Source organism: Carettochelys insculpta, chromosome 12 (genome assembly GCF_033958435.1).
Source record: "Carettochelys insculpta isolate YL-2023 chromosome 12, ASM3395843v1, whole genome shotgun sequence".
NCBI lineage: Eukaryota > Metazoa > Chordata > Testudines > Carettochelyidae > Carettochelys > Carettochelys insculpta.
The window spans coordinates 13,365,396-13,436,673 of record NC_134148.1 but is presented as its reverse complement, the minus strand read 5'-3'; the positions used below and the strand labels follow the sequence as shown (position 1 = coordinate 13,436,673).

At 44.6% G+C, this 71,278-nt stretch overlaps 2 protein-coding genes and 1 long non-coding RNA gene across 11 annotated transcripts; 1 reads left to right on the top strand and 2 right to left on the bottom strand.

The window, feature by feature from the left end:
- Positions 1–18,657: 18,657 nt before the first annotated feature.
- On the bottom strand, positions 18,658–29,162 carry GTF2A2 (general transcription factor IIA subunit 2). Of its 3 annotated transcripts, none has more exons than XM_075007143.1 (5): positions 29,018–29,147; positions 27,242–27,393; positions 26,136–26,240; positions 24,162–24,288; positions 18,658–18,973 (listed from the first exon to the last, which is right to left on the bottom strand). In XM_075007143.1, exons 2-5 carry the CDS (start codon positions 27,311–27,313, stop codon positions 18,948–18,950), a joined length of 330 nt encoding a protein of 109 aa, XP_074863244.1. In that variant the 5' UTR covers positions 27,314–27,393; positions 29,018–29,147; the 3' UTR covers positions 18,658–18,947. The 3 variants fall into 3 exon arrangements, with proteins under 3 accessions (XP_074863244.1, XP_074863245.1, XP_074863243.1); XM_075007144.1 differs by lacking the exon at positions 29,018–29,147 and adding an exon at positions 27,831–27,877; XM_075007142.1 differs by having other exon boundaries at positions 18,659–18,973; positions 29,072–29,162.
- Positions 29,163–29,340: 178 nt separating this feature from the next.
- Positions 29,341–35,834, top strand: LOC142019451 (uncharacterized). The gene is made up of 3 exons (XR_012647082.1): positions 29,341–29,798; positions 33,562–33,706; positions 35,471–35,834. It is a non-coding gene; the product is annotated as an uncharacterized LOC142019451 (long non-coding RNA).
- Positions 35,835–36,068: 234 nt separating this feature from the next.
- Positions 36,069–64,278, bottom strand: BNIP2 (BCL2 interacting protein 2). Of its 7 annotated transcripts, XM_075006381.1 has the most exons (12): positions 61,929–61,945; positions 57,594–57,650; positions 56,246–56,381; positions 54,836–54,894; positions 53,007–53,177; positions 50,262–50,438; positions 46,730–46,832; positions 46,334–46,465; positions 45,027–45,113; positions 44,794–44,892; positions 42,920–42,955; positions 36,079–38,462 (listed from the first exon to the last, which is right to left on the bottom strand). In XM_075006381.1, exons 3-12 carry the CDS (start codon positions 56,293–56,295, stop codon positions 38,414–38,416), a joined length of 963 nt encoding a protein of 320 aa, XP_074862482.1. In that variant the 5' UTR covers positions 56,296–56,381; positions 57,594–57,650; positions 61,929–61,945; the 3' UTR covers positions 36,079–38,413. The 7 variants fall into 7 exon arrangements, with proteins under 7 accessions (XP_074862485.1, XP_074862484.1, XP_074862486.1 ...); XM_075006379.1 differs by lacking the exons at positions 57,594–57,650; positions 61,929–61,945 and adding an exon at positions 64,212–64,278 and having other exon boundaries at positions 56,246–56,359; XM_075006382.1 differs by lacking the exons at positions 57,594–57,650; positions 61,929–61,945 and adding an exon at positions 64,212–64,278 and having other exon boundaries at positions 53,007–53,174; positions 56,246–56,359.
- Positions 64,279–71,278: the final 7,000 nt, after the last annotated feature.

Genomic DNA, 71,278 nt, shown 5'->3' with positions numbered 1-71,278 from the left:
ACAAAGAATCCTATATTAAAAGATATATCAATTGACTATTTTATAAGAAAATGTAAAGATGTCAACATAACTAGTACTGCTATAAACGTGTATGCAAAAAGCTCTAAACAAGCTTTAAAATCTTCTTGTGAAATCGCACAAATGATAGCAAAAGCAAAGAAACTGCATACCATTGCTGAGAAGCTTGTTACTGCAACTATGTTTAGTGAAAATGAAGTTGTGAAAGTTAAAAATATTACATGTTCAAATGATACAATAACAAGACGAATTGATGAGATGGCAGAAGACATAAAAATTATTCCAAAGAAACTGCTTGCTTTACAACTGGATGAATCAACGGATATTTCAAATTGTGCACAATTAATGGTGCCTGTCAGATACATTGAGAACGAACATGAAAAAGGAATAAGTGAACAAATATACTACTGTAAAGAATTTGACACTAAAACAATAGAGGAAGAAATTTTTAACTTGTTAAATGAACAGATTTTGAAACATGGATTTTCACTGGAGCGGTGTGCATCTGTGGGCACAGACAGAGCAGTAGCAATGGTAAATGGACAAAATGTTCTTATTGCTCGATTAAAAACTATAAACTCTTCAATAAAGTGGACACATATAATTCACAGAGAAGTATTTGGCTTCAAAACAGCTGAATGAAAATTTGAACTCTGTGCTAGAGAGTGCATGAAGACAGTTAATCTCATAAAGTTGTGGGCTCTTTTTTGATCACTATGCCATGATATGGGATCTGAACATATTAATGTATTATTTCATTCCAGTATTTGATGGTTGTCACATCAAAGATTGTTCACCTGTCTATATGAGCTAAAGGCTGAAGTTGCAGTTTCTCTCACAGAAATCAAATCTGAGTTAATATGATATTTTCAAGATGAATTATGGATTTGCAGATTACCATACCTTCCTAATATATTTGATAAAATCATAACTTGAACCTACAGTTACAAACTTTTAATACAAATATCTTAATCTCACACAATAATGTAAAAACATTCAAGAAAAAATTAGCATGCTGGAAAAATAACACTTTATCTGGAAATTTTGTGTCATTCCAATACCTTTCAGAATTCTGTGTTAAAAACTGAATTATTTTGGATGAATGTGTCAAAATGTCAATAAAGGAACATTTGACAAATTTGAAATTAAATTTTGAATGATATTTTCCAAGCTTTGATGAAGCTGAAAACAGAAAAAATCTTTGCATTTTGAATCCGTTTGGTGACAATTTTATTGACCAAGCAGAAATTTCAGAAGAAAGAAAGGAACAATTTTTTGAGCTGTCTCCTGACAGTGTACTGAAGATGCAAGGCATTGGACTTAGCAACATTCCCATGTTCAGGCAGAAAATGGAAGGTGAATATAAACAACTGAGTAACATGGCTCTCACAGAACTCCTCCCATTCACATCACTCTAGGTGAGGCAAGTTTTTCGACTATATCTGAATTAAAAAACTAAATTAAGAAATCATGTGTCTCCAGAAAATGATTTGATTGTGGCCCTCAGGAGTTTGAAACCTAGGTGTGAAAATTTCATTTAATCCAAACAAGCTCAATTTTCACATTAAATTAATTATAATCTTTCTTGTAATTTTATAGATTGATGTTCATTGATGTTTGTGTATGTATGAATAAAAGTGTTGGACTTATTTTATGTTCATCTAAGTCTTTTTATTTATTCTTTTTGCACAGTCATAACTACGATAACAAGTTTATTGCCTATAAGCAGTTTCTGCCAAACCAACCAGTTCCAATTATGTTGTTTAAACAAATGTGTTGCAATGGTAGAAAAAAAATTTGTGCCTGTGAAGATTGTAGGTACTTTTTTTTTAAGGGTACTTTATAAGAAAGTTGAGAAACACTGTTCTGGAGATGAACTAGTACAAGGATCTCTTAAGAGTCCCATTGGCTTTAACAAGTACAGACTATGCAATCATGAACTATATTGCAGATCTGAAAGGAGAGTTCATTTTCCTGGTTGCACATTGTAGCCAGACATGAACCCCCCATTTGGCCTTTTCTTCTTCTCCCCCACCCCACTGGGAGAGACAGAGAGAGAAAGAAGCAGGGGAGACAGGTAGTCTTTGATGTCCTGGGAACACAGGTGTGCTGTCTCGCCCAGCCTCTCTACTATACACAAAAACCAGACAGTGAATGGGCCAGCTAATGGCCGCCCTTCTGGCTGAACTCGGTGATTGACACGCCTGATCACTTCCCCAGGAAGAACGGGGAACCCCCACCCATCACCTCCAAAGGTGCCCAATTGTCCAAAATTCACAGGTGCGAATTGAGCCTTGCACCTTCCCTGGGAAACCTGGGGTTCAAAACATATTCCTCCCAATTGGCCACTTGAGACCAGGAAGAAGTGTACATGACAAAAGGGGTATAAAGGGGCTCGGCAGACCACCCCCCCCCTTTGAGTTTCAATCACCTGCACCTGCTGGTCAGGTCTGGAATTAACTCCCGAGACTGGGGATGCCTGGTTCGTATCTACTTCTTCCCGAGGGATTGAGAGAAAGATTCTGGGTCACACCGGATCTAGGAGGCAGGGGTAAGAATTCCACCTGTATTACACTTCTTTCCTATAGGAATTGAGGGAAAGACTCTGGTTCCACCAGGTCTAAGAGGCAGGGGTGAAAATCACACCTGCAACTTGCCTTTCTTGTGTACACATTACTTGTATTAGTTTAAGCTAGCTAGTTTGTCTAAAACTTTTCTTAAGTTAAATTGTGTTGTTTCCCCTTTTAAAATTGGGAGTACTAACTTGTACTTTAATCATTTGTCTTAGTTAAATTGTTTCTATCTTTGTATAGATAAAAAGTAACTGTTAAAGCCTCTCTAAGTGTAATTTTCCTCTTGCTGCTGTACCCGAACTAAACACAAACCAAAGAACCCAGCCTGCCCTGGCTGCTTAGCGTAGCTGCTGGTGTGGCATCACCCCCTGTGCCCCACCAGACCTTTAGCTGGCACCTGGGCATGGGCTCACACACATATGTAAGGTTGCCATTCTAAACAATTGCTCAGCCATTTGAATTGAATACCATGGCATAATTATAGCAGAAATACATAATGTATATCCTCTAGGTGACTGAGAAGTGTAGTAAAGTGTCTAAAAGTGTTGTAGGCTCACTATGCAAATAAGTCTAACTTAGTCAAGCTGCCATCAAACACTTTTTTGCAAGATCAAGTTACATACCGTTAAGTAGAGAAAAACGTAGTAGACTCTCCACCTGTAGACATTGCACATAGCCGTCAAAGTGATGGATTATGTAACAGTGAAGAAAAAAAATCCTAAAGAATCTTGCGATAAAAGTACATTGGTAGGAAAGCTTCACTGAAGAACCCAAGATAATAAATAGGCTTACAATGGATTTATTCTGAATGAGTTTTTTTTTTTTACCAGTGGTCCATGGACCACTGGGGGTCTGCCAAGTATGTCAGAGGGGGTAAACAAAGGGAAACTGTGAAAATAAAAGTTTCAGATTCCCAGAACAGACATTCTGTTCTTCTGATTAAAATTTATGCGACTACCCTGCACCTCCCAGTCAAAACCTGGAAGGGTTGTCACTAGGTTAGATGCCCACAGTGTAGCACCCTTTCTCATGATACATCAAATGCCAGCCAAAAACGAGCAATGTTTACAGTTGAAATCTGTTCAGTCAGTTTTCAGTCTGACTTCCATGGCAGGGGTTGCTGATTTCCAAATGGCTCCATGCTTTCATGTGAAATTTTTTTTTTGGGGGGGAGGGGAGCAAAAGAGAAAAAAGGTTGAAAGTCATGGTTTAAAATCATCCTCCAAAATTAGTCAAGGAGCAGTGGCATAAGAAAGGTTAGGTCTTTCCTTTAGCATTTTTTCCCTTTGAGATAAAACTCTTAGGCTACGTCTACACTAGAATGCAATGTCGAAATAGCTTATTTCGAAGTAGTGACATCAAAATAAGCTACTTTGATGCACAGTGTCCCCACATTCTCTGGGGCTTGCACTATCAACATTCAATGTTGACATAGCGATGCGCAACATTGACAGGGGCCCCTCAGGAGACCGTCTATACACAAAAGTGGCCCCTTTCAAAATAAGGGACCAGGAAAGCCTGATGATGGGATCACAGGGTGGACTAGCCCTTCTGGGCAACAGCAAACCACTCCTTTAAAGGGCCCCTCCCAGCCACACTCATCCTGTACAGCATGAGGCCTGCAGACCTGACATCAGCGTCGCAGACTGTGTGCACACACCTATGGCCCCCCCCAGCAGCAGCAGCAGCCAGAAGCCCTCAGAGCTGTAACCGAGGCAGGAGTCGCCCTGCTTGGCGCTGCACAGGACGCTGCCCAGCACTTCCTGGAAGGTAAGCCCTCTTTGGGGCGATGAAGGAGCTGTCCCAGACCATGGCGTCCTCCTGGTCCCCACCCCCACCAGGTGCTCCACCAGCTTTGGAGCAACCTCACTACCTCAGTGTGGTGGGAGTGCCTGGTCCTGGCAGAGTGGGACGACAACCACTAGTTCTGGAATTTCTGGATGTGCCAGCAGATGTTCCTTAAGCTCTGCCAGTGGCTCACCCCTGCCCTGAGGCACCACTACACCCGCATGCGGCGTGCCCTCACCATCAGGAAACAGGTCGGCATCACTGTGTGGAAGCTGGCCACTCCAGCCAGCTACCGATCCATAGGCCGCCAGTTTGGTGTGGGTAAGGAGGCTCGGGCAGGGCCCTATTGGGGGTGAGGGGGCTGGGGAAGGGCTCCAGGGAGGGGCCCCAGGGAGAGCCCAGGGAGGGGGCCAAGGGAGGGGAGCCTGGTCCAGGCATACCTTGCACACCCTCATGGGTGCCCATGTCCTCCCCGCCTGCATCTGGTCCGTGTGCTGAATGCCCTACTGCTCCACAGGCTTGTGCAGCTCAGGGATCCAGACACGGCCGTCATGGGGTTCACTGGCATGGGGCTCCCCAACTGCTTTGGGGCCCTGGATGAGACCCACATCCCCACTGTGCCCCGGACCACAGCAGAGGATGCTTTATAAACAGAAAAGGCTACCACTCAATGGTTCTCCAGGCCATGGTGGACAGCTGGGGCCACTTCCAGAACATATATGTTGGCTGGGGAAGGAGGGGTGCTGGGGAGGGAGGGGCTGGGCGGGGGGGGGACCTGGGGAGGTGCCTGGGAGGAGGGTCTGGGGGGAGGGGCCTGGGCCACCCTGCACACCCTCATGGGTGCTTGTGTTCCCTCCCCACGGGTGGTCCGTGCACTCAATGCCATGCTGCTCCAGAGGGTCATCTGAGTTGGGGACCTGGACGCAGCTGTTGCTGGATTTGCTGCCATGAGGTTCCTGAACTGCTTTGGGGCCCTGGATGGGACCCACATCCCCATCCGTGCCCCAGACCACAGTGGGGGAAGGTACATCAACTGGAGGGGCTACCACTCCATGGTCCTGCAGGCCATGGTGGACAGCCAGGGCTGCTTCCAGGATGTCTATGTGGGCTGGCCCAGCTGCACACACGATGCCCGCATCTTCTGGAATTTGGGCCTGTGCCGCCAGCTGGAGGCAGGGACCTACATCCCCCAGAGGGAGGCCCCTCTGCCTCATGGCAGATGCGGCCTACCCCCTCCAGCCCCGGCTCATGCGCCACCTCAATGCCAGCCAGGAGCGGTTAAACGCCTGCCTGAACCATGTCCGCCAGTTGGTGGGGAGGACCTTCAGCCACCTGAAGGGCCACTGGCAGTGCCTCCATGCCCACCCGGATGTTGGCCTCCAGAACATGCCCCAGGTTATGTATGTGTGCTGCATGCTCCACAACCTGGTGGAGAGCAAGGGGGAGGCCTTTGTGCATGGGTGGGCTCTGGAGACTGGCATGGCCTAACCCCAACCAGCTGCCACCCCGAGCTGCCAGGCTCACCACGAGGAGGTCCAGGTCCGGGAGGCTCTGCGGGCCTGTTTTGACCAGGGTGCTTGGTGAGTGCCACTATGGCCAAGCCTGGCCGGCATCTCTCACACTGCCTCCACTACCCCCACACTGCCCACCTAAACAGCACACAAAACAAGTTGAAAAATAAGCTTGTGAAATAATATATGAGAACCCAAATGTGTTAACCAATTATTTGCAGGAACGTATGTCCATGGGTGAACTGTGTACAGAGCAGGGGAATGCTACCTAGGGGATGAGACACACCTATTTACAACAAAGTGTGTGTGTGTGGGAACTATGTAAAGTGGAGGGGGCCCTGTGTGGCCTAGTCCTTGGCCCCTCACAGCCCCTCATCCAGCATGGAGGGGCGTGACCCCCACTGGGTCCAGGATCCCCGTCGAGGCCAGGTGGGGGCTGGGAGGACCGACAAATAGGGCTAGGCCGGCTCTGGAGCCCTGCAGTTCTCTTCAGCGGGCTCCAGTGCAGGGGGGCCCACTGAGAGGGACGGCAGCTGGTCTGCAATCCTCTCAAGAGTCCCGGCAAGGGGCTCGAAAATCTGCATGAAGGACCTCCAGCCGGCCGGCTGTCTGGCATCACGGACATCACAGGGCTGTCGTGGCCCTTGGATGGTGCTGCTGCGGAAAGAGAGGGGAAGAGAGAGGATGGCTGTTAGTACTGGGCCCTGGCCTGTGGTCCACACCCCCCCAGGCTCCCATGGGTGTGGTGTCCCTGTGGGCATTCCCCTTCAGGAGTTGTGCCCCACCCCCGCTTCCTCCCGAGGATGGGGTGTGGCACTGTCCGTGGAGTTAGGTGCTGATGGGCCCTGGGGGCCGTGCCGCTGTCACGGGGCCATGGACTGGCTGGACCATGGGGGGCCGGGGTCGGCTGGGTGTGTGTGGGGGCCCCCGTCATCTCCTGTGTCCCTGCTCCATAACCCAGGGGTGTGTGCCCTGTGGCATAAATAGCTGAATGTCCACTCCTGTGGTCAGGGGACACCCGTCAGGCAGACGCCCTGCTGGAGCTCTGGAAACGTAGGTCTGTAAGGAGCTACCATCACTGGCCCCGTCCTCCACTCTTCCAGGGGCTGGCTTCTCCAGGGGCCCCTGGGGTGCAGGGCTGGCCTCCAGGCTGGCCTCCTGCTCTGAGGCCTGCTGGGGCACCTTACTTGCAGTGTCAAGGATGGGTGGAGGGGAGGTGGTGTACCGGGGTTCTGGGATTTTCCTGAGCTCCCTGTAATAGGGGTAAGCAGTGGGGGTGGCCCCAGATTGGCTGGCTGTGTCCCGGACCCGGGTGTAACTCTGCCGCAGCTCCTTGACTTTGCTCCTGACGTGGTCAGGAGTACGAGCAAGGTGACCCTGGTGGCCAGGTCCTCTGCCAGCTGGGTGAATGCTTCTGCTTTCCACCGCTTGCTCCCCATTATCTGTAGCACTTCCTCCTCACCCCAGAGCCCCAGCAGGTCCCGGAGCTCCACGTCCATCCAGGAGGGGCCCCGCCACCTCTTCACCCCCCGCCCCCGGTGGCCTGGCTGGATGCCATGAGCGGTGGGTGTGCAGATCAGGGCCTCTGGAGGGCATGCAGGGTGAGCACATGTGGGTCTGTGGTGCTTTAAGGGCTGCTGCGTGGGGTGACTGTAGAACCCCGCAGGGGCTGGACAGCATGTCTCAACCCCTCAGCTGATTGCTACCATGAAGGACCCTGCTTTTTTGAAGTAGCGGGATGTGGATCATCTACACACGCCCTACTTCAATGTTGAATGTTGAAGTAGGGGGCTATTCCCATCTTCTGATGGGGACAGCGATTTCGACGTCTTGCTGCCTCATGTCGATTTCAACTTCAAAGTAGCGTATGGCCTGTGTAGATGCAATGTGCGCTATTTCGAAGTTGGGCTGGCTACTTCGATATAATTGGCTAGTGTAGACACAGCTTTACGCTTGCTTAGCAACTTCCATTTGACAATTCTGAAAAAATGCTCTATCATTTGATGAATGCAGCTTAAAAACAAAGATTAGATGAAGAAATACAGCTTTGTCTCCATTGGGAAAGTAAATATTGCCTGTGTGAGTGTTGTTCTTTTTCACTCAGGCTATGTCTACACTAGGCAAAGTAAGTTGACTGCAGATAGGCGATTTTAGCTATGGCAATTGCATAGCTAGAATCAATATAGCTGCAAACGACTTACCTGTCCGTCTTAACAATGTCAATGGGAAAGTTTCGCCCATCAATCTCCCTTACTCCTTGCATCTCACAAGAGCTGTGTCTACACGTGCACGCTATTTCGAAGTTAACTTCGACGTTAGGCGGCAAGACGTCGAAGTCGCTAGCCTCATGAGGGGATCGGAATAGCGCCCTACTTCGACGTTCAACGTCGAAGTAGGGACCGTGTAGACGATCCGCGTCCCGCAAGGTCGAAATTGCCGGGTCCTCCATGGCGGCCATCAGCTGGGGGGTTGAGAGACGCTCTCTCCAGCCCCTCAGCTCACTGGTGGCCGCGTGGAGCGGCCCCTTAAAGGTCCCCTCCCCCTCCCTTCCTCTGCAGGAAGCTGAGGGAACGTGCAGGCTGCACACGCGGCCAGCCCGCACCACCCTCAGCCCCACAGAGCTGCGATGGCTGGCCGGCAGCCTCCGGCCACCCTTGACACCTCGGCTGACGAGGCCCAGCAGGCCCTGCAGCCGGAGTCTGCCCCAGAGGCAAGCCCCGCACCCTGGGGGCTCCCCCCGGAGGCCATCCCCGGGACATCGCGGCAGAAGGAGGAGGAGGAGGGCTCCTCCTCCACAGAATCCAGCCTGCAGATCCTCCTCCTGCCATCCTGGAGCAGCAGCAGCAGGGCCTCCGACCCCCGGGGATCTCCGGACTGTGGGAGCGGACCGACAGGTAGGTACCCCCCTCTGGTGGACACCCCTGGGCTTGAGGGGCGGGGGTAAGAGATATGTGTCCAGGGCCCCCCACATGCTCACATGGCCATGGCCCCAAGGACACCAGGGCCATGGCCCTCACAGCACTGCATCCATCAGCCCCTGCCCGCCCCCACCCCACATGACAGTGCCATGCCCCATCCCCGGGCCAGGGGGGAGTGGAACCTCAAGGGGCCCCCGGGAGGAGGGGGTGGGACACCCCGCAGCAGCAGCATGTGATGGAGTGGGGGGAGTGCCAAAGGGAGACTCAGGCTACATATGAGCACCAAGAGCCGAATAGCTCCCAGGGGCAAAGGAGGATCCTGGGGCTACAGCTGGCAGGTGACACCTCTGCCCTGAACCAACAGGAGGGAGGAGCCGAGCTGGCTTGGACTTGGGGGGGCGAGGGCGGGGCCCACAGGTAGAGGCTAGGGGAAGGGAGAGCTGGAAGGCAGCCAGCCTGAGGAGGGGGAAAGCTGCATCCCCGAGGGGCACCCCTTGGGGTCTTCTCCCCACGACGGGTTGGAAGGACTGTCTCTTCCGACAGCTGGTGCTGTCACTCCTGGCAGAAACTGGGCATCTGTGGCCTAAGAAACCTCTCCTGCTCCTGCTCTCAGACCCTGCAGGGTGAAGTGAGAGTCGCTCCCACCAGGGGACGGGGTGCAGGGCAGGGGGACCTCTGAACCCCATCCATCACAGCAGCATCTCCCGGGGACAGGGATGGGGAACCTGCAGCACAGGGCTGGGGGGACAAAGGCCACGGCTCGGGGCCCACACTAACGCCTGTCTCCATTCTTCTTCCCCCCTCCTCTCCTGTGTCCTGCACCTTCACCATCAGAAGGACCGGAAGAGAGCGCCGGCGAGGCGTCAGTCATCCCGGAGAGCCCTCCGGGACCATCGCTCCAGGGCAGCCCCTCGGCCGAGGACCGACTGGCCCCACGGCGGGCTAGACGGCGGACCCTGCGCCACCAACCGCCGACGGCGACGGACCCCCAGCTGCTGGCCATCCACCGTCGGCAGCTGGAGGTCGCGGAGCAGCACCTCCAGCTGCAGGAGCGGGCGCTGGCCTGGCGCCAGGAGGCATGGGGGGCCTACATGGACACATTTAACCGCCTAGTGGACTACCTGGCCCCCCATGGCGCGACGGCCGCAACATCGCCCGCCCTGACTGCTCCTGCAGCCCCAACACCAGCTGCTCCGCCCGTCGCCGTCCCATCCGCCGTCGCCCCGCCACCCACCGGCGAGGGCCGGAGTGCCGAGGGACCCCTGGAGCCACCTGACACTCGCCGGCCACCGTACCTTCCAGTTCAACCCGCTCCCACCCAGCCACGGACCAGGCTGCGAGCGCGGTGGGGCTCCCGGCCGCCAACGCCCGGTGCCGGGCTATAGGGGCGAGGGGCCCGGGATGTGGCGCCCCCCCCCTTGTATATAGTTGGACCCTGTTTTTTTCGACCCCCAGTTTGCCCCGTCCCCCCCATGTAAATAGTTCTCCTCTTTATCCTCCCTCGTTTTCTTTTTATTATTGCGAACAGTTGTTTCTTTGTATTGTTTTATTTTTGTACATATTGCTTTTGTTCTACGTTTGTACATAGTTTTTGGTTTGTGGTTCACATATTTATTTACAGTCATAAAAAAAAAAGGGTTTGGAAAGAAAAAAAAAGTTTATGTTCAGCCACAAGTGCGTGCTGTCATTTGTCCAGGACAAGTGGGAGGGGGGGGCAGTGGGGTGCTCCATGGTGTAGGCGTTGGGGCAGGAGTGTTGGGGAGGAAGGGACGGGCAGTACAGGGCCTGGGCAGAGTTCACCCCGCGGCCTGTTCATCAAAGTGGGCCCGCAGGGCCTCCCCGACCCGGGTCCCCTCGGGGTCCACCTGCCGCCTGGGGGCAGCAGGTGGCTGGACGTGTGCCCTGCCAGCCTCCGCAGCCGAGCCCTGGAAAAAGGTCTCCCCCTTGCTCTCCACCAAATTGTGCAGGGTGCAGCAGGCACCCACAATCTGGGGGATGTTGTTGGGGCCTGCATCCAGGCGGGTCAGGAGACATCTCCAGCGTCCCTTCAGGCGGCCAAATGAGCGCTCCACCACCTGGTGCTTGTGGTTCAGGCGCTGGTTGAAGCGCTCCTGGCTAGCGGAGAGATGGCCCGTGTAGGGGTGCATGAGCCACGGCTGGAGGGGGTACGCCGCATCTGCGATGACGCAGAAGGGCATGGTGGTGTCCCCCAGAGGGATCTCCCGCTGGGGGATGTAGGTCCCCGCCTCCAGCCGGTGGCACAGGCCCGAGTTCCGGAAAATCCGGGCATCGTGGGTGCTGCTAGGCCAGCCCACGTAAATGTCCTGGAAACGTCCCCAGCTGTCCACCAAGGCCTGCAGGACGACTGAATGGTAGCCCTTTCGATTGAGGTATCGTTCTCCACTGTGATGCGGGGCGCGGATGGGGATGTGAGTCCCATCCAGAGCCCCGAAGCAGTTGGGGAAGCCCAGGGTGCAAAGGCGGCGAGGGTGGCATCTGGGTCCCCCAGCCTCACGAGCCTGTGCAGGAGCATGGTGTTGATGGCACACACAACCTGCAGAGAAAGCACATGGGACAGCACCAATGAGGGGTGAGCAGGGTGTGCGTGGCCCTCCCCTGCCCTGCCCTGCTCTGGCCTGCCCTGCCCTGCCCTGCTCTGGCCCCCCTGGCCTGCCCTGCCCTGCCCTGCTCTGCTCTGGCCCCCCTGCCCTGGCCCCCATGCCTTGCCCTGCCCTGCCCTCCCCCCGTGGGTTCGCTTACCTCCATGAAGACAGCCCCGACGGTGGCCTTGCCGACACCAAACTGCTGGCCCCCAGATCGGTAGCTGTCTGGAGTGGCCAGCTTCCAGACAGTGATGCCGACCCATTTCTGCACTGTGAGGGCACGCCGCATGGCGGTGTCCTGGTGCCTGAGTGTGGGGGTGAGCCACTGGCACAGCTCCAGGAATGTCTGCCGGCTCATCCTGAAGTTCCTGAGCCAGCGGTCGTCGTCCCACTCCCCAAGCACCAGCTGCTCCCACCAGTCGGTGCTGATGGGGTAGCTCCACAGCCGCCGGCGTGTGAGGCGGGGGTGCTGCAGGGGTAGGGGTTGAGCCCTGCTGCCCTGGGGGCAGCTCCTCCTCTGGGGCAAGGAGGTGCTCAGCTGCCTCCCGCATGGCACGGAGCAGGGCAAACCCTGCTCCTGCCGGGAGGGCTGGATGGACCTCTAGCTGCTGCTGCTGCTGCTGCTGGGGGTCCATGACTGCGGCGCCTGGGGTCTGTGTGCCTATGGCTCCTCAGACCGTGTGCTGTGCAGGCTCAGTGTGTCTGGGAGGGGCCCTTTAAGGGAGCGGCTAGCTGTTGCCCCGAAAGCGCTAGTCCGCCCGGTGACCCTGTGTGCAGCTGTGCCTGGCAGCCCTATTTCGATGTGTGCTACTTGGGCGTGTAGATGTTCCCTCGCTGCGCCTATTTCAATGTTGGGCTGCTCAACGTCGAAGCTGAACATCGACATTGCCGGCCCTGGAGGACGTGTAGACGTTATTCATCGAAATAGGCTACTTCGATGTAGGCTTCACGTGTAGACGTAGCCAAGGAATACTGGGGTTGATGCCAACCCTTGATAGGTCAGTTTTGCACATGCCTACCAGTCATGTGAAATTGAACCCTGGAAGCTAGAGCTTGAACAGGTTGATCTTCCAGGGTAGTATAGACAGCCTCAGTTGCACATGGTGCTTTATCCAAAGCAGTGAGAATTAATTTACTTGCTCTGGACACTAACATTGATTGTAAAATTTCACAGTATCAAAATTATTCAAAGCATCATAAAAGATGACCTACCAGTGTAATAACTCATCTGGGTAGTTATAGGGTGAATAAAAGTGAAGCATTTGTCAGAGAAAGGAAGGACACCTTACTGTTGAAGAATAGGTACGGAGTCAGGAAAGTTGCATTTGTACAACTATGCATAAGTTGCTGTAATTGTGAAAATATTTTACACTGTTAGATGCTGGTATCTGTAACTGGCTCTGCCACAGCCTTCCTCATGCTTTAGAAAAGTGACTTTGTTGCTCTGCCCGCATAGTCCCAGCCATACCAAGAGGATGCCAGTGGGGCCTCTCCCGTATATTGCAAGACTTGGCTTATGTATGTAAAGGGTTACAAGATGCACAGATATATACAAGCACAACTCATAGTGAGCTCATTGTAAGAGGTGCGTAGTCCCAATGACAAACTATAGTGTGTAAATGTTGGTCTTCACTAGGAGATTAATTCAAATTTCAGTGACTTGGGTTGAATTTGTAAGTAATCAGTCCACGCTACGGAGGGCATTCTGTTGACCTTTTACTCCTACTTTTCATGAGGAGTAATGCTAAATTCAACCTTGCATGGCTGACCTGAGGATAGCGAGACAGAGCATTGTGAAATTTGGCATTCTTGGCCTCCTGATGTGTCCGACAGTGCCTCAGTGTGACCACTCTGGCCCTCATCTTGATCTCCACCGTTTTCCAGGTGTGCTGGAAGCGCATTAGGAAAATTTGAATGTCATTTTCTGTTTGGCCAATGTGGCTTGTGGAGCAGGCAGGCAGCACCCCTCAGCAACATCTGTCCATTAAATTCTCAGGGGGTGCAGACAAGCTCCAGCATGGAACATGCAGGAGATCCAGGATCTCACTGCTGTATTCGGGGGATGAATCTTTGTAGGGAAAACTACAAAACTGCAAAAGAAACACAGACATATATGTAAAGCTCTTACAGGACATGGAGGATAAAGGGTACAGCAGGGACATGCAGCAATACCAAGTGAAACAGAGGAGCTCAGACAGGCATACCAGAAAACAAAGGAAGCAAACATACATTCTGGGTCATCACAGCAAATGTGCTGCTTTCATGAGTGACCCAACCACTGTCCCAAAACAGACTGTAGATACCTCCAAGGAGATTCCTCAGGAAGCCTCTGAAACAGCAAGGAGAACATGGTGGATGAGGAAGAGGAAGAGAACAATGGTCATCAGGCAAACAAAGCAGCCGATCTCACCAACAGCCAGGAGCTGTTTGCAATGTTAGATCTCATGTGCTCCTCCCAGTCCATTTCACAGCTGGACCCTGATGGTGAGGAGGGAACTTCTGGTGAGTTCTAATTTTCAATAATGCTACAAGTTAGATAAGGCAAATGTGTGTGATCTGTGGTGGATGCTGTACCCTACCCAGCCCAGGCCTCCTCGAACAACTTGTTAATGTGTCTGGGGTTGGAATGCTGATCCTCCTTGCATTTCCCCATAGAGCTCTGAGACAGGTACTCTTAATTTTTCTTGCTAGGTTTTTGGGGAGGCCTCCCTTATTCTTGACAGGACACCTTTGCATGACAAGCCACAAGGGAGTAATCTGAAGTCATGGCACCACTGAGCAGTTTTGTGTAACAACCGGCCCTGTGCCCAAATTGAGTTAGCATTCGTTCCTTATCATTTTTTCTTATTCTAAGCAGACTGTCTCTTTTTGCAACCTAGAAGAAGGAGGAGAAAGAACATTAAGCTACTATATGATAGCACAAGCTGTTCTGCCATGTCTGGACCACCCTCTCCCTTCCCCAGGAAAGGAAAACTTTCACTGTCCCCTCCAAAGGAGTGTGTGGGGGAGGCCCCATGGTGATGGAGACAGCAAGGCACACAGCAACAGAAGCTGCTGCACCATGCTGGGACTCCCCATCCCCACATCCTTGGGCTACTGGGGGAAGGAAAAAGTTTCACTGTCCCAGCCAAGAGGGTCGGGGGAGGACCCAACGGTGACCACCTCTGCCACATCCCCTAGCTCCCCACATTTACTTGCAGAATACAGCTATAGAAACTGCTTTTGCAATCAGACTTGAAAGTGTTCCCCCAATCTGGGCCTTACAGTCCCTTAAGATCTGTGTATCTGTCCAAATTTCTCCTTGCAGGAAACACATGCTTACTGTCTTTTACAGAGTTTCATTCATGAGATTCCTTTGTATGTTGTTAAACTTATCTACAGTAAATGCATCTCCTTAATGTGTGGCATTCACTTATGGTTTGTTGCAGTGAGCTCAACAGCAGTTTCTGCCTTCAACGTTCAGCCCTGGCCCCACCAGCTGTTAGACTGGCACAGATCCACAGAAAACAAACGTGGGAAGATATGTTCATAAAGCACATGGAAGCCACATGCATGGAGGGGGAACAGCTAAATGCAGGGAGGAAAACCACACAGGAGAATTGAGCTGATTGAGCAGAAAGGGGAGCAGATCATGAGGTGAGGAGAGAGCATAGAGAGCTTGAATTGGAGACCAAGAGGGAGATGTAGCAGCTGATGAGACAGCAAGCAGAGCTGTGATCCCTGGTATAGGTGCACAGAGACCCACTGCAACCCATGAACATGCTCTCCTCACCATGGCCATGTCTACACTAGCCCCAAACTTCAAAATGGCCGTGCAAATGGCTATTTCAAAGTTTACTAATGAAGCGCTGAAATGCATATTCAGCGCCTCATTAGCATGCGGCACTTCGAAATTGACGCGGCTCGCCCCCACGGGGCTCCTTTGTGAAAGGACCCCGCCTACTTCGAAGTCCCCTTATTCCTACGAGCAGATGGGAATAAGGGGACTTTGAAGTAGGCGGGGTCCTTTCAAAAAGGAGCCCCGTCAGGACGAGCTGCGTCAATTTCGAAGTGCCATGGCCGCCCGTGTGCTAATGAAGTGCTGAATATGTATTTCAGCACTTCATTAGTAAACTTCGAAATGGTCATTTGCATGGCCATTTTGAAGTTTTTGGCTAGTGTAGACATAGCCCATGTTCCCTATTCTCCCATTCTCAGCACCCCAGAATGCAGGGCGGAGGTGGGGAAGTCAAGGGTAGCCTTGCATTCCACTCCCAAGGATGCTTCTGTGAACAGAAGGCTGACATTCTCCCACCTGTAATGGCAAAATGCCCTTGCTTACCCACTCCTGAAATCCCTGCCATGAACTCCTTTAGCATCCCCTGAATAAAAATGATTAAGCTCAAAAAGCCTGTGTGTTATTGCTTGTGTTGAGGGGGGAGAAGTAGTTTCCAAGTTTTACAGGCAAGCACACGTCATTCAGGGAGACCTCGTTAAGAGCAACAGATGTGACTGCATGGGATGGTCGTTGCTAAAGATGTTTTTCAAAGCTTTCCTGATTAGCAGTGTCACTCACTGTGCTCTCCTTATTGTTCTGGTGGCTGGCTGCTCATAATTGCTAGCCAGGTGATCTGCTTCTGCCCTCTATCCTGCCTTGAAATTCACCCCTCCCTGTCACAAATTACGGTAAAAAAAAGCACACTGACACCATCAAGGGAATGTTGCCTTTGCCGAAGTCTAACTGAGTCAGGAGTCTCCTGAACCTGGCTTTAAATGGCCAAATGTACATCCTACCACCATTCTGCATTTGTTCAGGCGGTAGTTGAACTGCTCCTTACTGCAGTCCAGGCTGTGTCTTCATGAGTCAAGGGGTAAGCTGGATCACCCAGACTCTCTACTGACATCTCCAGTGGTGATTTCCCGGTCGGGGAAGAAAATTCCATTCCGCAGCTTTCTAAACAGATCAGATTTCCTAAAGATGTGTGTGTCACGCACCTTTCCTGACCATCTCACATTGATGTCGGTGAAATGACCTTTGTGATCCACCAATGCCTGCAACACCATGCAGAAGAGCCCCTTGCTGTTTATATTCGCTGTGGCAAGGTGGGCCGGTGCCAAGACAGGGATGTGCATTTCATCTCTTGCCCTGCCATAGTTAGGGAACCCTATTGCAGCAAAACGGTCCACTATGTCCTGCATGCTTCCCAGAATCACTGTCTTTCATAACAGAAGGGTATTGATTGCCTTGGCTACGTATCACAGCAGCTCCCACTGTAGATTTGCTCACTCTGAATTGATTGCCCACTGACCAGTAGCTGTCTGACCTTTCAAGCATCCACACAGAAATTTCCACACTTCTGAACTGTCAGAGGGGTCTCATTTTGGTATCACAGCACTTCAGAAAAGGGGAAAGCAATCAAGTTCCACGAAAGTGGCCTTAGACATGCACAAGTTTTGTAGCCACTAATTGTCTCTTACCTGCAGAACAGTGTGGGCCCACCAATCCGAGCTTGTTTCATGGCACCAGAACTTGCACTCCAGACTCCACTGTGTACAAAGCATTGACTTCAGCCAGCATCCCCCCATTACTCTTTTCCAGTGCTTCACATTCCTGTGTGTCCATGTCCCCCCCCTTGGAGTCTTCATCGGTCTCATGGCTGCTTAGGCTCTGAACATACCACAGCACAACATGTAAGGTGCTCGTAATACTTGCCATAGTGGTTTTAAGATGCACGGGTTCCATGACAGCCTTGCAATGGTGTCTGCAAGAATATGTAAGAAGGGTGCAAAAATGCTTTTTGCCATTGCTTTCCAAAGAGACGGAAGGGGTGAAGTGCACTATGGGATGCTGACATCACACATCCACAGCCACCTGTGGCACATTTTTGTCCCATCACACAAAAGCAAAGTGCAATGGGGCAGCAGGAACTGTGGGATTGGTACCCACAGTGCATTGCTGAAAAAGTCAAACCTATCATTGTTAATAGGTACACACTCCATCTACTTTATGTACCAGTGTGGACATGCACCTTTGACTTTATATGAAATTGAATGCCACAAAAATCAACCTTAACAAAATTTGACCTGATTAGCATAGCCTTCACACCATTTGTAAGCTCCAGAAGGAATGCCTGGCAAAGGAAACATCAGAGGATCTAAACTGAGGATTTTCTATTTATACAGTAAACTTTTTCATGTCCGGCAGCCCTGGGACGAGGAGGTTGCAGATATTCAAATGTTCTGGATAGTAGAGAGGTATACCTAGCAATGCATAAACACTAAAGAAAAACCAGATTAGATATTAAGAAAAACAAATGTATGCAGAGTACTTTATTTACCAACATTAGTATTGTACACTGTAAACTTATACTGCATTTGCTGTATTTATTTGTAGTTACTTTGACTATACTGTACTTAAGGAAAATGTAACTAAAATTCACCTGTGGTTAAAATGCCAGTCATCTGCGAGTTCCACGTGATAGAATACCAGCCATGAAAAAGTTTATTGTACAAAGATTCTGCACATTAGAAGAAAACAAAGTACAAGAGGAAAACAAAGGAGTGGCAGAGGAGTACGTATGGAAAGAATGTCTTTTAAACTTTTAAGTGGATGGATCTTTTGAAAAGTGAATCATCACAAAAAGTACTGCTGATGGGCAATATGAACTTTTTGTTTCTTCTTGAGCTTTGATATGATTTCACTGCCTGTAAGGAAGTAAACCACGTTGGCAATGAAACTTCTTTCCCATTCTCAGTTTGTAACGTCTGCTAAAGATGGCCGCAATTTTTGAGATAAAGTTTCCTTCCACACGCCTTTTGTTTTATTTTAACAGCCAAAAGTAGACTCAGCAAGGGAAAAGGGAGGTCAAAGATGCATAGAAAGAGATTGCATATGGTTGGGGGTCTCAACAGATGCGAACAGAAGCCCAGCCCAAACTGGAGTAAACAGTTAATACTGCTAGTGAAAGCCTGCTTCTCCCTCTTCTCTGCTAGAATTCCACAAAATATTATGGTAGATGTGCTAGCTAGAGCTACTTGGATAATCCGTACACTGCTGTGTTACTTTCCCAACAGACGAACCCAAACAAATGTCCCAGTTGCTTTCAGTCACGTGGTCATAGTCATATTACTGAGCTAGAGCTGTGTGCCTTTACGTCATGTCACTCATCGCTACTCCAACAGCAGTTTATCTAAGACTTAGGGTAATTTTGTGAGGGAGGTTACTTTAAACAAAAACACTTTCCAATTATCACTCACTTCTCTAGAAAAATTTAAATAAAAAAGTTTATTAGAGGAATTACTTTGAACAAAAAGGCAACAATATTTGTTCTCTCATTTAAAAAATAACATTGTTTTCTTCATGCCTTATACGGTGAATTGAAGAAATGCTACAGAAAGATATTTCTTTTCACTGCCTTTCTGTGATTCATTCTAGCATCGATTAACTCATGTCGGCATCACTCAGATAAATTATGAACTGTATGAACAGTCCTTTTCCATGCTTCTCTCCAGAAACCGCTGCATATAACAAACTTTGCACAAAAGCCACATTACTATTCATTCTGTAGTATTTGAACCAGTATCTAGAAAAGAAAGAGAATATGTGTAAATAAGTACAAGATAAAACATTGCAAAGGTGAGCAAGAGTTAAAAAGTTAACACACACTGTGGGTAAATGTTTCCTTGCTAACCTCAACATACAACAATCTAGTGTCTGTATTTTACAAGAGCCATGTCTACACGTGCACGCTACTTCGAAGTAGCGGCACTAGCTTCGAAATAGCGCCCGTCACGGCTACACGTGTTGGGCGTTATTTCGATGTTAACATTGACGTTAGGCGGCAAGACGTCGAAGCCGCTAACCCCATGAGGGGATGGGAATAGCGCCCTACTTCGAAGTTGAACATCGAAGTAGGGCACGTGTTGCCGATCCACGTCCTGCAACATTGAAATAGTGGGGTCCGCCATGGCGGCCATCAGCTGATGGGTTGAGAGACGCTCTCTCTCCAGCCCCTGCGGGGCTCTATGGTCACCGTGTGCAGAAGCCCTTAGCCCAGGGCTTCTGGCTGCTGCTGCTGCAGCTGGGGATCCATGCGGCATGCACAGGGTCTGCAACCAGTTGTCGGCTCTGTGGATCTTGTGGTGTTTAGTGCAACTGTGTCTGGGAGGGGCCCTTTAAGGGAGCGGCTTGCTGTTGAGTTCGCCCTGTGACCCTGTCTGCAGCTGTGCCTGGCACCCTTATTTCGATGTGTGCTACTTTGGCGTGTAGACGTTCCCTCGCAGCGCCTATTTTGATGTGGTGCTGCGCAACGTCGATGTTGAACGTCGACGTTGCCAGCCCTGGAGGACATGTAGACGTTATTCATTGAAATAGCCTATTTTGATGTCGCTACATCGAAATAAGCTACTTCGATGTAGGCTTCACGTGTAGACGTAGCCAAGCTGAAATAGGGGACATTGGGACAACTTTGTTTCCATATGTACCCTCTGCCATTGGCAAGAACAGGTATGGCATAACTGTATTATTTAAGATAGCTTTAATGAAAATTTGACTGTAAACATTTTCTGTCTTTCCATAGGATTTGCTATTAGCCACCATATTTTAAAAATGGAATCAAGTTTGCTCTAACTCAAAGTAATACACTTAAACATTTGATTCCAGACGGATCACAAGGTATGTTCATGGGGCATGCAAGTCTGGAAGGCTATGTTGTCTGTTTAAGAGAAAGGTCATTAGATGTCTGAATAATGACAAAGTACAAGCCTTGGTAATGTCTAGAATATAAATTTAAGACACTATACAGACATAAGAGTTCTTCATGAAGCTGAACTACTTAAAAAGCAACACTATATTCTGAAAGAGAGGCAGCTAGCTGCCACTGTATTTGCTACTATTCTCTCATTTTTGTTCCCGGTGTCTTAGGACAAACGAGTAATCTAGTTATTGACTTCAACACAAGGTAACAATGGAAAGGAGGATACTTAAAAAAACAAAACCAAACTAACTGCTTGCTGAAAAACGCTAATACCCCATACATACTGTCGGCAACTTTCTGGTACTCTGCTCTTCTAACCTGGTTCTTATATCCTGACATTAGAAGTGGAAATTATTTCTTGTATTTATTGTAGCAGTTAAAGGAAAAGCTTACTTTCCATGTCTGAATAAACGGAGGGATCAAGGTGACATACATGCCCAACATTAAAGACAAGGTACTTGTGTGGAATAACTTATCAATTGTTGAAAACCAATTAGTCTGAAAGCATCACAACAATTGGTGAGGGAGACCTAATGAGTCACTTGCATGCTCCAAGAATGTCTTAAAAAAATATACTCTGAAGGGTTTTCTGTTTGGATTTCCTCCTTTTTATGTATTAAAGATATCTTAAAGCACTTAAAATCCTTCAGCCATAAGCTGTAAAAAAGGTCATTCTTTGGTAAAGCATTTCAACAGAACGTTTGAGTACATAATCCAGACAAGTAGAGATGGAATGTATGAGCTAATGACCTTCCATGGAAAATACATATCTGGCAGTTAAGTCAGGGAGGACGCCAATTACAGGGCTTGGTATATAATACTGAATACAACATTTCCTCCAACCCTGGGGTTCCTTAGTCTCCTAGGATACTGCACTAATGTTTCACCAAAAGCTTTCAACAATGCCCTTATTAGTTACTTATTTGTTGCATCAGTGGATGAAAAATGCTACTGTTTAGCACTAGTAGCTCGAAAATGATTACAGGTTTGCTTCAATGTTCCATGGCAGCATTTTGATAACCAGAAGATTAATGAGACTTTCTACCTTATTTTACATATAAGCTACAAGCCTTAGTAGTGAATGATTAACAGACCTTAGTCATATTTACCTTTGTTAGTTCTTTCGTCACAACATATTTATGATTATTCATATGCCACTAAAATCCAACCACAAGGCAGTTTTAACTGAAAATACGGGCTTTAACTAAAACTTAATAATTGAGTGTAGAATACCCTAGTAACTTACTCATCTGAATGAAAAACTTATTTTCTGGATGGCTGTGGCCACACAAGCAAGGGATGTTGAAAGGGGTAATCCCGATCTGCCACGTTGAATTGAGTCGCTTCAAAATGAAGCGACTACACACAAAATGCAGATTCATGTTTCGATCCGCAACTGCGAAGAGATCCCCTCCCATCATTTCGAAATGGAGCAGCTACACAGCTCAGAGCCTCCTTTTGAAATAACAGGGCAGGGTCAAATGGCTGACAAGCCCTTCCTGGAACACCAGCCAGCCGCCCTCTTAAGGGGTCCCTCCCACCCCCCCGTGCACATGCTGAGGACCCAGGCTGCTTGCAGCATGCAAACTGCAGCACAGTACCGTGGAAACCTTGCTGAGCCCCAACCCTGCAACCTGCCACGGACCCGCAGCACTTCACGGACAGGGATGTCCTGGACATCATCTCCAGCCTGATGGCCATCCTAGCAGCGTGCCACTTCAGGCTCCGTGCTGCCCGCCATGTTGCCACCCTCCTGCAGGCACCCCCTCCCCCCACCAACAGTGCATCTGGAGCACCCCCTTCCCAGGGCCCGCTGTCGTCTCTGGTGGTACCCCACCAGCAAGAAATGATAGGACAACGTTGTCCTTGAGGAGTGGGACAATGAGCGGTGGCTCCGCAACTTCCTGATGACCTGGGCCACCTTCATGGAGCTGTGTCAGTAGCTGGCCCCAGCACTTCACCACCAGGATACCTGCATGTGGCCTGTACTCCCCCTGGAGAAAAGGGTAGCCATTGCCACATGCAAGCAACCCTGGACAGCAACCACTCGGTTGGCCAGCAATTTAGGGTGGGGAAGGCTGACGTTGAGGTCATCCTTCATGAGGTAAGTCAGCTGGGGCCATGCACCCATGGTGGGGCCCAGGGCAGGTGTCTTGAGGAGGGAGTCCTGGGGGTGGGGGGGGGCGGCTCAAGCGGGAAGGGTCTCAAGGGGGGCTAGGGAGGGGGGGTCCCCCCTCCGCATGCTGCCACACACTCATGGACCCTCATACCCTCCATCCTGTGCAGGTCATCAATGCGCCATCTTATTCACCTGAGGGATGTGGACGCTGTGGACACTGCCATGGCCGGGTTCCAGCAACTGGGATTCCCCAACTGCATTGGTGCATTGGACAGAACCCACATCGCCATCCAGGCTCCACCACATGACCGAGGACATTACATCAGTCAGAAGGGCTACCACTCCGGCATCCTCCACGCCCTTGTGGATGCCTGAGGATGGTTTACAGATACATGCATGGGCTGGCTGGGCAGGTCCCATGATGCCGTCCCTCCCTACTTGAAGTGAGGTGCCCTGGGGCAGCCTGGCCACCATGGGGTCAGTCCATGCTGGGCTGTTGGAGGGCATGGGGGTGGAGCAGCCCCACTAGGTGTGTGCTGTGTGTGTCTGTCCATGGCCCAGTGTGTGGGTGTCCCCCGCTGCCCAACAGTGATCATGGCCATCCCTGGGTCCCTGGCCTGTGGCCACGTGCCCAGGCCAACAGCAGCAGTGTTGGGGACCACCCCACCACATGCCTGGGGCACCCCATGCCCAGTCCTACCTGAGGGTACCTCAGGTGAGGCCCAAGCAGAGGTGGCCTAGCTGGTGTCCTCAGACGCCTCCGCTATGTATAGCAGCCCCTTGCTCCTGCCCTCATGGTCGCTGTCATCAGCTGGTGGCTTGGGGTGCAGGATCATCGGTGCCAGGCAAGGGTCCTGGCTATGGCTGCTCGCCCTACCCTTCTGGGCTCGCAGTGTCCAGGGTCCTCTCCGGCGGGGCAGCCTCTCTGGGGCTGAGGAGCTGCGTGAAGTATGGACAGGTTGCAGGCGCTGCCCCCGACTACCAAGCTGTGTCCCTCACTTTTGCGTATCCCTGCCGCAACTCTTTTACTTTGAACAGACCTGGCCGGGGGTCCAGAGGGGGTGGCCCTTTGCAGCCAGGTTGTTAGCGAGGTGGGCGAAGGCAGCTGCATCTCTCGTGTCCCTCCATTCACAGCAGAATGTCCTCGTCCCCCCCAGACGGCCAGCAGGTCCCAGACCCTGGCCTCCAATCACAGGGCACCCCTCCTCTTCAGCAGCTGCCCGGGGTTCTGGAGGCCCCACTGCCCGGTACCTTAGGATCCCTGGGTCTCCCAGGGCTCTTGTCCGCTGGCCATGGCTCCAGCTGGATTCCTTTCTGTTGTTCTGGGGGGTGCTGCGAGCACATGCTCCTACGTCTGTCAGAACACTCTCAGCTTTCTGCACAGGGTTTCTATGTCTCTGCAGCTTTAAGGCACCCGGAGCTGACTGCCATAGAGCTCTGGCAGCTGGACAGGGTGTCTCTGTGCTCCAGGAAGGGGACGGCTCTGGCGAAGACTTCTCATTTCAAAATGGCGGCCGGTGGGGCAACTACACACGTTTCATTTTGAAATCGACATCAAAATGAGGCATTATTCCAAACACGGGAGTGGAATAATGCCTTTGAAATGAACTCCTTTTTATTTCGATGTTGATTTTGAAACGAGCAATTTGTGTGTAGTCGCTCTGCTGCTCATTTCGAAATCGCCCCTCATTTTGAATTCACTTTTGAAATGACCAGCTAGTGGGGCCACAGCCAACATGTGTAGGAAGGCTTTGCACTCCTGTTTTAATCAGAGTTACACAGGATTGTAACCAGAGGTAGAAAACAGCTTCAACTAACTCTAAAGAATCCTGACTGCAGGAAGTTTAGTTCATAATATCATTCAAGTCTCATACCACAGTTCAGTGCTATACTTACTTTTTCCATCACATGCTACTATTTTCACTTTATCCACTTTCACGAGTTCAGTTACCTCTCTAAATTCAACATCGTTCAGTACAAAAGTCCACACGTTATCACAGAATCTGTACGTATTCAGAGAGCCCTTTAAAAGAAAGGATAAAACTATTTTTTCAAAAAATTTCCAGCAGTAGCCTATAGCTGAAAATTTCTTAACGTTTTAAAATTGTCATCTTATTTGCTTCACAAAATAGTTAAGTAGCTTCCTGATATTCATTAACGTGGATGCCTTCATATTTATAACCAGATTGGATGTGCTTCTTTTATTCAGCTGTCAGCCAAAACACACAAGCAGGAGGTCTAGGCAACACAGATTTAAGCAAACCTGAGAAAAAATGTGTAATTTGAGTGCCCCCGTGTGGCTGAAATTCTCAACTTCACGCAAACTGGTATGCTTTAAGTGAGGAAGAGCATCATGAAAGAAAGCCGGACTTCTGAAACAGTTTTGAGATCTTCAGATTACACGAGGAATAAAGTCAGACTCCATCAGTAAGGATTTAAGTAAAGAGGAAAATATGGGTAATTTATAAGCTTTTCACTTATTGATTCTTTCAAACAAAATACAAGAGCAGTGTGATAAAAACAGTATTAGTGTCCATTGACTTTGTGAGTACCAAGCAGTGTAAGTGTATTAACACTGGGTGTTTTAGAAAATGAAGAAGCTGCTTTACCCAAGATGGAGACTGCAGACACGTTTTCCATATAAACAAGAGGGATCTGTTACAAAATATACAGCAATGTACAAAAGTATCATTGACTAAATTAACACACCTACAATTCATGCGCGGCTCATCTCAGATGGTTTTTACTTTAGATTATTTGATAATTTAGTCCTAGCATCTTTTGAAATATTTTATTGACAATTTAAACACATTCTACACACCTGTTAATTCAACCAATGTTTCAGGATTTAAGTGGGCTCATTTATGACTTTGTTTCAAATTAAATTCAGACTGACATTTGACAAAGGATTTGTGCCACTTTGAAGTCTATTTCAGTAAATATGATCATTTCTTCATTAAAGAGTATTCAACACCAAAAAGGAAAACCAAAAGCATCTCAGAGGCAGCACAGGAGTTAAGTGCTCTTGCAGATTTCAGTGGAGAAACCCCAGGCTAAAGAACTACTTTATTTTAGTTCACTTCTGTATACTATGTTCAAGGTAGTTACAAACTGCTTGCCTCTCAAATACTGAGCTCAACTAGAAATGAAAATGCCCACAGTGGATACCAAAAATCTGGGTTTGTCATTCATAATTCAGAGCTTGCAGTATAATGTCATCTTATTGTAAGCCACATTAATTACCGATTCAAGCCACATGTGCAAAACAATTAAGCTAAGCAAGAGGAGGTGCACGGAATAAAGTGATTGAGCACTACCTTTTGAAGTATTTAAATGAATGCATAAAATTTTAGTCATCTGTTCCACCACGCATTTTTCCTTAGCCATTTCTGCCTCTGACTGCAGCTCTACACAAATGATTTAGGAAGCACTGCTTATTTTTAGAGCATTCTACAATACCAGTAGCTAACAACAGGCAGAAAAGTCTGCATTTCAACTTTTATTTATCTTTCATGCAGAGCTGGCAGGATCTTACTTTTCACTGTTTCCTCCCCGCTCAACTTTCTGGCTGCTATATTTTTTGATGATTTCAGAAGAGAACTGTAACAACTGCTGGAAACTCAAGAAGCCTGTAGGCATATAGGCAGCCTCTTATAATCACGTAACCAAGCAAGGATTTAGTTCAACATGCTACAGACAGCACATGTTGAGCTCCACAAAAGTATTATTTTTAGAAAAAGAGCAAACTCTCAAAATCCTGCTTTCCATCCATAGCAAACAGATAACCAGCCTTATAGTTTTCAATGCAGTGTCTGAATACTGGATGGACAGTACCAATTAGTCAGGTAATTGAGTATTTAGTGCACTTACCCTGAAATTCACTCTGTTCCTGACCCGTTGTGCCAATGCTGAATTTATAGCCTTGTCAAACTGAAGTAGCACTTGAAGGGCAAGCTGAGGGGTGATCTGCTGAGACTATAGTTGGGGGGGAAAAAAAAAAAAACAAAAAACCACACATTTGACTTTATAATTGATTGAAAATGCATTAAATGGATTTGTAGAGAACGGCTTTCATGAAACAAGTCTCAAAAGTAGCTTTGTTGGAAATATTTGACTTTACTACACTATTTCACATTAAATATAAAGTGAACTGTGTTAGTTTTTACAACTTAGTAGGAAAGACAAATGGGACCAACATGCAGAGAGACAGTACTCCCCAGAAATCATGCAATAATTCCTATTTTCATTATTTTTGTATTAGGTTTCACCACAGCAAAAAACATCAGCTCACTTCGAACCCAGGTTTGCTTGATTAGTGACTCATTAAGCCAAACTGACAGAGAAAATGTCAGCTTGCAGCATAGCTCACAATTATCTGGCAAAATTAACTGCAGCTAAGAGAAATTTAATAAGTCTCGAAGTCCAATAATTAAAAAGCACACAGATGGGAGAAGGAGTTTCGGGTAGTTAACTGGCACTCATGGGGAAGTCTAAAAAAGCATCCTGGAATTTTTATGACACCAGAAACTCTTAACGCCCCTCACCCCACTAGATTTTATAATTTTTAAATAAAAATTAACAAAGGTTTGTTTACACATAGAAAAGGAACAAGCTCATTATTTTTAGAGCTTGTAGTTACACCAAAGATTACTGCAGGAAACCACCTGTGCTAATATTTACTATGGATGACTGGAATAGCAGCACCAAATATTCATTTATTAGGATTCCCAAATGTTGATCATTTTATCTGCATATGGTGCTTTTCTTCAACATAGGAAAACTTCCTTTCATATTTCCATTAAAGGCTAAATAGCAGTTCTAATTTTTATGTAGTATGACAGTAATCAACTATAGAGAAATTAGGAACATAGAAATTTGAAGGGCAGTGCTTTTAGTTCTTAGCACTGTCTAGCTAAGCTGTTTGAAAATTTAGTTAAACTTCACCAAATCAGTTCTCAGTTGTACTTCACACCTACCTGTATGAGCTCATCCAGGCTCTCCTGAAGGCTGTTCCCCAACGTGGTGTTTCTATACAATTGGTATGCCATGATTTACAAAGATGAGAGATGTATAACTGATCATCCACAGCTACAAAACAGCCAACAGGTTTCACAATTTCATTGAAGGCCTAGAAAATTCAATAGGTCAATTACTTACCTAGCTGAAGAACTTCTGAACAGAGGAAAAAAAATGAAAACCACAACATATGGAGGAAAAAGTGACCAGAGTTAATATCAAGCAGAATGCCTTCGATGTCAAATTGGCTATAACAATTCTTTGCTGTATAAAAACATTAAATATGTTATCACATTCTGTATTACAAGATGGAAGAAAAAACTATGACTGAATACACAAAGATTTAATTATACTTTACCTGTCACACTGTTTTTCAATATTATTAAATCTTATTTTGGATAATCAGCTAGTTATATTTTTACCACTTCCTTTACACAAATTTTTTTTCCCCAACATCCACCAACAAAAACAAAAAACAGAACCTCTTTGAAACATTAAACAGAACCAACACAGTTGATTTCATATAACAAACATTTCTGAACACCTTACCTCATCCACAATTACCACTTAAGCTTTGGAAATAGATCACCAATTACCTACAAAGGATATCAAGAATCTGTGTTTTAAGCTCCTTCATTTGCTTACTGTTGGAATTAGTGAGTTTTTTTTAATACAGTAGACTACTCTCAAAAAGAAAAGAATTGTCTTTCAGAACTAGCAAACAGCATCTCACAAAGCCGGTCTTTGCCCGTGAAAGCTTGTGCTCCAAAATACCTGTTAGTCTATAAGGTGCCACAGGACTAATTGTTTTAGCAAACAGACTGAAACTTTATACCCACTATTATAAAGAGTACTGACCTAGACCAGATTCTTCAGAGGAAAGTTTAGCACCCTAATAACCAACGTTTAACACAATAAACAAGATTCTTCCTAACAACAAACAGCAGTAGGGTTCTGATCTTCCCATTTTTAGCCTAAAAAGAGCTAATTTTTAACGGCATGTAAGTCATAATAGTAATGAGCAACTGCTACAACTTTAACACATTTATTCTGTTTCTTTTACTTGGTGGAACTCGATCACCAGCACTGCACATAACAAAAGAAAAGAGAATATACAGCAAAGGGAGTAATGTAAAAAGATTGTTTGGAAGCTGGAGGCACATACATAGCTTCCTCCTCACAAAAATCACAGCAGTTAGACCATAAGAATTTGGGCTTAGAGGGGACCTTGAAAGACAGATAAGGCAGTCCCTGGTTAGAGGCAGAACCAAGTGAACTTGGTCCACTTTGGCAGTGTTTGTCCAGCCGGTTTTACAGATCTCCCAAGATGGGAATTCCGCACCCTCCCTTGGGAGCCTATTCCCGAGCGTCACATCACTACGAGGACAACTGGTTTTCCCCTGAACACTTAATCTAAAGCTCCCTGCTCCAGCCTGAGCCCATTCCTTCTGGGGCTGCTCTGCGCTGACCCGGAGAACAGCCCCCTGAGCTCTTTCATGAGGCACCCTGAACACAGCTGAAGGCGGTCAGGGCCCCGCCGCACCCCACCAGTAGGCTCAAGCCAGCTGTTAACCTCTCCCCTTGGACCACGTTCTCTGAACCGGGCTCTCCCCCAGACCGCCCAGCGCGGCCGCATCCCACCCACAAAGCAGCGCCCAGCCCGGGGCTCAGCCTGGCCCCCTCCGCCCGCCGGCCGCCGGGAGAGCGCTGCTCGCGCCCAGGGGCCACAAGCCCACCTGACAGGCCCTCCCCGTGCTGCGTCCTGCCCGGGGAGATGCGGCGCGACGCACCTGCGAATGCCAATCCCGCCCGGGTCGGCGGCTCCCGCTGTAACCGCCTGCAATAGGGGAAGAAACCCAAACCGCCTCCCCCCGACCCGGAAGCAAACACAGGAATGAACCGGAACTGAAAGCGTCAGGAAAAAAAAATACGGGTCACATGACTAGCGGCTCTGTCCCGGCCGCGCTGGCTGACCGGTAGGGTCATCGAATCCCAGTGTCGCTGACTCGCGGTCTGCGCGTGCGCACGCTGGAGGGAGGCGGGGCTGGCTCCGCAGGCGCTTACTGCCACCTCAAGGCTTTCGTAGGGCGCCGGGTCAGCCTCCGCCCCCGCGGATGGGACCCCAGCCCACCGCCCAATTTCTGCCAGCGCCGCGCCGGGCGGGTTGCTGCGGGCCCGTGGCCGCGCCGTGCGGCCGGGCAGCAGGGGGATTGTTAGCATCTGTCTCTTCGTTCAGTAATTTTAAATGGGAATCCCAGTCAGTGCTTTTCCCCATCCTCAGGAGCGGACCCTTTGTGCGCTCTTGTAACGGCTGGCGTCGGCCTGGTTCTCAATAACATTTTCTTCTGTTTTGCAAACCTTAAGCGTTGACTCACGTGCGCCAAAGAGAGCACTACTCCCACCTCCCCCTTTTCTGCGCGGGTTATTGAGGAGCAGTCCTGGTCCGAGCGCACCCTGTTTTTCTGTCTCTTTCAACACCACTGAGTTATGCCAACCGTGAGGACTGTACTTGACTTGGTGAGTGTCCCTTTTTGTTTTTATGAGAAGCAACGGCATGCGAGGCACATCCTATTTTCCTGGCACATCCAAATCCTCCTGTTAAAGTTATGATAAGAGGAAGATTTATACCAAACTTGGTGGGCCTGGTTCTTAGTGTTTAGGAGACAATTTTGTTCAAACAGATAGTTTAGAGAATGTATGTCGTAGATTACATAGCACTAGCCCCTGGAGGCCTCAGGGCGTAGCTTCATTGCAGCGGGCCCAGTAGGGAATGGTCTCAACTTTGAAAATGCACAAAGGCTCATATGTACTAGATGTTCCATCCTTTGCCAAAACTGATTTCAATCTGAAATGTTGTGACACTTCGGAATACATTTAATTCATCTCACTTCTTGGGCTGCTTCGTTTAAACAAGGTGCTTTGAATACAGCAGAAGCTCCTCAGTCATTCCCTTTCCTCAATGAGCTGCAGAACAGCATTGATTGAAACTCAGAATTTCTTTTACAAATGTTTATTTTTGATATTCTCTCAAATTCCTTACCAAAAGTACAAGCCAATCATGCACTAATATAACAATCCATGTGTACAGCAGTTCTTAAATCTGCATGGACCCAGAAAGCCCGTTGCTGGCAGCAGAGAGCATGTAAGCATCAGCTGCTCCATGTCCTGCCCCTGCACATGTTCAGCATAACCCCTGGCACAACTGAGAGCAGCATGGCTAGTGCCTGGGCACACCAGGAGCCCCAGGGCCCCGGAAGCACATCCCCACCTGGACAAAGCATGAGCCCTGGGACCTGCTGGGCCTCTGGCAGGGGGAGGTGCTCCGGGTCATGGGCACGAAGTGGACAAATGCATCCGCTTTCGCCCAGCTGTCCAAGGGCCTGAGCCCCTGGGATCATCCTGTCTGCACTCCTGACCAAATCAGCAGTGAGGTCAAGGAGGTGCGGCAGGATTACGCCCATGCTTGGGACTCAGCCAGCCGGTTGGGGACCATCCCCACTTTGTGCTTGTATTTCCATGAGCTTCGCACCATCTTGGGCCCTCAGGACACCTCCTCCCCACCTGCTGTCCTCGACGCCTCTGATGAGGAGCCCCAGCATGGAGGCATTGAGGAGCTGGGACCCTCACATAGTCCTGCACCACCTGGGCCAGAGCCCGAGCCAGCCTCAGCCAGGGAGGGGTCCAGCGAGGAGGGGGACCTGGTCATAGACCTCTCCCCCTGCACCTTCAGCTGGGCATCCCGACCTTGGCTGTGGACCCTCAGGTACATTACCCAACAGGGCACACACCCTGGGAACAGAGGGCATGGGCACCGTACCCACCTGAGGGCCCCTCATGCCTCGAGCAGACCCCGGCCAGCCATGGCCCAGACAGACCGCGGCCCTCGGGACAGCAGCATGATTGCCAGTGCCCTTCAGCACCTGCTCCTGTGGATAGCGCCCTACCCTGCCCTCAGACAAGGATCTACCACCCACAGGGAAAATGGGGGGGGAGGGCATGGGCTGGTAGTCACAGCCTGTTCCTCTCTTCCCATTTCCGCAGCTGCATCATCTGAGGGCCGGAAGAGCCTCACCACATTGGTAGTCTCAGACAGCCCACTGGAGGTGAGGGATGCCAACCGGCTGCAGCCACCCCCAGTGCTACAACATCCCCACTCCCAGAGGGGCCAATGGCAGGTGGTGGAGGACCCCCACCTGGCTACCTCCATGCGGCAGCAGGTGGAGCTGGCAGAGTAGTGTCTCCAATTGGAGGACAAGGGAGCCTATGGGGACATTCTGGTACTCGGCGGTCACCTATTGGGAGCTGCTGGTCTGGATGCCCTCTCCCGCCATCCCCCCCGCCCCACTTCAGCTTCACCGGCTAGTCCCCTGGAGGAGGGCCCTGCTGGGCCAGACCGCCAAGCTGAGGCCAATCCCTGGCTCCCCATCCGGACAAGGGAAGGGCACAGTTCTCCCCACCTGCCCCCGAGTGATGGCCCACCAAGTTGGCAGCCCAGGTCACCCTCCTCCTGTACATACTTTCCAGTTATATCAGGCATGAGAGGTAGTAAGCACACATTTGTGTAGTGCGCAACAGCACAGTTTATTTTGCCCATAATTCTGTGTGTGGAAGGTAGGGGACAGTGTGGGGGGGGAAGTGTGTGATGGACCCGCTGGCAGGGGGGGCTGTGGCAGTGCTCACTGGGATCCCTGTGCGAAGTACTAGCACACGGCCTGCCAGACACAGACCCCTTGCAGGGGGCCTGGCAGCTAGAGGCAGTGTCTGGCTGGGGTCAAATGAAGGCCTCCCCCTTGCTCTTTACAATGTTATGTAGAGCACAGCAGGCGCCTACCAGCTGCAGGACGTTGAGGACATCCACCTCAAGGCATGCCAGGAGGCAGCACCACCGGCTCTTCAAACAGCTGAAGGTTCACTCAACCATGTCACGGGCATGATTGAGCTGGGCTTTGAACCGCTCCTGGCTGGGGGTTGGGTGGCCTCTATAGGGCTGCATGAGCTAGGCCTGTAGCAGATATGCAGCATCAGTGGGATCTCCCTCTGGGGGGATGTAGGTCCCCACCTCCAGTTGGTGACACAGGCCTGAGTTCCAGAAAACCCACGCATCATAGGTGCAGCTGGGTCAGCCTACATAAATATCCTAGAGCCACTCCCAGCTGTCCACCATTTTTGGTTTATATATTGTCCTCCGCCGTGCTCCATGGTGTGGAGGGGTTTATGGGTCCTGTCAAGGACCCCGAAGCAATTTGGGAACCTGAATGCCACGAAGCCCGGGATGGCTGTGTCCAGGTACCCCATGCAGACCACCCTCTGGAGGAGCATGGCATTGAGGGCACATATGCACCCATGAGGGTGTGGGGGGGGTGTGCCAGGCCGCACCCCCGCCCGGGCTCCTCTGCCCTGTGGGTGCACAGCCTGGGCCTCCTTACCTCCATCATGGTGGTCCCAACTGGCCTTGCCAACACTGAATTGGTGTCCCATTGAGTGGTAGCTGTCTGGCGTGGCCAGCCTCCAGACAGCTATTGCGACCCTCTTCTCCAGGGGGAGGGTGTGCTGTATCAGCACATCCTGGTGTCTCAGGGCAGAGGACAGCCAGTGGTGGAGCTCAAGGAACGGCTGCCAAAGCATCCAGAAATTCTGGAGCCCTGGTTGTCTTCCCACTCCCCCATGACAAGGTGCTCCCACCACTCTGAGCTGGTGGGATAGCTCCAGAGCTGGCAGAGCACCCGGGGAAGGGGGCTGGAGGACCCGAGGGTCTGAGGCATCCCCGGCTGCTCCTGGGGGGGCCTTCCCTGACAGGTGCTGCAGGGCAGCCACCACTGCTGTGGCCAGCAGGGCTACCACTCTGCTGGTGGCAGTCGGCAGGGTTTCCAGCTGCTGCTGGTCCACAGTCTATTCTGCTGGCACTGTGTCCGCAGGGCTGATAGCAGCTCTGCAGGCTGAGGACGTAGGGGAGGGGCCCTTTAAAGAAGCCCCTTGCTGTGGCCCCAGAAGGGCTTCACTGTCACGTAACCCCATCCACAGCATTTCATAAGAACATAAGAATGGCCATACTGGGTCAGACCAAAGGTCCATCCAGCCCAGCATCCCATCTGCCGACGGTGGCCAATGCCAGGTGCCCCAGAGAAGGAGAACAGAAGACAATAATCAAGTGATTTAACTCCTGCCATCCATCTCCTGCCCTTGTTCTGAGGGCTAGGGCACCATACTTTATCCCTGGCTAATAGCCATTTATGGACCTAACCTGCAAAAATTTATCGAGCTCTTTTTTAAACCCTAATAGAGTCCTGGCCTTCACAGCCTCCTCGGGCAAGGAGTTCTACAGGTTGACTGTGTGCTGTGTGAAGAAAAATTTCCTTTTATTAGTTTTGAACCTACTACCCATCAATTTCATTTGGTGTCCCCTAGTTCTTGTATTATGGGAAAAGGTAAATAATTTTTCTATATTCGCTTTCTCCACACCATTCATGATTTTATATACCTCTATCATATCGCCCCTCAATCGCCTCTTTTCCTGGCCCCTTCTTTCTAAAGAGGGCATGGGTGAGTGTAGACGCTCTCTTTTGACAGCCCGGATAGCCCCTTTTGAAAGGGCAGGTAGCTCTTTCGACAGCGCTCGTTGATGGCACCAGCCCTGGCCTATGTGTAGATGTTCCCTTTTGAAAGGGTGTCTTTCCATTCCTCTCTTTTAAAAGGTGCCCTTTCGAAAAATGCTCTAGTGTAGACATAGCTTGAGAGTGGAAGTGTTGGTAATATGCTAGACAATATTTACCTCCTATGCTTCAGCCAATTGTCTTGTTCAGCACTGGTCACATCCCAAGGGTGCCAGATGAGAGAGGTTCAACTGACAGAAAATTTTCTGGCAAACTAGAAGTTAACTGGCCAACACATCTGGCTAATGAGAGCTTTATACCATGAGATGCTAGAACCCCTTTGGTGTGATTATCCAAAAACCTATTAACTCCAAGTTTGTCTTGCCTATATTTAATGAAAAGAAAACCTTTAAAAAGGTTTCAGAAATGCAGAGAAAGTTTCAAAATTTGTTAACACACCACTAATGTTATGAAGTCTGTGATGCTCTGTTGGTACAAACAGGTTTGCTGACATTTTTACAACGGTAGCAAGCATCAGTGACTTCTTAATTACATGTCTACAAAGTAGGTCTGCAATACAAAATTCCACAGAAGATGATATCATCTTTCCCTTGGTCACTGAAAACAATGAAAGTCACAGACCAGAAAACGTATCAAGGAGCATAAGGCTGTATATATGAGATACACGGTTTTAAAAATTAACACTTATAAGTTTGGACACCAGTTAAGGTCCAAAATTTAAAAAGAATCTTTTTAAAAACCTTGGTCCTTCAGGATCAAGGTTTCAAACTGACTAGTTTTGACTGTCAGTGCTAACTCAGTCAAGCCAACATAACCTTCATACCTTGCCACCGTGCAATATTACAACCACACTTCCAACAGAATGTCAGCTACAAACCTTACCTTTCTACAGCATGAGCAGACTTTTTACTTTGGGCCCCAACTTTCATCCTTGCAATTAGCAGACATCCCCTTCCTCCTCCCCAGCAACCCCGGAAGCAAGCAGCAGTCTCCCAGAAGTGGTGCAGAAATTATTGTATTATCTAACTAATTATTCTTGAGAGAATCTGAAACCACACCATAGAAAAGTATTCCTACATTTCCTGATAAAAATAAAATTCACATTAAGTCATGGTACAGGGTAAATCAACCAGGTGGTTCAAAATGAAAGCTGAAAAATTTCTTTTGATGTAGAGCTAAGACTTCAATTAACTTAATACAAGTACTGTTGTGCAATCTCTTTATCATTAAAGTTGAACTTAAGGGAGACAAAGCTGCCTGCTTCTTCTTGTTTACATTGTCTGCTATAAATGAGAACAGGTGGTTTTTGCATAGTACTGCTATAACCTGTGTTGCAAGGTTTTTATGTGTGCTAAAGATTCATATCATACCACCATTTCAGAGGATGGGGGCCCTACCGATTATGGGTGCAATCAATAATGATCCAAAGCAGTATGGACTGACATTCATTTTCATCATTTAAATAAGATGCCACCAGGAAATGGTTGCTTTGTTTTTCTTGGGATGGTTTGTGTTTTGTGTTTCAGCATCAAAGTTTTAAGACTTCTGAAATTATGTTCCACATTTCGTGCCTTTCAGATTCTGTAAGGAACTTCAGATTCTCAAGTCTTGTGTCAAATGCCTTAATTTTTAGAAGTTTTACTCCAATCCTGAACTCTCTCGTCTGGCATCTTCCTTAATCCAGCATGATTTGAGTTATCTGGATGACCATTTATCATGGGTGTGGCCATGTTTCCTGTGCTCCCATAAAGTTTGTATCCAGCCACTAGTCCTGGCTCTCCGTGTCCTGTGCTGTTACTTAGCTTTACTTTACCCCTAAATGTCTTCTATGAGCCCAGTAAGCAGTGGAAGCATTGATAATGCTGCCAGAAAATACCGACCTCTTGTAGTCTGACAAATTCATCCTGCACCAGTCAGGTCTCAAGGTCCAGATTAGCGATGTTCAGCCTGTATTAATTTTTTGTAGACAGTAAGGAGAAGCAGTTGAAGGGTGTGCGGGGGGGGAGGGGGGGAAGCGGGCGGAGACTGGGAAAGAATAGAATGCCAAATGGATACTTCTGTATCAAGTACAAATTCTGCCTTACTTTTTCAAATGGGTGAATCTTTACTTATGTTCTCCACTATTTAGAAACAAATGATATATTTCAATAATCAGAGACTGATTTTAACTGTGTCATCACAATTTTATATCAAAGCAAGTCAACTGTCAGACCTCACTTCTATAAACAACCACTTTTAGTGCAAATCATCTTTATCTGAACAAAAACTTGAAATCAGCTGCTGACTGCTAATTCTTCAGGCTTTTGGAATTAAAATCTATTCATCTTTAAAAGTCTAGAAAAATTAAATCAAAAGATTTCCAGCTTTGTATGCACAGAAGCTGAACATGGCCAGTATTGAAATTTTACTCACATTTGTTTTGGTAGGCTGGGAAAGTATACAGATTTCAGCCAATAAACTGAAGTTAACATAACTAAATACATAGCATGAGGAACAGAAATGATAAGTGCTATCACTTACGTAGCATTTTTTGTAGATATCAAAGTACTTTAAAAAGTGAGAAAATGGAGGTATGAATTGGTGAAGTGATTTCCTCCAGGTCACCCATCAGGCCCTAGCTTCAGAAAAAAGTAACCTTCACATTTAAATTCTTTGTTTTCAGACCAAGACAGAAGTATGATGAAAATTTATACAGGACAACTTCGAAATAAGGCTGCCTATTTAGGCAGAAGACACAGCATATTAATTTGAATAAGATGCTGGCAGAGACAGATGCTGTCCTAAACAAAATATGTATGCCTTGAGAAAAAATCCAGATCTCTTATATTTAGAGGCAGACTACTGCCTTGATCTTGACATCAGCATTAGCAGGTACTACACCTATGCATAGTTAATTAGAGATGGTGAGGATTCTGCAAGTCCAAAAGGTTAGCCAAGTCCAAAAGGTTATCAAGTTCCAGTTGTATGATTAGCCTAAGAGCACTATACCTAACAGAGGAGAAACCATCTTTAAACCTCATTTTGTAAATATATTGGCTTTATTTTGACTGTAAGAACTGTGATACTACTACTATTTCCAAGACTATACTATTTAGAAGTCTGGAAGAATATCAGATAGGGCCTTCTGATTAGGGTAAAAGTAGTGATCAGCAGTAAAAAAACGGAAAAGAAAATATTTAATGCTTGTCTCAAGGTCACTGAAATGTTTAACTTCTGATTGGATTTATTTGCACACACCAACAGGCAAAACAGGCATGATCACCAAACAGTGGATTTTTAAAAAGTCATTTTCGTTACATTATTCACCCAGAACATAGTGTAATTTAGCTGTGCTAATAGTGTCTAGGAAAGTCAATTTATGTGCCCAAGAACAACCAATGGAAATTTGTAGATACATCTTGAATAACCACAGCAAAAAGAAGAAAAAAAACCCCACCAGACTCGTTACATTCTTTAAAGTGAATTTAGTGCATGTGAGAAGTGCCCAAAGCCACTGGAGATGGAACATCTCCATCTCCATAGTAAAGGCAGTGCAAGATTACCACACCTCATTTCCAGGGTACTTCAATCTTAACCTGAATGAACACTTTTTATGGTTGAAAGCTCCATGCCCATGTAATTCTTGTGTGTCCGCTGAGACTGAACAGAGTTACAATGAGTGCCAACTGACACTCCTCCAAGAGTAGCAGGACTGAGGTCATTTCCATACTGATCTCTGACTAGACTGCTTTTATCTGCTAAACACCTACGCAGAATTTAAATTAATGATCTAATGGTGAAAAGTTCATTACATTACTGGTCACTGGAATTATTTAATACTTAATGTGGCTTAACTCAGCTAAAAAGTGGTGACTAAAATTGAAATTCAGAGCTAGAATTCAATATTTTAAAGAAAAAACAAAGCAAAACTCAAGCTCATTCTAGCAATGAGAATGTGTTCTGCTCGTATTAGATACATGAACAAAAAATGATTATCTTCACATTTATGAGACAACTGCAGAAAGTGAACACTGGCATCTAAAAATATTAGGTTTTGAAGTAATTCAGGAAATGTATTTAACTATTTACAGAAAAAAACCAACATTCATCATGCACTTTACAAAATAATGACAACAGTCATTTATGGCCTTGTCTACCTGCAAAAGAATTCAGTCTACAGGCACACATTATAAAACATTGCTCAAAGTCATAAAAATATATTATCTCTTTCCTTTAACATTTAGGCATATAAATATTTTACTGAGAACATGCATCATTTAGATAATTGCGAGAATGCCTCCTATAAACATATGGTTCTTTGACATTTAGCAGTATAAAATGATTACATGGTAAAGTAGCTATTAAAGTCAAGAATTAAATCCAATACTTCATACAGTAGACAACAGTCCCCTGTGTCCGAGTCCAGAAATATATCAATGCACCTTTTGTAACCGATTACATAATAAAAACTAATGACTGCATTGTAATGAAAAAATGCATCATTCCACCTGCACAGTCTTCATTGTTGTCTGGACTCCACACTTACTGTTCACTTTTCTGTTCTTGTTTCCCATTAAGCTCTTGGTCAATTCTGTTTAATAAGAAAATGTTAGAGCTTAAAACAGAAATTCAGTAGCCTATTACTTTCTATATTAGGTTAAAAAAGCTGTTCTTAAAGGAGAATTAAAATTTTCATACAGAAAGGGTTTTTAGTAAATATCATTCAGCTGTTAAAAACAATCAGTGAAGCGGGTTCAGTCACAGCAAAACGTTAAGATCCACCTCGTTATTGCCCCCTAAAGTTAAAGATTTTAGTGATGATCAAAAAGTGTTTAAGTAACAAAATATATGGTATTTGGAAGAAACATTAGGAAAATTAAATTCAAAATTTGGCCATATTGCAAGAAAAGCAGGTTGTTCTTTCACGTACTAATGAAGTGTAACTAGGATGTAAGACTATAAGACATGGAATAAAAAGAAAGTTTTAAGAATAGAATGCAGTTTTTATTGGAAAACATGAGTCTATCAGAACCATAAACAATGGGGATTTTTATCTAAATAACTGTATTAAATAGTAAGCTAAAAGAACAGTGTGGGTTTACCAACGTAAGTCATTGTTTCCATTACCACATTTTTAAAGTTTCACAGATTTATTTTCTAAACAATTAGTATAAGTTGCATTTTACTGATCCCTGCGATTTTTGCAATGAGTGTTACTATAGATAGCTTTATTAAAAATGAAACGCAGTGTTTGCATCTAGTCTATGCATATGTAGGATATCAGATGTCAACTTTAGAGTCACTAAAGTAAAAATGTGTGTTATTCAGCTAGGATGCTGTATGGTGTAGTATGTGGAACATAGTTCTGTGCATCTCTGGGTTCTAGTCCTGACTCTGGGTACTGGCTCTTTGGGTAAATAGTTTAATCTCCATTCCTCTTAGTCTTCCCTCTGCAAAACGAGGACGAAGACTAGCTAAGGGGTTGTTTGTTTGTTGTGTTTCATGGGGGTGACGTAGGGAAGACTCCAGATCTACTATGCAACCCGTTACTTAAATCAACTGGTGAGAGTAGCAATCTACATCAACAAATTCTGCCCAATTTAATATTTATTTTTAAGTGAAGTTTCTGGCTTTTGTGGCTGCTAGAAGAATCTCAGAAGTGTTAACTGATACTCATGCTGTCCTGATAAGCATGCTGACAACTTCAGTCTACTGTTTCTCATGACATTCCCAAAAAATGGAATTAAGTTAACAAGACTTGGGTAAGTTTCTGCCTATTGGATTCTGAACAGCAATTGTGAAACTGACAAGAAAAGGTGTCAGTTTCACTAAGTTGCAGCCAGGGAAAGATAAGAACAATGATGAGAGTACTTACAGGAAAATGACTAAAAAAAGGCTTGTGAAAGGGTAGAGTAGCAAACACCCTTCTTACTCTGCATCAGCCAAGAGGCTCTGAAGTTGGAGGATGAGAAAAAGCTCCTTCCAAGCAGCTAGAAAGGACAACAGTTTTTAAATCCATCAGCCAGAAACTCACAATAAAACCATGGTGTGTCCTTGCTTATGAATCCCAACTTTCTTTCTGTTCCCAAAAACAGGGCAGAGTTACTGGCTTCTCACCAGGCTATACTCCACTGACACATCTGAAATGTGGAGGCATTCATCCTTCTTGCTGCCTAAGCCTAGTATACTTAGTCCACTGGCTAATATATACCTAGTAAGTTTTTCAAGCCCAGGCAGAGCTTCCCTTTGAGATTTATGGAATAATACCATATAAGCACTAAATGCTTTAATTACAATTATAGGCAAAATTACAATCCCATATTATGAACAATTATTATTCCTTTCAGCTTAGTTTTTGGATATATGAGGTGTGTGACAGTATGAGGGCATTTTACCAACATTTCCAGCTAGTTTGAAGAAGAACCTACCAACAGCTTTAGAATTCTAGACCCAAATACTGTACTGCAAACACTAACATGCTTAACTTTCCACATCAGCAGTCAACTCGTCAGTGGGACTACTGCTGTGCATAAAATGATTTGCAGGCTTGGACTCCAATCTTGTTTGTGGCCAATTCTGGGACTTAGATTTGTCAGCTAGGCAAAAATTGGATATTGACAGGATATTGACAAATGACAAACAGGGAATAGGCTAAAGCCAAATCTGTGTTTCATAGATGCTAACCAAAAGTAAAATGTGTGCACCTAAATATAGTTACTTAATGCTTCTGAGAGACTTGTGTTTTTCATCTCTGCAGACTACTAGTTACACAGTATCAAACTTTATGAAGCTTTCACTGCAACGCCTCTCCAGAGTTTGTCTACGTGTATTTAGTTGTATTCTAAACTGTATTCTAAAATCCATGCAATAAGGGTAGAGATTCCACAAATAAACCAACATGAAAGAAACGGTGAATGTATGCATTACCTAAAATGCCCAGTGACTTCAAGATGAACACCACTCTTGGCTTAACTTAATGGCTCAACTGCTTCAAAGTTTTAGACAACACAATTACTTTTTCACAAGGGCCTTTATTGTGCATGCGTACCATACTTATAGCATAATGTGATAAAAGAGGAAGACAGTCCTCTCTCACCTAGTCAATAGGATTTAGAAATTGCATGGCAGTATCTGAAAATGTACGTATACATGCACAATATTTTACTCTGCAACACTTCAAGACAATAGCACAGTAAGGCATGAATTTATATGATCTGATTTTCTAAAATAGTTAAGTAATTCACAAAGGAAAAATCATGGTTCAAGGGATATGACAACTTTAAACCAAAATAATCTACAATGATGTCTGAAGAATTTAATTACTCTTATTACAGCTAACTCCTACGAGTGTTAGAAGAGACTATGGGAAATCACTTGTGATGTCAAATATGCAAAGAAAACACTATCTAGTTAGTTACATTTATTCTTCACTATAATCAGATTTTTACACAGGGGAAAAAAAAATGGAAAAGTTGACTCAATGTTGTTCACGAGACTTGAAATTTAAAACCAAAGTCCTTTTTCAAGGCTCAGTTCTATACTCACTGCAGTCCATTGCAAACTTTCTCACAGGCTGCATCTACACTAGCAAGGTTTTTCAGGAAAGCCGGGCCTTTTTCAAAAAACCCTTGGAGTGTCTACACGCAAACTGCGTTCTTTTGATCTAAAATTGGAAGAACATGGCCCTTTTTCCAGCAGCCCACTTCCTCTCCCAGATGAGGAAGAGCTCCTTTTTCTGAAAGATTCTTTTGGAAAAAAAGCGTGTGTAGATGCTCCATGGGCCCTTCTTTCAAAAGAGCAGTCATCATGGCACCAGATTTTTTGATTCCCTGGCCCTTTCTTTTGAAAGAGCAGGGGCTGTGCAGATGCTCTCTTTTGAGAGAGCGAATTGATCTTTCAATCCGATTTTTTTTGTGTGAATGAGATCTTTTGAAAGAAGTATTTTACGAAGATCTCTTCCGGAAGAACATAATTCAAAGGATTGCTGTAGTGTAGATGCAGCCGTGGAGACGATAGACAAAGTCAAAATATTAGGCATTAACAAAGTGGAACAAGTTAGGGTTGCTGTGAGAACTGTATTGAATTTTCTGTAGTTGGTACCTTTTTAATCTCAGCTACTCTATTGCACATTAAATTTTATTTATGTAAGCTAACAGTTTTATGCTTCTCCACTAGCTTTGTGCCTTTTTTAATGGAAGCTAGTAAAATACATAGAGAAAAATTATTTCTGACAGGTTAATTCTTAATACCTTTTCTCTTTTCCATCTTCCTACTTACAGTGACATGTTTTATAGACAGTGACTTGTCCCTAAAGAGTTTGTTATGCACACAGCAGGAGGAGTGCTCAGAATAACCTTTAAAGTTGGAACCAGAATGTTTTAGTGAGGTTGTTGATAGAAAAACTGAAAGAGATTATTGATAAGTTTTAAGTATTTTACCAGAGGAAGGAATTGCTTGAATAGTTAACAAGCCATTAAATCTCAGCATAGAGAAAATCTAGTGTTTATTAGCAAGGAATGTAAACACTGCAAATACAAACAGCACTGAGCAAAATATAAACTAATCTAGGGCTTGTGAAAGTTAGATATCTTGAAAATAATTGAAATTAGTGAATACTCAAAGCAAAATAGAAATTCTAAATCCTGAAATTTGTAAGTAACTTCTACAACAACTGTCTAACTTTGGCAGCTAGAAATTAATTAAGCATTCAAACAGTTATGTATTATTAGTAATGACAACCTTAATTTGTTCAAGCATGTTCAAATATGTATATGACTTTTTGTCTTTTGTGATTATGCAGCTCGAAGTCAAAACATTCCCTTAGTAAAAGCAGATTTCAAATTCCATCCATGGTTTACATTTCTGTGGAAAGTTCTCTTACAAATTATAGTTATCATAACTACACCAAAACTCCAAAATTAATCATTAGTGCATGTTTATATTTACAAATGCTTGTTCAGGTCTGCAAGCCAACTGGGAAAGAGTTAGTATGTGCAGTGCAAATGGACTTGTCTAGATACATCCCCTAAATAAGGTTTGCATATATACCTTCTGTGTTTCTTTCTAAACTTTTCTTCTTCATACCTTAGTGGGGGAAAAGTTTGATTTCAGTAAGTACAAGATATGAAGGACAACCAAACTTAAAACAATACGTTTTAAATGTTCTTTGTGGAAACAGAATATTAAGTTTTGAAACTAGCATAGATATTTAGAGCATGAAAATCATGAATACAATACCTTATAACACCAGCTTTAAATAAAATGAAGACCTGTCAGAGATTTAATTGCTGTGGGGTAACCATAATGTACATTATTTAGTCCACTCATCTCAACATCTACCTCAAAATCCAGAGCCCTTGTGACCTAATTTTGAAGTACAACTCAAAGGCTATGGCTACACTACCAGAATAACTTTGAAGTACAACTTTGAAGGAGAGCATTTCTACACACTCATTTGAAGTAGGGCACTACTCCATTCCTGGGAATGGAGTAAGGACTTCAAAGTTGGGCTCCCTACTTTGAAGTTAACTTCAAAGAAAGGGAAAATGTGTGTAGACTCTCTGCTGGCTACTCTGACTGAGTGCATCACTTCAAAGTTAGTTCCTAGTGTAGACACACCCGAAGTGTCAAGTCTCCAACGCAGCAGTATGACAAAATGTTCTGGTATACACTTTGCCCTGCAGACCAGCAAACTTGGTTTTTGCAGAAGATTAATGCTTGATCAATATTGCAGCTGGTTGCATCAAGGCTGCCTTGTCAATCCTGGGATGGCATACGTCTGTTCACATCATAAACAATCCCTACCTACCTACTTCCTTCAAATCCCATGCTTTTGAAGGGAATTTGTCCTGTGCAGAATGTCAGATTTACAGGCTTGTGCTAACTGATTGTGTCTATTCCATAAAAAAAAACCACATTCTTCATGTTTTCTAAGATGCTCTGCAATTTGTATCAGCTGGGCATTTATCCCCATATCAGCCTTTCCACACCAACACACACTGTTTGGAATGCCTTGTGACCATTCACCTGCTTTAGGTGGCTTTCAGTTCAAAGTAATACATAACACTGCCACTGCACTTGGGTGAGCTCAAAGCAAAGTCACATCCTCACTAATTCTGTAAGCCAATTGCCTATTAAGCAGGACATCAACTTCAAATGCTCACTATAGGTTCTTTGATTACTTATCTGTTGTTCTGGATGCATCAGCTCTACTTTGTGAGCCTTATACAGTTGAGGCTCATGAAATGACACATAGCTTAGTGTTTAAAAAAAATCTACCATCAAATCTGAAGCTAGAAGGCAGAATGTTGTTTTGAATGTGTCCACTTTGACATCTATTATTTCATCTGTCCCCACGTTAAAAAAAAAAAAGCCCTTCGAGACACTCCTCTTTAAGGATTTTTAGAACCACTGTTGCTAGGCTAATGTTTATAGCTTTTTCAATCTCCTCTCTTATTGTCAAGTGAATTCCTTGTTTGTGGTATATTTGATAGCTTAACCCATTTTGCTTTTGTTCTGTTGCACAACACCTCAAATGCTTTTGGCACAAGTGCTATATAGGACTCAATACCATCAAGAAGAGCATTTCTCGTACTAGCAAGTCAATTTAAATACCAAAGGAAAAGAATAGTTTTACAAAGATCTTTTGTGCATTAAGATCTTATGATTCCACAAGATTAGTTCATATACCATATAATTTAGCAATTATATAAACACAGAACTAACTATTATTTCACTGTAATGCTGCTGCATGCAAAGTAAAAATTTAGTACCATCACAACACTAGGGGGAAGAAAGAAAGAGTACCACTGTTCTAGATTACTGTTGATTTATAGACCTTTTTTAAAAAAATTACATAAATTAAATTCTCATTTGTGCTCTACACCAAACACACTTTAGTGCATAAAAATAATAAAACATACTGTTTTATGCATTCAGGTATGCCAACGTATTCCATGGGGATGAGTTCAGCAAGCTCTGCCAGAGTAAAGACATATCTAATTTTTTGGCTGAATTTTGAGCTGCAGAAGAACAAATGTAAAGAACAGTTTACTAAAATGTTGAGCACATCTTTGAATATTTAGTATTTCTTTCTTAAATGTAATTACAAATACATTGTTACTTGCTTTAAATGAAGTAATTTCCAGAATATTACCTAATAAAAGGTTTTGTGATGGCCAGAAGTGTTCTGATAAACCAAGAAGGATGAACTATTATTAACGATTTCAGGTTTTTCCTTAACCTAAAGAATTCAAGTATTGAACACCAGTGTTAAGGAACAAAATGAATTAAAAATACATTTTTAATATAAAAGTACAAGGGTTCAGTTATTGTATAAATGCTACGTTCTCTATGTCATGAACATGCTAATGAGAAAACTCCTAATAGAGACTCTATCATCATTGCCTTTTCTACCAGAGTTGACTAAAGCAGTAAAACCAGGTTACACTGAATTTGTCATGAACAGACAGTATGACTGACTATCACACTGTGATGAGCCAGAAGTAAGAAAAATTTATCCAGTGAAGAGATTTTGATCAAATGTTACAGAAATGTCTCAAGGACCAATATAATTAAGTCATGCTTCCACACATTTTAACAACCTTTCCTCAAGAGAGGAAAGAGTTAAGTTAAGAATAAGATGAAGGAAAATAAGGGGAAGTGGAAGAGGGCTGCTTTAATGATTTGCAAGAGCAATGCCAATATGTTTTTGTGGTGTGCGGAAGTGGAGCAGAAAAAACGAACTGCTAACAGAAGCTCTCTCAATATTCTGGCATTTTATATCCCACCTAATGATGTATATTCTCCTGTGAGATAAGTTTAAATTTAAAGTAGGCTCATCAGCTAATAAGAAGGTTCAAATCCAGATTTGGCATATAAAATTCTTTCCCATCCCACTTGTGCAACCCTCACAAGATAAATGTAAGTTAATGGCAGGCTTCGAAAATGGGGGGACCCTGCTCAGACTTTTACAGTAAGCAGTCCACCTGGAAAGAAGTGGCTTTTTTACTGCTTATTAAAGCTGTACAAGAAATTACAAGTACCTTTTCATTCCAACTAACCTGTTTTTTTACAGTTGACACTGACCAGTTCAATTGTGTAACAACTTTCCTACAAGACTGTGAAGGAAGGTAACCTTAAATAACATCATACAGTACACTGTGCAATCTTTTTTCAGTGGTATTTCACAGGGCAATTGTATGATTTTCTTTCCACCATGTTGAAAATCATTGTCATTTGAAATTAAATGAAATTCTTCAGCACTATTTCTGCCTTGGGGCTTCAGTGCCTAAATCACACAAGCGTGAAACAGAACAATTGTTGTTACAGGGTTCAGTATTAGCCAAAGCCTCACAGACTGAAATTCACAATATAATAATTAGCAATTTTCACAAACTACAGATAATGAAAGAAAGAGGATGTAAAGGGATATCTAGATATTGTAGTAGAATTTAATCTTACCTTCTATCAATTTGCTGGTAACATTTCCTGAGCCAGCCTAAACTTGGCATTTTTCTCCGTGTTGTAGCACCATTTAAGTAAACTATCATGTAGTTCTCTGCTACTAACAGTTCTAAAGTGCCAATAACATATCTGTAACAAGAAGGAGAAAACCTTCCAATAAAAAGTGCGAGTGATGATTAATGTGCAAATGAAAGAATTTTTATTTTCATAAAGGCTCAGAAGCTAAAGAAAAAAATTCACTGAATTAAATGTTTCAGAGTACTCTGGTATTTCCTGAATGTAAAATTTCACATAAAAAGTAGAAGAGGCTGGTTGACCTTTTCACATTAATAGGGTTCTACGAGATCATTTATTTCATTTGTGTACAGTTCGAAATGGCAAAAGTTTACTTACTTAAATAGATTATCCATTAGATATCGGTAGTTTGGCTGACTGCTTTCAGGCATAAAGCAAACAGCAAAAACAACAATAGCATTTAATCCATCGCCATAATAACCTAGAAGGAAAAACAAAAGGATTAACAGCACTAAAGTAAAAACGTAATGGAGAAGTCTGATCACCCTGATCAAATTCTGTAGAAGTGTACACTGCACTTATTGTGCTTTCTCCATCAGCTTTTTCAAAATCTTTGCAGGTGAAATAAGGTAGGCTCAGAAAGCCTAAAAAGACAACACAAATTTTAAAAAAATTTGATTTTTTAACTTATGATTACTCAGATAGCTAAAGATTGCTATAAATGAAAGATACATGTTAAATGTATGTATTTGACAACTTTTTGTACGTAGTTAGTTTCCCTTCTGAATGGATTTTACACACTACAGGGGAAGACAGACAGCTGGACAGTGACTATAAACAACAAGTTGTTTGGGGGTTTACAGAGGCTGTAATAGCCCCAAAACCAATATTTAATTTTAGGATAATTAAACTGGCAATCCACCCACTTAAATGGTAGTAACTAGTCTGGACTGAACGTATTCTGTAGTGACAGAACAGTTAAACAAGTTCTGATGTTCTTTTAATTCATTTTATCATTCATCACTCATTTTTCTACCATTTTGGTTTTCAGCAGTTAAAAAGGTACAATATTATCTTCATCAAGACTGGAGTAGCTGTCTTTTAACCCAATATCCCAAATACAACAATAGTTCATGACTTGGAAGATGTGGAGAGTCCGCAATACTTATTCCTTCCAACTTACATCCTCCCCTGCCCCCCACTTCTGTTAAGTGTCAATTTATAGAGCCTACTCCTTTGCTCATCATCATTAATCCACAAGAACATAAGAACAGCCATACTGGGTCAGACCATAGGTCCATCAAGCCCAGTATCCTGTTTTCCGATAGTGGCCAATGCCAGGTGCCCCAGAGGGAATGAACAGTGCAGGTAATCAGCAAGTGATCAATTCCCTGTTGCCCATTTCCAGCCTCTGGCAAACAGAGGCGAGGAACAATCTCCATACCTATCCTGCCTAACAGTCATTGATGGACTTCTCCTCCATGAATTTATCTACTTCTTTTTTAAACTCTGCTATAGTCTTGACCTTCACAACATCCTCTGGCAAGGTGTTCCACAGTTTTGTGTGAAAAAAATATTTCCTGTTGTTTGTTTTAAACTTGCTGCCTATTAATTTCATTTGGTGACCCCTAGTTCGTGTGTTGCGAGGAGGAGTAAATAACATTTCCTGATTTACTTTCTCCACACCAGTCATGATTTTATATACCTCTATCATTTTGTGAGTCTTTAAAGTGCTACATTTCTGCTGTTTTGTTTTGTTGGAGTAGAGACTAACACAGCCACCTCTCTGTTAACAACCCCCACTTAATCATCTTTTTTCCAAGCTAAGAAGTCCGTCTTATTAATCTCTCCTCACATGGCAAACGTTCCGTACCTTTAATCATTTTTATGGACCTTTTCTGAACCTTTTCCAATTCAATATATCTTTTTTGAGATGGGGTAACTACATTTGCACACAGTATTCCAGATGTGGACGTACCATGGATTTATATAGAGGTAATATGATATTTTCTGTCTTATTATCTATTCCTTTCTTAATGATCCCCAAAATTTTGCTAGCTTTTTTGACTGCCACTGCACATTGAATGGATGTTTTCAGAGAACTATTCACAATGACTCCAAGATCTCTTTCTTGAGTGGTAACAGCTAAGTCAGACACCATCATTTTATATGTATAGTTAAAATTATATTTTCCAATATACATTACTTTGCATTTATCAACATTGAACTTCATCTGCCATTTTGTTGCCCAATCAATAGATTTATTGAGATCCTTTTGTAGCTCTTCACAGTCTGCTTGGGACTTAACTATTTTGAGTAGTTTTGTGTCATCTGCAAATTTTGCCACCTCACTGTTTATCCCTTTTTCCAGATCATTTATAAATATGTTGAATAGGACTGCTCCCAGTACAGACCCCTGGGGGACACCACTATTTACTTCTCTCCATTCTGAAAACTGACATGCAGTTTATTCCTACCCTTTGTTTCCGATCTTTTAACCAGTTACCAATCCAAGAGAGGACCTTTCCTCTTATTCCATGACAGTTAACTTTGCTTAAGAGCCTTTGGTGAGGGACCGCGTCCTAGGTTTTCTGAAAATCTAAGTACACTATATCCACAGGATCCCCCTTGTCCACATGGTTGTTGACCCTTTCAAAAAAGTCTAATAGATTGGAGAGGCATGACTTCCCTTTACCAAAAGCCGTGTTGACTCTTCCCCAACAAATTATGTTCATCAACGTGTCTGACAATTCTGTTCTTTTACTAGAGTTTCAACCAGTTTGCCTGATACTGAAGTCAGACTGACTGGCCTGTAGTTGACAGGATCACCTCTGGAGCCCTTTTTAAAGATTGGCATCACATTAGCTATCCTCCAGTCATCTGGAACAGAAGCTGATTTAAATGAAAGGTTACCTTGGTAGTTCTGCAATTTCACATTTGAGTTCCTTCAGCACTCTTGGGTGAGTGCCATCTGGTCCTCATGACTTATTACTATTTAGTTTATCAATTTGCTCTAAAACCTCTTCTAGGCTGGGTCTACACTACTGAGTTTTGTCGACAGAAAGGACCTTCTGTTGACATAACTCAGGGAATGTCCATACACTTAAAGCATTCTCTCGACAGAACTCTGCATTTCCCTCAACAGTATTATCCCTCAAAAATTTGAGGCATAACAATCTCAGGACAAAACAAAAAGCAGTCAAGTAGCACTTTAAGGACTAGCAAAATAGTTTATTAGGTGAGCTTTCGTGGGACAGACCCACTTCTTCAGACCATAGCCAGACCAGACCAGACTCAATATTTAAGGCACAGAGAACCAAAAACAGTAAGCAAGGAGGACAAATCAGAGAAAAATCTCTGGTCTGGCTATGGTCTGAAGAAGTGGGTCCCACGAAAGCTCACCTAATAAACTATTTTGCTAGTCTTTAAAGTGCTACTTGACTGCTTTTTGTTTTGATAGTGTATAGACTAGCACCGCTTCCTCTCTGTTACTATTCAATCTCGGGACAGAATACTGTGGACTAAAGCGCAGTGTAGACACTTCTGTCGACAGAGGGCATCAGGTTCCTGGGCAGCCCACTTTGCAGAGCTGCCATTCCGTTTTCTGGCACCAGAGGGCAGTGCAGCCTGGCGGTTCTCTGTCGACAGAGCAAGCTGCGTGTAGATGCAATCCATTGTCAGAATACTGTTGGGGTTTCCCTGTCGACAGCAACTTCTGTCGACAGATGCTTCTAGTGTAGACATAGCCGTAATGACACCTCAATTTGAGAAAGTTCATCAGATTTGTTGCCTGAAAAGAATTACTCAGGTTTGGGAACCTCCTTCACATCCTCAGGCATGAAGAGTGATGCAAAGAAATCATTTAGTTTCTCTGCAATGGCCTTATCATCCTTGAGTGCTCCATCCTTACCTCCATGACTTATAACTTTTTTATAGGGTTCAATTGCCTTCATGTCCACCCTGTGATCCTGTTCCCCAACCCTGAACATGCGCCAGCGTCGCCCGTCATCTTTTTCTTCTGTAGCAGTGTATTCAGGGAGCGAACCTTTTCTAATTACTTCTGTAGTTTTTGGTTTTGGAAGATCATCTGCCAACATTAAGACATACCTATAATGCATGCTACTCTTCATTATGACAGTCCCAATCAAACTGCAAGTTAACCACTTCACTCTGTTTGGATTGTACTTTTCTATGTGGCCAGCCAGAAATACCTGACTTAGTTCTATCACTAGAAGACACTGTGTTAAAAGTCAAGTCAATCTATACAGTATGCTGCTAAATACTGCATTTAGCATTTACATGAAGAAATCTGTTCCCTTGGCTATATTTTATACAAAGGTGTCCGACCAATTAATTTAGGGAAATACATATGCTTTTAAACATCCATTATCATTAATGCTGCTAAATTAGATATGAAGTGGTTAACTTCAATGATTATGTTTTGTTTGATCAGAGGTTTACATGGTGAAGCATAATTTAATACATAGATAATAGCTGGTAAGCAGGCATGCAGATAAATTTGGTAGAAATTAAAGCTAAACTTATGCATATGTTCAAAAATAATTGACATTTATACTAAAGGGCAATCTTCAGAAAAGATTTCTCTAATAAAATCATTATTCTTTGATTTTTTCACTTGCACAGAGCTTACCAAAAGTGAGAAAAACCTACTGCATGTTAGTTGTCTGTTTCCAAGACAAAGCTGTTAATGGAAACTATCCTTCCAGGAAAATGAAGACAGCAGCATTAAAGAAAGAAAAGACAGAAACCCTTTTCAGCATTCTTTTGTAACAAATTAGCTGGAATATATCCTGAATCATGTTATAAAGTTATCCACAAAAACCAAACCATATTTCCCAAAGCCATAAAATATGGCAAACCCACCATACACTTAAACCCGTATTTTGCTGAATATAACTTCCAACACTGAACTTAACCTAAGGCTATGGTTACACTAGTGACTTTTGCTGACAAAGCCCCGGTTTTATTGATAAAATTGGTGGAACATCCACACACAAAATGCATTTTGTCAATAGTTTGTTGACAAAACTCATCACTTTTGCTGGCAGCGTTCTGCCTCTCAGCCATGAGGCAGAATGCTGCTGTCACCTGATTCTGTCAACCAAAAAGCTGTGTGGATGCTTTGGGGGGGGGCCTTCTCTCGAGAGACAGGGCATCTGGATTGATGGGCAGCCCTGCCTACTGTGCCTGAGTACCTGTTTTATTGAGAGAGCAGCTGGCTGCTCTGTTGACAGAGCCTAGCCCTCTTCCAACTGGCTTTTGCGTATGGTTGCACTACGTTGACAGAAGTTTTGTCGGGAAATCTCTTCCGACAGTGACTTCTCTTGGCAGAGCGCTGAAGTGTAACCGTAGCCTAAGAGTTTTTCTTGTTTCCTAATTCACATTAGCCTTCCTTTCCCTTCCAAAGGAGTCTCTTCTCTGCCCTGTTACATTAAATCAGTAGCATCTACATAGGTAAAAATGAACTGATATTTTACAGTACAATAGAGATTATTAAAATGGGAATAAGCTTTTAGCAATGTTAAAGAATTATGCATTAAAATGTCAAGTGAAATTTTAAACAGGTACATGCTTAAAGCAAGAAGAGATATCATCATGAGCACAATACTGAAATATACATAGTTTTCAACTTTTGTATTAATTGTTAAAAGTCCCAATGTCAGGATTGTTGAAAAAGACGCCATTTAGTTTATCCATATAAGGTCCCGTTCCTGCGCCCTGATCCTTAAATGTGAATTTCTGCACTTGTGCAGAGCACTACTGAATTAATGAAAACTGGTACAGGCATAAAGGTTCACCAACAGGAATCAGACCGTAGAATCAGTGATTTACTTCCCAATTTAAAGCAATCATACCTAGTTAAAAAGAACTGTATAAGTGCAACATGAAAATTTCCTATTGCCATCTTAAAGATATAAACGTAAAGACCTAAGTGTCCCTTGATGCTCACAGACTTATTGTGCATACTTCTCCCTGGAACTGAAAAACAAACTGAAGTTCAGCAAAAGCTATTGACTAAACCAAGTGATCACGTGTTAATTTTCAAATGGTGCCCAAATATTCTAAAGAATGAAGAAAGCAGCTTTCAGCTCTTTTATATTCTCGCAAAAAAGGAAAAAGTAACTTTTTGTCTCATGTGAACCAGCGGTTGATTTTTTGGCCAACTGGAAGACTGCAAGAAAACGTGTAAGGGCAATTACACTACCATGAAACAAATTTGTATCCTTTGTAAGGGTATGCTTGTTAAAATAAATGGTACACCTGCTAGCCAGTTCAGAACTGTGCCCTACAGTTTTATTTTCTAATGTTCCATTCAGTCCAGTTTTAGAAATAAAAGGTCTTCACCACTGATAATTCTGTAACATAATATTACCTTCATGTAGTTTATCATTCAGCCTAAAAAGTATTTGTTTTAATTTTATCCACATCATGCCAAATAAAGCTTTGTCCCTAGTTTGCTATTTTGGCCAATAGTCTTTATAAATCAACTTGATTCTTGAAACCTGCTAACTCTCATCCTTCTAAGGATCATGTGTCTTCTAATTCAGCTTCTCACCACATCACATACAATGTACCTGAGCATAACAGTCAGAAAACACTTACTGAAATACCAAATGGAAGCAATAAGCCTTACCTTCCCATTCAAACTCATTACTGTTCTCAGATGGAGTATCTAAATCATCCAAATCGATCTCTCCACTCTCATCTAAGTCCTCAGACAACACCGATTCCTCACTGTGAGCCAATGTTAAGCTGATATCTGGAGCCATTAATTTCTTCCTAACTTTGTTTCCATTCACTTCTACTGAGTTTGGGAGCAAAAGAAAATCCAGGTTATTAATTTGTAGAATACAGTGTATGCAGAAATGTTCACGGCAACGTGAACTAAAAAAATAGCCAGTGCTTAGAACACAAAAAATTTTCATTGATGTTCATCACCTCACAAACATCTTCCCCAAAACTCATAATTAAGAGAACTTGAAGGTTGCAAGAATCAGTGTTAGAAGGTCCACAATTTCAAAAGTTAAGGTTGTAGACAGTCACTTAATGGTGCCCACTTGTGTACAGAAAGGATAATCTTTCATTATATGCAGTGTTGCTGTAGCTGTTGATACCAGAGATAATGTAGGTGAGATAGTATCGTTTATGGACTAAATTTTTGTTGGTAGAAGGAACAAGTTTTTGAGCTACACAGAGCTCTTCTTTAGATGTGAGGAAGGAAGCAGACCTAACGAGCTCTGTGCAGCTCAAAGTTTGTACCTTCAAACAACAAGAGTTGTGCCTGAGAATGAGGTGCGCCTGAGGTGAGACATTACCTCACCTTCTCTAATTATATAATCACAATTCTTCTCAAATATTACAACATCCACTGGAACTCACCCCTCCCCAGCCTTTGTTTTTCCCCTAAAGCCACAAGCATAAACACAAAAATACATGGTACTCAACACACTTAATTGGCTGGATAGCACAGGATATTTAAGAAAATGTATACAGTAAATTGTGTTTCCATAATAAATGACAGAAGTACACACATGCACAGGTTGAACCTTTAGTGTGGCACTCTCTCATCCAGCACCATATATAACCTGGCATGATTTTAGTTAGCTGAATGTCCACTTATCATGGATGTGGCCAACTCTCCCGTGGTCCCATAAAGTTTATTTACAGCCACCAGTCCTGGCTCTCTGTGTTCTGTGCTTTTTTTTGGCTCTAATTGACCCCTAACTGTCTTCTACAATCTAGCAAGCAGTGGAAGTGTTGGTAATGCTGCTAGACAATATTGACCTCCTGTGGTCCAGCAAATTCTCTCATTCAGCACCTGTCAGGTCCCGAGGGTGCTGGACCAGAGAGGTTCAACCCATACTGAAAGTAAGATGAAAGGTTAGAGATTAGGCAGATGTACGCTTAACACACCTTAAAAGGTCAGGGCAGATACCTGCATACCTGACATCAGCTAAAAGCAGGGAATGAAATAAAGTGAATGATCCACCACTGGAAATACCAAAACTAAAGTAGACTGTCACAGTCCAGGAATCCCAGGGCACAAGCAGGAAAATACTAAGAAATAAGCTGCATAAATACCAATGTGTGGTTTTTAAAGTAGCTGTATTGCCTTTCTTCTGATACATCAAATTTAGCATCCAGTGAAGTCAATACTGAAATGACACTAAGAGGCGGAACATCTAAATTGTGCAAAAGAACCGAATTAGGATTTGAACCATTTTGTCAATTTTATCTTTGCTTGGCTGCTACAAATTTAAGACTGGCTATCATGAACATCTAAATGGAACAGTTCATTTTCAATGGGTATTAACTGAACTCTGAGTTTACCCAATCTGTATTATGGTAATCCCATTTTGTTATTGCTACAGACTTGAATGGTACTCATCAAACACAAATATACCAATTATAAAACTGCTTGTCCAAGACTGTCTACTCTGTTGAGAGTCTTATTAGGCTGACCTTGTCGTCCAGTTGCAGCTAGTATATCTGCTTCAACACTATCATCCTCTGGTAGGGGCCTAGTCCAGAAAAAGAAAGACATTTGTTGCAAAAAACCACTTGCAAATCATTTAGTTATATATCCCATTTTTATAAAGTTTAGACCAATACATATACAGGTATATTTTATTGAAAAAAAAAAAAAACAGTGGCTTTAGAATCAGATTGAACAGTTTTGTGGTCTAACTTAAGCTATCAGCTCAGCAGAGCATTACCATGGCTGAACAGTGATCTGATGATTTCAAGTGAGCTTTATCAGACACAAAAAACCCACCCTGCAACCACAGAACTATTGTTCTATGTTCTTATAAATTAAAAATGTAATGTTTTAGAAATTAAGCCAAAGTATTTAATTTGTACAGTATTATAAAGCACAAAAAGTGTTTCAGGGCAAATAGTTTAGGTAGATGGTGCTTTAGAAACCCTATGTCCTAGTTTCCATATAAGCAATCTTAAAGATGTACTAAGATGAAGCAAAACAGCACAAAGATATAAAATAATATTTAACTAATTAGTTGAATCCCAACTACTAAAAATATGGAACACAAAACTGGAACTTTCAGTGAAATACAAAAATTCTTCAAGTCTTGGGCAAAAGCCTGGTATAAAAGGAAGAAAGAGCAAGGTTGGATGACTTTTAAATAACAGGTTTCCATGAACAGTGCATACACTTTTCCCTTTTAAAAAAAAACAGCTTCAACTATTCATGGTACACATTTCACAAAAATTTACTGCCTTATTCTGAAGCACACCTGAAAACTTCTTTTATCTTACCTGCACAATTTTTGTAATTTTCTGGGATGTTTTGGAAGTATTTTAGTGAATTTTCAAAAGCTTGAAAATGTAGATATGTTGAAAATCAATTTTGAGCTAATTGCCAACTGATGCATTTGACCACAACACATCTTCATCTTTGAAAGCAGTAGTAAGAATATGTAACACTTCAGAATTATGCAAAGTTACCTTAAAGCTTTTAGTTGCATGACTCTGGGAAGTTCACAGACTAACATCCCTCCTTGCTTAGATGTTGCTAACAATAAGGGCCCTTCTCTACTCACTAACAGGCAAGTACATCCACTAAGTGTTGAGACTCTTTTAAGCCATAGTATATCACTTCTTAAAAATAAAACATTTGGTAGCAAATAGATCACATTAGGTATTATCAGGTAAAGGGGCAAGTGACCTATACTGCCCAAGGTGTAAATTTGTATTTATATGCTATATGGGGCAAGATGAATGCCTTGCTTGTCCAGATTGAAGTGCCAAGTAGACTGCAGTTGATAGCCTTTGTTTGTGGGGAAGAAACAATTTCAGTTTAACAGATAATTGGGAAAGCTATACAAATACAAAGATAAACAAACAATCTCTCACCTTGGAAAGTCTTCATCTTGCCACTCTTCCTTAAATTCAACACCTTCCATCCTTAGCCTAGCCTCAATGGCTAATATGGACTCCTGGTGAGCCAGAACCTCCTGTCTTGGAATACTGGGGGTCAGATGAGAAGAGCAATGGACAAGAATTTTAAAATGTTTACGAGTAACACTGCCATGTTCTCTCAAATTTGGAGCTGCCATCCCCCTCCCTCAGAAAATAGCACTTAAGTACTGACAGTACACGAGACACTCAACTGACAAAAAACAACAGTATATCCTAGAAGAGTAAGATAGTAAAAGATCCAGCAGAATGGCACTGTGGGGCTACCTCAACACTAGAAGCATATGTTGACAGAAATACAGAGACACCCTTTGTTGACAGATTGCAGCCCCATACTACTTGAGCTGTCAACAGACAGCTGCCAGACTCCATGTCTTCTGGTGCCAGAACGCTGAATGGCAGCTCTGCAAGCCCTCTGTCAACAGAAGTGTGTACACTGCCCTTCTGTGGACAGTATTCTATTGCGAGATTGTTATACCTCAAATTTTTGAGGGATAATACTGTTGTGACTGTCGACACAATGCTTTCAGGGCGTGGACAGTGCCTGACTTATGTCGACAGAAGGTCCATTCTGTCGACAAAACTCTCTAGTGTAGACCCAGCCTAAGAGAATCAGCAAGGAATGGAAAAGCTATAAATACTTAAATAGGCCAAATGAGAATCAGATTATTTTTAATTGGGATGTTATCACAGGTTAGCTTTTGTGGGCCTTCAGTTTTTAGGAAATCACTTAACTAAAAACAAATGCTGAACACTGTGATAAGAAAGCTGTTCCTGGCATTGCGGGCAACATTACAGCAAATGAAGAAACCAATGAGAACAGCGTGAAGTGCAAGATTGTAAGGTGAAGATGGGAGAAGAGGCACTAGCAGATGCACAAGCTGGTGAGAACTAAAGAAAGAATGAAGGCATCAAGCTTGAGCTGTTAAATGAAGAAATGCCAGAGGAGAATGATATGAAGCTGGGGCGGGGGGGCACAACATCTGATCAGGGGACAATTATGCTTTTGCCAGATACAACTAGTTCTCTTCAATGTCACTGCCCACGATGGCATGTCCCACTCCTGACAGGTGCAGAGTATATCAGCAGATCGTAATTAAATACTTTAGCCTGTCAATTTTAATGTCAAGTTGTAAAAATATAGGAAGAGATTAGCCTCCTGAAGGATCATTGTGCTACATGCCAGGTTCCTGGGATTCTGCAGAAGAGCCTAACATATTGGAAGTTATCCTAGTATTTAAAAACAATAAAATTCAGTTCCCACTGCCACAATCCAGCTCTCACCTGACACCTTGCTCTCTGTACTTGTGCCTTCCTCACAGACAGGAGAGCAGAGTTTAGCCTACAGAATTATAGGAGTAAAGAAATTAGAAGTATGTGAAAGACTGGGCTACTTGCAGTTGGTCACATATGCTCCTGGAGAAGATATCGGACATTAGCAGCATCTGGGAAATCTGGAGACAGCTTTCTTAATTATAAGTCAACGCCCACTTTTCTGAATTCTGTTGTTCTTATTCAGGAAAATAAAAACTGATACCAAAACCAAAATCTTCTCCTGTGATGCTGGTCATTTCCTGGAATTAGCTCAGCAGTGTACTAAAAAAGGTTGTCTTTTGTTCCTTTTGTCTTTTGTTCCTTCTTTCTCCCTTACTGCCCAGGCTTGTAGTTTTAACCCAACATCTTACTTTACAAGATAACTTTCACCACCTTTTCCCCTCTGATAAATGTCATCCCTCACCCTGACAGCAACAATAGGAAAGCAAGAAAGTATCATACAGACGAGTCACAGGAAATGGAAAGAATGGAAGAAATTCGTTTGGGAGGGGTGGCTGTGGAGACTGCTCAAGCCCAGCTGCGCTGGAACAGTCCCCTGGTTATGGTGAAGGTCTGTTCCGGCTGGGCCGAAGCACTCCTGCCTACTGCAGATGGGGACTGCTCAGGAGCATCCCTGCCCCCGGTGCTCCCCGGCTGCAGGTGGGGGCTGTTCTAGCTGTGCTGGACCACGCCCCCCCCCCGCCCGCCCGCCCACAGCAATACCATGGGCAGGGATGCTCCAGCTGGCAGGAGCAGCCCCAGTTCCCACCGCACTATGTGTGGGAATGCTCCAATCTGGCCAGAGTAGCCCCTGGCTGTGGCAGAGAGGCCACTCCAGCAGCAGGCTCCCCAGCTGTCACCCTAACCAACCCATTTAATTTGTTAACCCTTTAAACCTGGTGTTTAACCACTTAACCAACTAAAAGGGATTTTATATCCCTAAATAAAATAGACCTCAGAGTTTAGTGATGAGCTGACAGTTTTATGGATAAAACTTATTCAGAGCATGAATTGCTAAAATGAGTATTGAGGAAAAAATGTTACTTTGAATACCTGAGAATGCTGGTAACAGTATGTTTTGGAGTTTCCTGATGACATAGGTAAAATATCACTAAATAAGGTTTTGGGCCCAGTGAATTAATATACTAATTTCAGTCATTTTTGTCATGTTTCTAAACTAAATTCCAGGGCAACATTTTTAATCCTGTGCATGTCTTTCCAGATGTTAACAAGCTGACAGTTAAGGAAATATAATGTAAAATTAAATTATATACATCCTTGTTTCTTGCTGATCTCAGAGCTAGCTAAAAAGACAGGGGGTTCTTGTACAACTATTCAAAGGATTTCTTGTCATTCTGATTTCATAAGTGGATCAGAACATTCAGGTTTCACACTTAAAGAAAAACTAGTAGTTTTTCAGGTATCAGAAAGTAAGTATTCAAGAACTTTTATCATAGATAGTTAAAAGGAAAAGGAGACATCCACACTAAAAACACATTCATCTTATCAGCTCCTTTCATTTGCTGGAGAGACAGGAACTACACAATTACCGTTATTTTTAGGATTTGTGATGTCTGACTTTGTCAAAGGTGATTTATATATGACATTTGTTGAGGGAAGTATGTATCTTATACATATTTTATTACAACTTTATAACTATTATATGACTATGTTCATGAACTGTAGACTAGAGTCAGGATTTAATAATTCCTAACATGACAGATTCCAAACATTTTCTTGGCATCTTTATTGCTACATCTCCTCTTCCATGTTAACTGACCTTGTTATGTGACCCACAACAGGAATACAAAGATTGTTTCAATGGGACAAAAACCATCACCTGCATATTTTTAAATTAATATTGGCTGACTGAAGCTTTCCTAAGTTCCTAGTATTTTTGTATGGTAACTCCAGATCAGGTGTCCAATTTGGACAAAAGTCATTCCACAATTTAAGCCAGAGAGATAAAATACTAACAATACATAGATAAAGCATCTCGTATAAGTTAGCATAGGTGCTAGAAACAGAAAAGCTCTGCAAGAACTCAAGTGTGAAAGGGTCATGTCAGCATCTCCCATAATGTTCCCACCTGTAAAAAGTTCCAACCATCTACTGCTTGCCATTACTTCTTTGATCTGATCCAGATGTTGGATATTGCTACTTCTTAGTAAATTAACAGTTTAACACATTTCCTTAAAACCCGCCTGAGAGATGCTCTACCAGGCTGAACCATGTAGTTACACCCTTTGCTAAGGTTCACAACATTTGTCAACCCATTGTGTCGGGGCAAATTCTTCTATGACAGAGAGCTCTGAAGTGACCATCACCAAAGAATGAGATCGTGAATTGAGACTCATTAATATTAGTAACTGAGAAGATCATTATATCAAATTTAGCCTGCTAGCTGTCTCCTGATTAGACTTCTAATAAGAGGTTAATACTTAGGAGGAAACTGTGTACCACTTAAGTGTTTAAAAAAAGATGTTAAGTATTATAAGATAATAGCTCTCAGTAAACTAGATTACACCAATCCATTATTATTACAAACTACCAGACAACAAAACAAAACAAAAAAGCACTAAAGTAGCACTTTAAAGACCAACAAAATAATTTATTAGGTGAGCTTTTGTGGGACAGACCCACTTCTTCAGACCATAGCCAAAAAGATGTCGTGATTTGGACCCATGGTACAGAGACTCTAGAAGAATTCCACAGAGACTTTAACAATCTACACCCCACCATCAACTTATGCCTCGATTATTCCACACGAGATATATATTTCCTGGACACTACAGTACAAATCAAGGATGGCCTGATTGGTACCACACTCTACCAGAAACCCACTGATCGCTATACTTACCTACACGCTTCTAGCTTCCATCCTGCACACATAACTAGATCCATCGTTTACAGCCAAGCCCTTATGTACAATCGCATTTGCTCTGATCCTACTGACAGAGACCGAAAACTACAAGATTTTTCCCAAATATTCATAAACCTGAGTTACCCACCAGGAGAAATAAAAAAAACAAAAATCGACAGGGCCAGACGAATACCCAGAGACCAGCTAGTCCAAGATAGGCCCCAAAAAGCCAAGAACAGAACACCACTGGTCATTACCTACAGCCCCCAACTCAAACCACTGCAACGAATTATTAAAGACCTACAACCTATCCTTAATCAGGATGCCACACTCCAGAAGGCCCTAGGTGACAGGCCTGTTCTCTACTACAGACAACATCCCAACCTTATGAGGATTCTCACCAACAGCCACAGTCTATACCGCAGGAACACCAGTCCTGGAACTTTTCCTTGCAACAAAGCCCACTGCCAGCTTTGTCCACATATCTATTCTGGAGATATCATCACTGGACCTAACCAGGTTACTCACAGAATCACGGGTACATTCCCATGTTCCTCAACTAACAGCATATATGCCATCATGTGCCAACAATGCCCAGATGCTCTGTATATTGGACAGACGTCAAACTCTCTTAGACAAAGAGTTAATGGTCACAAAACAGACATAAAAACACTCCTGATCCACAAACAGGTCAGCCAACATTTTAATGGAGTGGGCCATTCTGCTAATGACTTAAAAGTCTGCATCTTACTGAAGAGGAATTTTCACAACAGTCTTGAAAGAGAGGTTGCTGAACTCTCTTTTATATTCAAATTTGAGACATTAACATGTGCTTTGAACCAGGATGCAAATTGTCTAGGTCATTATAGGGGCTCTTTTGCTTACTTGGCTTAATCTAACTCTTGACTCACCCCTCCTCTACTCTGTGATTTGCTCACCTTGCTAATTTTTTGTCTGATTTGTCAACCCCTTGATTACTATTTTTGGTTCTCTGTGCCTTAAATATTGAGTCTCTTCTGGTATGGCTATAGCCTGAAGAAGTGGGTTTGTCCCACAAAAGCTCACCTAATAAACTATTTTGTTAGTCTTTAAAGTGCTACTTTACTGCTTTTTTGTTTTAATAGTATATAGACTAGCATGGCTTTCTCTCCGTTACTATTCAATGTGCAAGGCACCAGATAAGAGAAATCTCCCAGTAAATCTGCAAACTGGTTCGATGGTGGAAATTCGAGATAAGTCACAAATAAAATTAAGAGCATTAGACCAAAGGAGAGGACTATATACACTGAGGTTTGTATCAGCACAGGATCACTTGGAAGTAGTGATAGCTTTAAAGTTCAGTAGACCCCCGACTTAACGTGGAGGTTGCACCCTTGTTCAACCCCCCATAAGTCAAATTTCTCATAACTCAGGGGAGTCAGGAAATTAACCAATGAAACTGACCTTTGAGAGGTGGGCAGCTGAGAGACTGGGTATGGGCTGCCTGCTGCTCACAGGAGAGGGGAGACTGACCAGCGCTGCTGGAAAAATCACTCCTGTCAGGGGTGGCAGCTTGACTCTTGATGCCCTGACAGGAGCAGGGAGGCTGCCGCTCCTGATCCCGCTCCTGTCAGGGGCAGCAGCCGAGAGTCAGGCTCTGGGCTGCCACTCCCGACAGGACCCAGGAAATGACCAGCAGTCCTGTGAGTGGCAGGGAGCTGATGCCTGGCTCTGACCTGCCCGCCACTCACAGGAGCCAGGAAGCTGACCAGCTTTGCTGTGCAGGTCAGTCTTCCAGTTCCCCTAGGTGGTGGGTAGCTCAGAACCAGGCGCCAGCTCCCTGCCACTCATAGACACGTTAACCTGAGATACATGCAACTTCAGTGTGCTTATCTAGGGATTCTACTGTACCTCTTCTGAACCATTACTAGAAATCAGTACCATATAACAAATCAGATATCTTTAGCTTTCCACATATGGAGAGCATTCGTTTCTTGCTCTAATAAGCCATCATGAATGAAAAGGTGGTCCATCAGACCAGTCTCTGAAAAAAATTGGGAAACTATTAAGAGGTCCCTGGAGTTCATAAATTTCAGATTTTAAGCAACTTCTGTTTAGAGCGCAGGAACTTAAATATTCAACAGAAGTTTGAGAAAGCTCTGGTGAATTTCAGTATTCCCCAAATTGTAGATTGAACACAGTTCTTTACTTCCTGCAGTTTAATGTAGTATGTACACTTAAATATTTAGAAACTAAGTTACTATAAAAATTGAGGCAGCCTATTTAATTATCCTATTTTAAACTAGCAATCAACCCAGACATTTTTTGTCCAGCTTCCACAAAAAAGGAAGATCAAGAATAACAAAGATAGTCTCTTCTGCGGCATAACCACCAGAACTTCTTCCTTACTCTCAACAACTACATTTTGGGAAGAAGGAAGTGCGGGGGGACGGGGGGACGACAATAATTTTCACAGAAGGGCCACTCCAGGAATTTTGGTACTGGTCATAGGCTGGCTCTGAGTCCTCCCAGAAGGGGCAGGACCTTGGACAGATGGTTTGGGGCTCGGGACAAGAAAAAGACAAAGCGAGTGAATATGAAAGAGAAACACTGTGTGGGAGACACACTTTGTGACACAGATTGAGTGCATTCTGCAGTGCATATATGACAGTGACTGTGTGTGTGGCACAGACTGGATATGTTTCTGAGAGAAGCCACCCTCTTACCTCTTTAATGGAAATCTGTCCTGTTCTATTGTTTTTCTCTTTCTCCCTCACCCACCCACCCTCCCGCCCTCCTGAGTCACCATCCATACTTCAGACTGAAGTAGTTATGCTGTGTGTCTCCCTCCCTCTGATCCCTGCTCTGCAGAGATGGGATACAGGAGCAGTGGAACACCCTGACTTCAGCGTTATCCTCTCCCCTCCCCACTGCACAGCTGGCAGGAGAATCCTAGGAGCAGCTTGGCTGCAGATGGAACAAAGTGGAGAGCAAGGCCGCTGAACACATGCTGCTGGCTGAAAGCAGGCACTCTAGTGATCAACTAGGCAGGGTGGAGAAAAATGCTTAGTGGCTGGATCCAGCCCCTGGATGTCATTTTGCCACCCCCACTTTACTTTGTGATTTCCTTTGGTTCTGCCTGCTACCTCCCATCGGAGTGACAGAGCATTACAGACCAGACGCTCCACCCTTTCAGAGAGACGATTCCTGCGAGTTTCACTCACACCGACTCCCAAGAACACAGCAAGCCTCCCGAATCGGCAAAGCACAGCACCGCTGCCGAGCCCGATCGGGAATCTCCCCTGCAGACACCTTCTCGGCCTGTGGCGGTTTAACTCCACGCCTCTAACGTGCTGCATAACGCTGCGGTTACAACTTTCGCATCGCTGCGCCAGCCCATCCCAGGCCCGCTCCTCGGCCGGGCCGAGCCCAGCCCTGCCTTCAGGAGTCCTCCCGAGACGACGCCCAGCACAGATGGGGCAGCGCAAACCAACCGTGCCCAAGCCTACTTCAGCCTACGCGGGACGACGCTATCCTAAGCCCCTGCCCGGGCCGCTGCCCGACACAGCCCCTGGCGCGGCCCTCACTCTCCCCGCGCCCCCAGCCCGGCGGAGGAGCAACGACCGCAGCCGCCGCTCCCCAGCCCGCCCAGCGGGCCCCGGCTCCCTGACATCCCTCCAGGGGCAGCACGTCCCCCTGCGCCCCAGAGAACCAGCCCGCAACACCGCCCCTAGCCGCGGCACGTACCTAGCGGGGAATAAAACCCTTCCGGAAGCGGCTCGCTGGCGCCCAGGGCAGCGGTGGGACCCCAACGCCTCCCGCCCCCTCCCCGACCCGGAAGCGGATGTGGGGAGCTCGCTGGGGCTAAAGCGCCGCCAGTCACAGGACCCCGTTCGGAGCACATGCGTGCTGCGTTCGGCGGTCCCCGGGCAGAAGGGCTGGCAGGGGTGGCCTGGGAGTGGCGGGAGCTGGGCGCTTCGGCAGGGCCGTGCTGGGCCTAGGGTCGCAGCCTCTCTCCGTAACCGAGCCAGAGCCCCGTTTTCTGCCGCGCAGGCGGTGGGAGCGGGCGCTGCGGAAGGGCTGGGGCTGGGGCAGGCGCGTTGGGCTCACTAGGAGCCTGCCCGGGTGCCGGGAAGCCAGAAGTGAGGAGGGCCCGTGAACCAAACGGCAGATGTTGTGACCGCTGGAAACCACTTCGAGTTGAGGGCAGGGGGTTGCAGCGCCGCCAGCTCTAGCACCCGTGTGCTGGGGAAGTGTCACTGCCAAGGGCGGGAGGGTAGGGACAGGCTGGCTGTAATCCGTAGAGGGGCGCAGGCTCTCGTCGCCCCTCAGAATCAAGGAGAGTGAGGTGCTTAAATACCCTTGCGGATCTGGGCCTCAGAACCTGCCCAAGCCGCAGGGGACTTTGTAGTTAAAAAGCGGTACCGGGGCTTGGTGTAGCACCCAGCGCTTATCATGCCCGCATGAAATTACTCTCTGTGTGGCAGTTTGGTTTAATAATAAACTTCTCAACATTGACCAAAATGTGGTTGAAGAAGCACCATATCGGTTCTTGTACCTCTGGAAGCTGGAGGCTCACACAAGGCTAATGCCTTCAGGCACTTCTTCTCAAAAGCATTTTCTAAAGGATGAAGTGTCCCTCTCCTCCAAAACCACTGCAAAAAAGAGTAGCAGTCCATGCTCCAGTCAGGAAATTGGCTATTCCAGTCAGGCTTAACTAAATGCACCCATCAAGTATTTTGATGGGTGCCCCCTTGAGAAACAGGTGTAAGTGTTATCGAAAGAGGACCAGTGCTTTCTCTCTGGAAACAAAAAAAGGCTTTTTGTTTTTTTTGTTTTTTCATACTGAAATATGTCAAAGTTAAATTTTTTGAAATAGCCATATGCTGGGAAAATAAAAATTTAAGGTGTTCCAAGAGATCATCAGTTGCACCTGCACTGTTCTTCCCTGCATGAAATAATGTTATATTACTGCATTTTGAGAAAAGGAGACATACAAATAAAGGGGGCAGGCCAAAAGATTGTTTTCATTATTATCACATACTTTTCTTGTGGTGATGGCGGGGGAGACCAGCACTGAGGAAAAGGGAAACGGCTGAATTGGTGGTTAGAAAAGGGTCTATAAACCAGGATATCTATGGATATTTTCTGATGCTGCCTCTGTGTTCCTGGGAGGTCAGTTCAGCTTTCCTATATATAAAGTTGAGAGTCTGTGTACATCAGAAAGATTATGCAGTGTGCCAAAATCATCAAATACGGGTTCCAAAAGTTAGGCACCTAAAGCCCACCTGTATATAAGTGGTCTAATTGTTTAGAACTGCACAGCTGGAATGTATACTTTTGCAGTCAAAGGAACATGAGGATAGTCAACAACTGTAAAATGTATGCCATAATTTAACTTAAAGTTAACTCACATTTCGAAAATACTTAGAGACCTTTGGATTTGACCCATTTTAGATAGATAGATAAAACATTTATGCCACTATATTAATCATCGGTACTCTTACCTATTACCACATTATCCTCCAGCCTTTCAAAAATCTTCATCATGAAGTCATGTACCATGCCCACTAGAGGCTTTGACTTAGTCCTTCTACACACACCTTTTTTATGCAAGAAAATTATTTTTGTCAGTCTGCTTTCCAGCATTACAATCAACAGGATAAAAATGCTTGCATAGATGGCCTCAAGCATTTTTCCACCATGTTATGAAAACCTGAATAGATAGCTTCCTTTCACAGATTTCAAAATGTTGGGTAAGAAGTACTGAGCACTATTTACACAAAAGTTCTATGACGTCTAACAGCACAGATGTTCTGTTGCTGAAAAATGTGCAAACCTCTAGGGCAGGTACAACCAGAGGTTTAGATCAACACAGAGTCATTCACTCAAACTACCATACTACTAAACAGCTCAGCAAATTGCCACCATATTGAGGCAGCTGTTAACTCAACCAGTTTCTCCTCACTTTCCCCATGGTAGGTTACCATGGCAAGGGTGGAAGCTTGGAAAGGTACAAAAAATGAAGTCTGTTTGTTTCAAGGCGAGGAGGGTCAATATAAAACTTAACCGTGAACAAATGAGTCAGAATGAGGAGGAGAGATGGAGGAAAGAGAAGAGGATGACTGGATTTAAAGGTGTAGAGGAAAAGAAGAATGAGCAGAGAAATGGAAAAAGTAGACAAAGGTGAAGAAAAATGTGGTAGAGCACAGAAACAAAAGAAGCAATTTTAATGTCTTGAGATAGGTGACCATATTATCTTTTGTGTTTCTACAGAGGATAGGACCATGACCCCTAATACAGTATTGGAGCCTACATGCATTACCATAATATATATGTTTAGTAATCAAATAATAATTGTCACTAAGGGCAAGAGATGTGACAGAGAGGTAGCAGTGTTAGTCTGTATTCTATCAAAATAAAAAAAGCAGTCACGTAGCACTTTAAAGACTAACAAAATAATTTATTAGGTGATGAGCTGTCGTGGGACAGACCCACTTCTTCAGATCTGCTTTTTTGTTTTGAGGGCAAGAGATGGTTTACCCAAGGAAGAGCTGGATTTGCAGATACCGGTTAGAAAATGCAAGAAGCTGAGACTTGGGAAAAAATAGCAAAAAGGATACAGATGGTAAACACTCTCCTATCTTGATTGTATGCCCCCATTTTTATTCTGGGAAGGTGAAGTCATTAAAGAACAAGTAGGATGGACACAGCCTGTTGAGAAAGGCACAGGGATACCTTTTTTCTTGGCTTCCATGTCCTTTGTACACCTTCTTGGATGCCAATCACACCATTGCTAATGTCTCCTCCTCCTGTTTTCAAACATTGCCCCTCTTCCATGTCATCCCAGTGTTCCATACTGAAGGTCTGGTCACTTTAGGCCGTGTCTACCCTTAGCGAAAACTTCAGAATGGCCATACTAATGGCCAAATCAGAGAATACTAGTGAGGCACTGAAATGAATATTCAGTGCCTCACTAGCATGCTGCCAGCCGCGACACTTCAAAAGTGATAGGAATAAGGGGATTTTGATGTTTGCAGGGTCCTTTTGAAAAGGACCTCCATGTAGACAAGCCGTGTGTGAGCAAAACATGGCACTTTTGAAGTGCCTTGGCTGGCAGCATGCTAATGAGGCACTGAACATTCATTTCAGTGCATCAGTAGTATTCTCCAATTTGACCATTAGCATGGTCATTTCAAAGTTTTGGCCAAGTGTAGATGTAGCGTAGTTGTTTGGTTGGGTCCTGTTGGCCCAATGCATAAAGCATCTTCAGAAAGGAGAAAAAAGTAAATTATCTGAAGGCTGATTTTCCAATGAGTCACTTGTCAGGTGTTGAAGACAGCCAGCCTGGGGCTCTGTCCTTTTGTGGTATACAAGAATCTTACTTAACTCAATATACTCTGCTATAGTGGACTGTCCATGAATCGTGTGGGAATTGTAGCAGAGTCTCCTATGGCTGAGCCATGCATTTCAAGGAACTCTACACTTCTGCTGCTGGGACATTATACTGAATGGCAGTGGAGACCCATCATTCAGGCTGTTAAATTCCAACATTGCTCAAGACCTTTGAAATCTATATAATGTAGTGTAAACACACAGGTTCTGGTTACACTAGCAAGTTTTCCTGAGAGAACTTGTGAAACATCCACTCACAAAATGCATTTTGTCAACACTTTGTTGACAAATCTCAGCACTTTCTCCAGCAGCGTTTTGCCTCTCAGCCATGAGGCATAACACTGCTGTTGACAGATTCTGTTGACAAAAGAGCTGTGTAGATGCTTGGGGGGTGGGGGGTGGCTTCTCTTGACAGTCAGGGCATCCTGAACAATGGGCAGCCCTATCTGCTGTACTTCTGGGTGCCTGCTTTGTCAAGACAGCAGCTGGGCAGTCCAGTTGCTCTGTCGACAGAATGGAGCGCTCTTCCAGCTGGCTTTGTATGTGGCCGCACTCTGTTGACAGTTTTGTCAGGAAATTTCTTCCCACATTGACTTCTGTTGACAAAGCCCTGTAGTGTAACCATAGCCACACAAAAAAACAGATTTCATGGTTGATTATGCTTTTTTGTTACTGTTAATTTGGGACCTATTAATAACCATCTGTGATACCATTTTGGAACTCCATTAAGATTAGTAAAAACTTTTCTATCAAAATGGTGTTTCAACTGAAATTTGGGAGTTTTCTGAACAAGTATTTTCATGAAAGGTGCTTTTTGAAGAACCTAAAGTCTGCTTTTCTGGTGACAAAACCTTTCATTTTTTGATGAAAAGTTAAAATAATAAGTGGAAATTTTTAATTAAAGCAATTGTTTTTGGTGAAATTTTCTACAAGGGAAAAAATTGTTTTCTGACAAGTTCTAGACTAGTTTGCCATTTATGTCATGCAGTGCTTAATCTTCTCCACAAGGTGGCAAAAGATAGCTTAAAATCAAAATGTAAACTAGAAAAGCAAAGAAGGGGCCAGAGCCAAGTGCATAGCAAATGTTGAATCGCTCTATTTTTAAACATCAGAAGGTTCCAAATACAGGAATATGCTTACATGAAAGGTACTCCAAAGAGAACTAAGTTGTTAAAACAATGCTGTTTCACAAAATTAGCTTGCACAGTTGCAAAATCAACTGTTACGCAGACTTGGATGTAGGGTAATTTATGATTAAACTAATAATTGCCTTTGAAAACAACTTAGGCCAACATGTACTTTTGTGTATCTTTTTCTTTTAAATATGGCAGTAATCAGTTTTATAAAACTTTCTTGCAAAGAAATGAAGATTTAAAAATGCCCCCATTAGATAGTGTAAGAAGCTCAGTTACCTAGGAATTCAGGGGTATTCAGTTGAAAGTCCATATCTGCTGGGCTGGACTGTTGTGATGTGTAATATACTGGACAATAATGTTCACTTGTGGAGGAGCTGGATGGGGCTTTCTGAGCTGACCCACTTCTAGTATTTCTATAGGGCACAGATCAGCTTACTGAAGACCTGTCCTTTTGCTTTATAACCAGCAGAGAGAAATTCCACCTAATATTCTAATTCTAATTTAGGCGTACTTGTATTGGAATAGGAAACACATCTCTAAACATCTGCCACATCTGAATGTGATTAAATCATCCTTCCCTACAAAATGATGAAGCAAATGGGCATTATGCAGCAGTGATAAGATTAGCCCATACTGTAGGGAGTGCCAGAGCTGACACTTTCTTTTTTTAATACTTGGAACACTTTTGTTTTTTTTTTACCTGGGATAGAGGATTATGAAGTGCAGGGTTTCAGAAAATATCAGCAATTGGGGACAGGCTTGGAATACAAGACTCTAAGATGTGAGTTATTGAATTCTGAGGCCTTGTAAGATGTGGCACACGTTATGGCATCATGATGTTATACCTTTCCAGGCTTCCATATCATGTCAGAGGCTGGGTTTTGGGTGGAGCTCTTGTGATGAGCAAACCTTGAGAAGGTATCACTAGTTTCTCCTTCTTCTGGATCCTGCTACATAGACCTTCTCTGCAGGGGTTGAAGGAACTCCATACTCTGAGCCAGACCACAGACTGCTTTGACTTGCATCTGCTTTTTGTGGGGGTAGGGGTGAGCTGTGCCTAGTGATAAGTTCTTGCAATGTCTCTACATATCCTAGCCATGCTCCAAACTTCTCTAAGCTATTTTAGATGAAGCCACCCAGGAACAGGGCACGTATGGGTTGTGAAAATATTCTGTTTGTCTGTGCAGGCCTTTATACTGCGTCCATGTCTAGTATCTGAGCGTTGGATCTCCTCACCAGCATTTTGCCTCTTCCCATGCAGTAGACCTGCATCCATGGCCATCCCAAGTGCAGGAGGGGTGAAGGGCCTGGGGCAACCCCCTTGCCAGGTGCTGCAGGCCCCGTCCCTTCCTTGCTCTGCTCCCACCCTGCCTCATTAACCTCCCCAACCTGGCTGGCTAGGGATTGCCTGGGGCACAGCATGGTAGAGGGCAGCAGCAGTGGGTTGCCCCCCCGAACCCACCACTGGCACTCACCACGTGGTGCAAGCAGCATCCCACTCCACTCTGCTCCTTCGCATACTCCTGGCCTGCTGATCCAGGAGGCTGCAGTGCAGTGGAATACAGCAGGCTGCTGCTTGTACCACCCAGATGGTGATGGGGGGTGGGTTTAAGGGGAGGCAATCCCATGCTACTGTTGCCTGCCCATGCTGCCTGCCCCAAGTCCCAGGCATCCCTCGCCTCTCCTGTTCAGAGAATGGCTGGGGCGGCTGCCATGGGGCCCCAAAAAGTGTGAGGCCTGGAGCAGCCTCCCCAACATCATCATCATCATCAACAACAACCAGGGGCTCAGCACCCACTGGTGTCCAATGCCTCCCTTACTATTTCCTTCCATCTTCCTCTGTCCATTGCAGAGTGGCTGAGTTTCTGTGGAGTAGCTCTGCACCAATCTACTGTATCATCTACCCATTCTCTGTGGGGTCTGCCTCTCCTTTTCGAGCTGTGCATTATGTCAGATACCAGGGTCTTGACTTTTTGCTCATCATTAATTCTGCTGATATGCCTGAATAGCTGTAGTTTCCATTGTATAATCTTCTGCAGTAGGTTCTCTTTCATCTGTATCTTTCTACATAATTCCTCACTGGTGACCTACTTCCATCCTATTCTGAGGATCTTTCTATAACAACTCCTCTTGAACTCTAATATCCTTCTCTTTTGAATCTTTTTTTTATCACCTGTGTCCTGCATCTGTACCACGTGCTGGTGAATACACTCATTTTCAAGATGCTCAGCTTTGTTCCTAATCTAATTGCTTTGTTTTTCCAGATCTTATCCATCACCTTCA

Excerpts from the sequence above, each read along its gene's own strand:
- GTF2A2 (XM_075007142.1), bottom strand. The coding sequence starts at position 27,313 with ATGGCATACCAATTGTATAGAAACACCACGTTGGGGAACAGCCTTCAG. Across the intron at positions 26,241-27,241 it reads GCCTGGATGAGCTCATACAG|TCTCAGCAGATCACCCCTCA; the intron begins GTAGGTGTGAAG and ends CCCCAACTATAG. Across the intron at positions 18,974-24,161 it reads AGTAGCATGTGATGGAAAAA|ATACTGGTTCAAATACTACA; the intron begins GTAAGTATAGCA and ends TTTCTTTTCTAG.
- BNIP2 (XM_075006379.1), bottom strand. The coding sequence starts at position 56,295 with ATGGAAGGTGTTGAATTTAAGGAAGAGTGGCAAGATGAAGACTTTCCA. Across the intron at positions 50,439-53,006 it reads TAATGAGTTTGAATGGGAAG|ATGATCTTCCAAAACCAAAA; the intron begins GTAAGGCTTATT and ends TAATGTTGGCAG. Across the intron at positions 38,463-42,919 it reads TTTAGAAAGAAACACAGAAG|AATTGACCAAGAGCTTAATG; the intron begins GTATATATGCAA and ends CTTATTAAACAG.